The following is a 72089-nucleotide window of genomic DNA, read 5'->3' on the forward strand; positions in this document are numbered from 1 at the left end:
TGCCAACATCAAAACATCCTGATTGCTGTCTTTCACTTGTTCTACCATTTAGGTCAGTGGTCGGCAAACTCATTAGTCAACAGAGCCAAATATCAACAGTACAACAATTGAAATTTCTTTTGAGAGCCAAATTTTTTAAACTTAAACTTCTTCTAACGCCACTCCTTCAAAATAGACTCGCCCAGGCCATGGTATTTTGTGGAAGAGCCACACTCAAGGGGCCAAAGAGCCACATGTGGCTCACGAGCCGCAGTTTGCCGACCACGGATATGGGTGATTGAACCCAATTTACAGAGAGGGAAGTGTTTCCTTTGGATCCAATTAATAGGACTTGCATTGACCCTGTATATGACTTTGCCCATGTCTGCATACTATATAAATTAGAGTCATTTTCAAAAAAATTTTAAAACCCTTACCCGAGGATATGTTTAAAACCCTTACCCGAGGATAAAACCCTTACCCGAGGATATACATATTGATTTGAGAGAGAAACAGAGAGAGAGAGAGAGAGAGAGAGAGAGAGAGAGAGAGACATCAATGTGAGAGAGAAACATTGATCAGTTGCCTCCTGTATGTGCCTGACCAGGAATCAAACCTACTTTGGTGCACCAGATGCCTCTCCAACCAACTGAGCCACACCAGCCAGGGCTAGAGTCATTTTTGTTTAATCTGCTTCTCTTGAGAGGAGGTGGGGACCAGGGTACACTTTTGATATATTACTAATTATATTCTGATAATTTATTAAAAGGAGGGAGAATAATTCGGGAAGCATTGGCAACCTGCATGAATAGAATTGATGATGGAGGAAAAACCATATTATGAATGGCCTTGGAAGTGGAATATATTTGAATGGGATTAAAGATATTTATCAGCAGTGAGGGTGACAGTTCACAGTGTGATTTGCTTGGCTATTCAGCTATGTGAATGTGATGAAATCCCTCTAACTCTACTCCACTGCTAACCTCAGAATTCACATTTTAAATGCCCAGAATCTGTAAGATTATCATTAAAAACTAACTTCAGGGGAAAAAATCAAGAACAATAATGTCAGCAGACAAATAAAGTTCTATATTAAATTTGAGAAATTATTCAGGGTTTGGCACTTTCTGACATGCATTTTCAGATTCATTCTCCCTATATATCTATCTATAAATTATATATATATATTCTTGTTTGAGGAAAACCCTAAAAAGTTTAGCAATGTTTTTAAGGTAGTATACATCATTGACCTGTTCTCATATGTACTATATGTATATTTCATATAACAAAACCTTAAAATATGTTAAATCTATAAAAGTAAACATATATTAGGATGTGAGTGATCTAGTTCCCTTAATTATTTATTGCTGATTAATACAACCCCAAAACTATGCAGCTAAAATAATATTATCTCATATGGTCCTGGGGTTGAGTGGGTTTTGCTAGGGGTCTGTCATGCAGTTGCATTCAGATAGTACCTAGGATTGTAGTCACCTCAAAGGACTTCTCACTCACATGTCTAGCAACTGATAGTGGCTGTCTGCTGGTCTCTTACCTGAGGCTTTCAACAAAACACGTGCAGGTGCCCTCTGCTTCCTCATAGCATAGCAGCTGGGTTCCCAGAGCAAGCATCTCAATAGAGACCAGGTTAAAGCTCTTTCTTCTATAACCTTGCCATAGAAGTGACATCATTTCCTCTCTAGTCTCATGCTGTCCCAAATTTAAAGGGAACATAAACCCCACTTCTTGATGGGAGGCATGTAGATATCAAATTGTAAGAAGAATATGTAGGATGAAAGACTTTGTTGTGGCCATCTTGGAAGATATTAAATGCTGCAGTTCTCTCCCTGATCAAAATAATTCACATCCCTTCCACATGCAAAACATATTTATTGCCTCCCTCAAGAACCTAAGTCTTAACCCACTGTGGCACCAGGTCTAGGAATCACCATCCAAATCATGTCTGCATGCAGATGAGTCTTAAGGGTAGTATTCCTTGCATGCAGGGCCTAAAGTACCATTTCTCTCTAAAGCTGTCTGCCTCCCTCTTCTTCTCCATACACCCAACCTATTGTGGGGAAACAGGCCAAGATCACCTCTATGCTGACATTCAAAATGGTAGAAAACTTGAGACACAGAGCAGTCACTGGTTCGTAGCCTTTCTGAAATCCAGCTGAGTATATCTTTGCCAGTACCTGGTTGAGGGTTCAGTCCTACTGCCCTGTTTTTCTGCGCTATGCTTCTTGGCGCTTCCTCTCTCTGTGTTTTTAGTTCCGCTCTCTAAGTCATGCATTCTATGGTGAGTTTATGGCTGAATAGCTTTTTATTCTACTTCCTGTCTATAACACATTAGGTGTCCAAAAGCCTCTCTGTCCCTTTTGGTGAAGTTGGTGGTGCTTCTGCTAGAAAAAAATTTCTTAAAAACTCTGGAATTTTGTGTATTCATTGACAACCCACTCATTAGAAAAGGCTGTACTATCTATAAATCTCTTTGATATAAGCCCTTCTCCATCTTGGTGGGTCCCCTATGGGACAGTATCCTTAACATGTTCAGGGACACTCTGTCTTTTTGCCTTAGATCTTTTTAAGGTCTTAAGAAAGCATTTTATAGTCACACCATTGGCTGTATCCTTACACCACTTTTTCCTGAAACTTATTACCACTCTCTACCCTGGATTTGATCTCTTGGATGTCATATGTTAATTTTGGAATTGTTACCTAGAGAGGTGAAGGGCAAAGATTATTATTTTAAGCCTAGAAAATCCTGGCTCTCTTAAAATTAACAGTTCTTTCTTTAGCCTAGTTCTTTTCCTTTCAAATTTTTATCATAAGCCACAAGAGGAAGCTAGGTGGCCATTTCAGTCTTTTGCCTGGGAATCTTCTTACTTCTTCTAACAGTTGGTGCTGGCTGGCTGCTAGAACCTCAGCCGAGGCTGTTGGCTGGAACAACTACATGGGCTGGGGCTTCCTCACAGTGTAGCAGCTGCGTTCCAAGGGCAGGTACTCCAAGAGAGGCCAGGTGGAAGCTGCATCACCTTTTATAACATAGTCTCAGAAGTTGTATAGCATCTCTTCCTCTGTGGTCACAGCACACTGAGATTCAGGGGCTGGGAACACAGATCCAACTCAGTGAGAGGAGCAGCAATGTCACCTTGAAAGGAAAGCATGTGGGATAGAAAATCTGGTTGCAGCTGTCTTGGAAAATTGAATCTGCCATACTGGGGATATCTAAAACACACACACACACACACACACACACACACACACACACACCCCAGCTATAAAAATTCTTAAGTTCAGACTACCAATTCACTCTAAGAAGTTATGACTACCTATAATCGCTTAGCAATTTATTGATGGAGTTCAAAATCAAATTAATATTTTTTCTTGATTTTTACTCTATAGTACCAAGCTCTTGGTTAAATGGTTTATGTTCAAATGTCAGAACTAGCAGAACAAAATGGATGAACTAAATAAATTTATTTTTCTTTTTTTCATTTTAAGGTCTGAAAAGTATATTGTATTGTACAAATTGAAGGAAACCTTATCATGTAGGTGGTTTGGAAGGCAGGCAGTGGAGAAGTTTTCTTAGACAATTGTATTCTTTTTTTCCTTACTCAGATCACCTATGATGAACCCAACCCATATTGAAGAAAACACCCCAACCTCTTGTATTTAAATCCTGTTGCAAGTCCTTGATATCAAATCTCAATCATAATGTCACAGTCAATATGTGTGCTTTACATGTTTATAACTTTCAAATATTAAAATTTATTTGAAGCCTAGTCTTCAGTCATAAGAGAGAAAACCCCTGTGGTGGACACCTGCTCTGTGAGTTATCCGACATGTCCAGAGGCTCACTAACTTTGGAAGGCAAGGGAACATTCAGAGTATTCTGTATTAATTCTCTCATATATAAAGACTAGAATCACCATGATTATTCCACTTCTGTCAATTCCTTTTGAAGGAAAGCACTCCCTTGAAATAAGTTCCAAGGCTAAAACTGTATTAACTTCCACCAACATTTCTTAAATCTCGATTCTGCCCTGGGCACTTAAATCTTCATCTCCATTTTTCACCCCCACCCAAGCTGCAAGGGACACAAAAGACAGAGAGTCCTGGCCCTCAGAGAATTTACAGCCTAGAGAAGGATGCAGGTGTAATAAGCAGGCAAGGGGAAGATGTAAAACATAGTATACATAACTATTAATTAAGAGAGCATTGGATGTGGAATCAGAAAATCCCTGTTTTAGCCAAAGCTTGCCATTAAGTAATATGTAATTTTAGGCAAGCCACTAAAAACCCTTTACTCTATGTTGCTTCATTTAATAAATACTAACTTCCTTCCTCACAGTGATTGTAGTATCTTTCTCATATATATATTGTTTTGTTAAAAATAAATGAGCTGCTTCATTTAAAATGCTTACTATAGCTCCTGGTACATAGTAAGCACTCAATAAATGTTCACTTCATTATGATCTAGTAGTGGTGTTGGTAAAGGATGTGAGAATGCTTTGTAAACTGTGGAGTCTAATATCAACATAATGTATTTCCATTTATAAAGACAGAATATGTAGTTTCCTATTGAAACCTATAATTCTTCCAGCTCCCCAAACACTACGTTTTTGCTGTTTCTGGAGACTCTGTGGGTTTCCCTGCTCCACCCCATCCCCACTTTCCTCACCATTCAGAGCCCAGTTCAAACACCATCTCAACTCTAAATTAGCCCAACCCCATGAGGTCAAATAGGCAGCCACAGCCCATATTCCCTTCACACTTCATCCACACCATGATTCTAGGGTGCTTCTGTCTTACCTCTGTCTGTATCCCCAGTGCCTAGAATAATACCTAGTGTGTGATGGATGCTGATTGCATCCAGTGTTAGTGCAGTAGGAGTAATAATGAGAATCAAAGGAGGATACGTGACACACATAAACAGAGCCCTGACCTTGAACCAGATTGCATTTGTAGTTTTGGCTTTTCCAGACTTGCTGTTTGACATTGGGCACTTGACCCTTAATCTGTCCTGCTGAACTATGGCTTTCTCACCTGAAAAATAGCTCACAACAACCAAAAATAATTGCAATGTGCTACCAAGTTTTCATAACTCTATTAGTAGGATATCATTTTCTCCACTTTACAGGTGAGGAAACCCACATTTAGAGAGCTTAAGCACTGGCTTTAGAATCACATAGCTTAAATGTGCTACAGCCAGGTCTGTCCATTTGAATATTCCAAGTTCATAGCTTCAGTACTACACAGTGGCTTATAAGGACAGATATCTTGGTTCTTTCAGGCTCTGAATTCTAGAACATTCTGATACATTTCCTCTGCTCTCCCTTCTAGCCTCTGCTTGTCACAGGAAAGACTTTCTAAACCTACCCCATCCCATTATTTAATGTTACTCAAACCTAGAATATTAACTCAGTAGAAGTCAAGGCCATTATCCCACCTCTTAATTTTCTCCCCAAAATGCAGTTGCCAGGGCTAATGGGGTACTCAGAGGTGAATTACTATAGTTTAAACAGCTTTCGAATAGATAAGAGTCAGAGAAGACCATGCAAAAACCACAACCTCCATACTTTTCTCTTTCTTTTTCTTTTGGACTCTTGTCCCAAGGAAATCTATTAGGCAGTAAACAGCTTTATGGTGAACAATTTAAAACGAATTCTAGATATTTTTGTTACAAAATAAACTAGACCATGGTTTTTAAACCTTGGCACTGTTGACATTGGGGGCTGGAAAATGCTTTGTTGGGGGCTGTCCTGTGCACTGTAGGATGATTGGCACTATCCCTGGTCTCTACCTACTAGATACCCATTGTACCACCACTCACAGTCCAGAATGTCTCCAGACATTACCAAATGCCCCATGGGGTAAAATCCCCACCCCCACTCTCCATTGAGAACCTTTGAACTAGATGCCTGGTTTTGGTGCACTAAATTTCACTCATTACATTTCAGAGTACAGTTCTGAATCAAAGACATTTTTACCTAATAAAGTTAGAAAATATGACATCAATTGGAGCTGACTAGTCTCCCTAGGGAATCACTCCTCAGTCCCTCAAGCTCACCCCCAACTGGTGTGACACCTCCAGGGCTTTGTCAGGACTGTGATACATGATCATTAAAAAGCCAGAGCAGCAAAGCAATGTTATCATTTTGTTACCCCAAAGTGTCCCTGAAATTCAAAGCTCCATGTTTATCAAGATGTATTCCCCTGTCACTATGACTACCTGTGTTGCCTTGGACTACAAAGAAAAGACAAAATGATTGAGTGGAATTTTTTTCTGTTCATGTATTGTACCTGAGTTCTGTCTTAGTCTGCTTCCTAAATAGAATAATCAATGCCATTATCTCTTCCTCCCTCATCTAAATCACATCAGGACGCTGCAGTAGATCAATAGTTACAACAAAGAAGGCTGAGGCTTTCATTCCAGGGGGACTCATTACTCTGCCGCCCAGGATCTGGGTATGGATCCCACGAAAGGTTATCTACTCTTCTGTAAGAGTTAACAACAGCTGTGAGTTATGAATACTGAGCCACCACCTCACCTTAACTGGCCGTGTGTATGCAGAGAACATGTCCATAACCAAATCAGCCGACAGCCTTCTTTCCTCCTTCCTTGACTTCCTCTTTCTCTTCTTGTTATTTAGAATTGACTTCCTTAGCAACATCAAATGTTTGGGACTTCATTGGGATTCTAAGCCAGTACAGACTGCACATAAGCAAGCTCACATCTGCTGCAGTATTACAAAAACTAATTAAAATAAATTCAGATCTTAAATTAGTCCTTTCTGTCACATTTATTGCCTAAGCCACTGGGTGATAAAATATATAATTTGGTTAAGCTGAAGAGAAAAGTGACTTTATGCTTATACTTCCTGACCAGCCCCCAAAAGAGGGTAAAATATGCGAATGGTGATGCACCCACTTACCAATGTTTCCAATGGCAGTGTTTCCCTGATGGTTCTTCTTAGCCATGGGGCCATCCTGTGTGATCACTGGCCTGTCTGCAGTGTGAGCTAAGACAAGGTCATGGGCGAATCATTGAGCAAATCTTTTTTAGTGGAAAGCTGCTCACTACTGTCTGCAGGTCTTCTTGCCAGTTAAGATTCTTCACTGACCATTGTTTAGACCTATGACCACGCAGAGGGACCTTTTGTTAGGAATGATCTGTAAGTCAGGGAAGACCAACATTTTGTTTACTTGTTCCCGGTTGTTCAAATCCTTTAAATGGATTTATTTGCAGCCTGCCAATGTGATGTTTTAGTAATTTAGCTCTACAGCTGGAATTCAATACAGCTCCACCTTCCATACATATCCCTTTGTGTTAAAGTTCATTTCCCATAGACTTCAAAGACATAAACTTCGTTTTTTCAAAGAAAAGACTTACTTTCGTTCAAAAAGCCTGCATTGGAAGTCTGCTGTGTGCATACTGCTCACATTCTGAGCCCAGTGTATTGATTATTTTTATGGGCTTATTTTAAAGAAAAATATAGCAAAGAACAGAAGTGCCATGACATTTTCACACTTACACACAATTCTCCAGATAGTTCCTTTTCATACTGGCCAGCAGATCTCTCTGACATGCTGTGAAATACCCTGGTCACTGCCGCCAGGGAGCAGTTCATTCAGTCTTTTGGAAGGTGTGTTGTGTTACTGGTTGTCACTGGCTGCGGGGCCTCTGGGGACCTCTCCTCTGGCACCTCAGGAAAACATAGAGCAGTGGGGCTTGAGCCAGGTGCAGCAGAGAGATCAGAGCGATTTGTATGTTATTGCCACCCTAGTGCCTTGGACGTGGGCCTGGAACGCTCTCGATCACTGGAACTTCAAATTGTTTGAGACCCTTGAGCAGACACCTCCATTTCCAGGTGTCTGGGGTGGTGGCAAACTTTGTTAACTGGAATTCAGGCTATTAAGAGAACATTTTAAGTTGTGGGATTTCCTCTTAAAACTTTTCCTCTTACAAACTATATTTAAAAGAAAGTAACATTCCCTCTTACAGTATTGAGGCCATGCATATTCGACTTCATACATGAGAATAGTTTTTATTGACAATAATTGACATTGTCAATTCTGTTTACTATTTGGCCTGTATTGTTCAACAGCAATTTTGTTATATTTTTTATGTCCCCCCCTCCCATACCATTGATATTTTTACTATATGTGTTTAAAGTTTGAAGACACAACTTTGTGCTACAAGGTTTTCATTTGTGATTCAACCCAGCTTCCATCCCATCCCCTTAGATATATACAGAGTAATAATAGTAAGCTTCCCATGTGCCTTCTTTTTTTTTTAAAATATGTTTTTATTGATTTCCGAGAGAGAAAGGGAGAGGGAGAGAGAATTAGAAACATCAATGATGACAGAAGCATCAATTGGCTGCCTCCTGCATGCCCTCTGCTGGGGATCGAGCCCACCACCCAGGCTTGTGCCCCGACCAGGAATCCAACCTTGACCACCTGGTTCATGGGTTGAGCCTCGACCACTGAGCCACACCGGCTGGGCTCCACGTGTCTTCTTATCTGTTTCCTATGATGTCCAACTCTGAGGACCATCTGTGGTTTCTCCCCGTCAGCTGCCCATCTCTGGTGTTCAAGGCATTAGGCACTCTCACCTTCATTTCTTTGCAGATATAAAGAATTTTCATTAGATGTTATTCTACAAATCCCTCCAAGGCCTTTTCTAATTAATCACCTGACACCTGTCCTAGTATTAAAAGATGCTACCTGCCTTCCTATGGCCAGAAAGTAAATCAGTGGGGAGAGGCTTGCTTTTTTAGGTACTCATTTGATTCCTGTCTTAGCATTTTAGTTCAAGAATGATGTACTATATCCATTTTAATTTCTCGTGTTGTTTTCTACTTGGGACTTATTCTTCTTAAGTCACAGTCAGAGGAAATAATTTGTGTCTGTGTATATGTGCGTTTACATCAATACATATTACATAGGTATTAAACAGTGCATTTAGAAGCATTTTGGAGTCAGAATATGTTATGTTCCCCGTTGTTCTGTTTTCTCTTGCTTTAACATAACAACCTGAGGGGAACTGCTGGAGACCCCATCGTGGCCTTTTTTTAGAAGTTCTTAATTAGAGTTAATTTTTGAAAATTAAAAGCTGTCAACATTATTTACATAGAAAATGTCCAAGAAGCTGGAAGACTGAGGAAAAAAATTTGTAATTTTATAAAAACAACTGGATTGAAATGGCCAAAAGAGATGTCCCCCACCATTTCCCATCCTGCCCCTCTCCCCCCCTCCCCCCGGGAGTGGGGGGGAGTTGAAGGATTCTGGGGTGGAGTCTTTTCCTTTCCTTTTTGTTACAGAATTCCAATGTGAATTATTGGCTGAGCTCCGCCTGTGTACCCTTTTCCAGCCCAATCCTTATGAGAGGCCGTTTCATAAATCGGGACCTTGCTGCCCGCAGCTTTCTGACCTTTGTTCCCTGATTGTCTCCCATTAATCCCCTTGCCCTCCGGTGTTGGAAACCTAAACTTTAGGAATTCACTGATTCTGGTTCAATTTGTGGACCTGCTGAGCGTGCTCGAGCCCTTTAGGAGGTTTCCTTGAACTAATAACCATCTGTCACTGCCCAGTTTTTACTGCTGCAGCTTGTACTGCTGGAGACCGAGGCAGGGCCCTAAGCAAACGGCTGGTGTCTTGAAATCAAAGAGCGATCGTTAAATAACATACCCTCAACATCTTCGCCATATAAAACTTCGAAGTTACATTAGGCGTAGCCCTTTAACCTTTGCCATATTGAAGAGGTAATGATATCAGAATTTGGGTTCCATCCCTCAAGGACCAATAAAACACCATGCGGATGCCAGGTGATAGATCACAGCCTTACAATGTGTACTCCTGGTTTCCTACCTCTATTACTTTCAAAACAAGGCAGCTGGTAAATTATACCACATCATGGGTGATCTGCCTCTGCACCTCACCTCTTCATGTTCCTCCAGCAGCACTTGGCACCACTCAGGCAACCCAGGCCTTTGAACTTGCTGTCCCAGCTGCCCTTGGGCTGGTGACCTTTATCCTGAGCTCCCAGGAACCACTGAAGGCCAGAGCCCACTACTTCACGGTATCAGAGTTTATGAAAGGCAAAAGCAAAAAGCAAACATAAAACAGGAAACCCTATTGCATGCAATGTTTTTAGGAAAAATTAAATAATTCAAGTCTTTTTAAATAGAGAGGTTGGGCAAAGTTTGGGAGCACATTGACTGCTGAAAGATCATGTGTTCCATACGGCTCTCACTCTTCATAGCCCCAGGGCAACCATCTGATGGCATTTAGAAACAGCAAAAAATCCTATTATCATAAATATTACTGCATGCTATCCATCTCCCTTCCTTCCTTCTGTCCTTCCTTTTCTACTTTTTCTTTTGTCTGTCCTTTCTCTCTTTCTTCTTATGTCCTCCATCCTTAATTGTTTCTCTCTTTGGACAGTATGCAATTTCTCTCCACCACCTCTCAAAGAAAAGTTTCTAGAAAGAGTAATCTATACAAGGTAGGGGGGAGGAGTAGGTTTACAGTTGTAATACAAATGAATAATGCAATAACTAATGAATAATAATATAAGAATAAACTCTGTGTTTCACGTTCTCACAACTATAAACCTACTTTTGCCCCTACCTGTATATTGCTGTTTTCATTTCACCTCCCATTCACTCTTGAATCCTCAGAAATCTGGTGTACATTTTTAACAACCTGTTAGAAATTCTTTCACCACAGTCACAAAGGGTATCGCTCCTCATCGGGAAATCCAGTAGATGGTTCTGATTTCGTATCTTATTGGTTTTTTCTGCATGGTTGGGACTTATAGGGTAACTCCCCCATTGTAAACCTCTCTATTTTTTTAAAGTTCAGTGAAACAATTGTCCTTATAGCTCACTAACCACTCCTCGTCTGCTTCCTTCATGGGCTCTGCCCGTCCGTCAGAGTTAATGAGGAACCCTGCGCTAGTCCCATGGAAACATGACTGAGTACAGTCGTGAGCGCTGCAAGGCATGCGCGTGAGCAAAGTTAAACAGCAGTGAGAGGGCAAGCTCAAGGCAGCTTGGGACACCGCATGGGGCTCAGAGAAAGAATGATGAGGAGCATGAGTTGCAGTGTTTCTGAAAGCATCATGGCCGTCCAGATTATGTGTGGCATTGGAGGTTTTCAGAAGGCATATGGATCTTAGCACTAATGGTCCTGGGACCCTGGGCAAGTTACTTGAGTGCAATGAGTGGGACTAGTAATATTTACCCTATAGGATTGGCAAGAGAATTATGCAAAAACCATTTAAGTAGGTTTTTGCTGTTGTTGGTATGTAGTATGTGCTTCGTGAGTAATTGTTCATTTTCCTTATTTCATAGAGAAGGGGAGTCTTGAGAGACCTATAAAAAATGAAGCAGTATTTGGTAGGCAGAAAGAGGAAAGACATTTTAGTAGAGAACTGCAGTATAAGACAAGGACTAGAGAAGAGGATTACTTATAATGTGCTTGTGTGAGTGCATGGCACCCTAGAGAGGAAAATGTGTGTGGTAACTAAAGGGGGACATTTTTGAACAGGTGGAGTGTGGCCATAAAATTACTTTAGGACAAAGATAAATGGTTTGACTCATTTGTTTTATATACATAGATTAAATATATTTTATTATATATGTCATATATATACCAACTTTGATTATTTTATTGTAGGTGTTATTTAAATATATCTTAGTTCACTTCTGTTAATGAAGTGTTGGAACATATAGTCTGAACTACAGAGCTGAAAAGGGCTATGTAAAAAAATAGAGAGTGCTGCATTAAGGAGGACAAGAAGGTGCAATTTTAAATAAGGGGTTCAGGAAAGGCCCCTCTGAGGAGGTGACATTGGACAAAGACTGGAGCTGGATATCTGTGGGAAAGGTTTTCCAGGAAGAGGGAATAGCCCTTGCAAAGTCCCTGAAACAGGAGGCATCCTGGCAACACCCAATTAAGACACCACAGAATTAAACAACATTTTTATGGTACTTCAGTTGTACCTCCTGCAATGGCTATAGTGTAAAGCACTGTGCATTAGGCCCCATTCTTTATCCCTTTTCCTTCAAAAATTATGGTCATTTCAATTGAGTATCCACCTGCAGTAGGTGCTTGTGAAACTTTATGCTGTGATAAGTACAAAAATGTAGGCTTATAACTCAGTTGAGACTGTAACTAATTTCCGCCTCACTCAGCAGTTAGGCAGCCTGAATCTTCTTGTGAAGATACAGGGAGTGGTTGCTGATAATAGACACATTATCATAAGCCAAAGGCATCTTGGCAGTGCACACTGAGGAATGGCAAAAATACAAGAAACTTCTAAGAAATTCTCCTGATATTTTTGCATCCATACACATTTTTTTCCCCAGTGTTTTTATCCTAAAAAGTACATAGGCATGCTCTGCGTATGTACATCCAGGAGATATTTCCCAGAATCTCTTCTTCTGGCATCCTTTCATCTGCTTTTTATCTCTCCGCATGAGTCAGTTGCCCAACAACTCCTGTGATTAGCTTTCAATCTCTTTAAGTACAGTTTCTGATGCCCTAAGATAATTTATAAAGAAGGGGGGAGGGGGAGTGGAATGATTATACCTCATGAGTATCAAGAGTCACAGACGCTAATTACAAAATGTAATTTTGAAAAATTAAATTCCTTTTGAATTAGGGTTGCACAGAGAAGAACATTTCGTAGGTAGCCTTCCTGAGGCTGTAAGAGGGTTTAAATACCTTTGTCCCCGTAGGAGAAAACCATCCCTGGTGCTGGAAACCTAATCTGGGTGAGCACTGGAGAATGCTGCTTTCCCTGGGGATCTGACTCCTGCCACCCCTTTTCTGGGGGAGTGGGGCAGAGGCGAGGTGGTGAGGGTACGCGCAGGCAGAGGCAAAAGCCCCTGTGTCCTCATTCCCTTGTACACCAGACTTTATTACAGATGCTTTTGCTATTCAAACGCATTGCTGGATGGAAGTGTCACGTGTTCCTTCACAGATGTTATTTCCGATTAAGCCACAGGCAGCAGGGAGTGGATGTGGCACGCATTTTCCTCTTCACTTGGTAGCATCCCGTCTCCCAGCAGTCATTTGCAAAGCAACATTACTCGAATAACAATTGAGCCGATCTGATATTTTAGGTTATGATGTCAAGATATATTATACTGCAGCCTACTGACTTAAGAAACAACCAAAGAAAGAAAATGATTAGGGCCAAGCTGGGATTGAAAAGGACCTAAGGAAATGTCATCTGTTATGAGAATCTTAAAAGCTTCTAATGACCTGTTATTCCCAAGGGACTCTTGCTACTGTGACTATTGAATTTCTTTCTTTCTTTCTTTCTTTCTTTCTTTCTTTCTTTCTTTCTTTCTTTCTTTCTTTCTTTCTTTCTTTCTTTCTTTCTTTTTTTTTTTTTGCTAAACAAGCTTTTCATTTAGTGATTTCTTTCTCTATGGCCTGAGACCCATGAGAACTTATTTCATTTTTTTTTTTTTTCTGAATGAAATACTTGGTCAACAATTCATCATGCAGACATCATCTGTGTTTGTGTCGCTATAGTTAGTATTATATATTAAATGTATTTATGAATTCTTCTGCTCAGATTCTTATCTGTTTAAGACTATTTGACAGGCTATATCTTAGAGGCCAAGTGTCATCTTTGCTTTTCTAAATATATTTTATATTTTTAAATCAAAGATGTTGTCCCTGAACATTTTCATGGCACAGAATGCATTGAGCAAAGTATAGAATTAAGGTAAACCTTTTGAATGTAGCAGCAGTGATTGTCATCAAATCGCAATGTTTTTGGGGTAACGCATCCTATGAACAGTCTCATGTCCCTCCTTTATCTGTGCCAGCAGAGGCCTTGTCTGTTTATTCACGCTGCATCTCCATGTACATAACAGTTATTCAATACATATCTAGTCAGTGATGGGTGGATGGATGGATGGATGGATGGATGGATGGATGGATACAAGTGTGTGATGTGAGACTGGAGGTTATGCTTTTATCTGTGAATATAGGCTTAAGTCCAACTATTTTGAATTACTAAGCTTCACAGACATTCACAAAAGTCAGTGTCCTGTTGTTTATGTCGAAAAGTGGAAGTGCAGAAGGCCAATGAATTCTTAGGAGAAGGACACTGCTTCCCATTAAATGAGGCCAGTTCATGTTGGGCTTAGAAAATGAGTTAAAATTTGACATCGCTTTCCCCCAAATGGCCATGATCTTTCAAATTAAAGGGTCATCCTGGAAATTGAGGAATAAATAAAAATGTAGAAAAGTTTCTGCATCTGATCCAGCGGTTGAAGAGTTCTTTTTTGGTGGGCGTGTTCACGGGGACGGTCCTGGACAGACAGCACAAGTGGCAGCCACTCTGAAACGCCTTCAGGTGTGAGTTTCTGAGATGACAAATCCCTTCCCCATAGTCTTGACTATACATTGGTCAGCTCAACCCCGAGGAAGGCTAAGAATAGGGCTGGGAAGCAGCAATAATGAATTACGCTGCCGAGTTTATTTATATTTGGTCAGAAAAGGATGGATTCGTTTTAGAGTTAGGGATCATTTTAACAAGCACATTATAGGTGGTGGCTTTTTTTTTTTTTTTTAGCAGAAATAAATGTAGCTGTTCCCTAACGGGAGCAATTTCCCTTCATATTTCTTGCAGCTCTTGTCCCATGAGGCGACAGATGAGAGTGTGATAGCAATACTGATTCCAGTGCTGAGACGCCATCTGATCCACCGGAGAGCCGGTGGATTCAAATCAATGTCAGCTCCTGCCTTCGGGGCAGCAGTCTTTCAGCGCAGGATTTGCTCTGCGGATCAGAAAAACAGCTGGTGACTCGCAATATGTTACGCAAAAGACCTTTTAAATGTTTTGTTGTTTCCAGCTATGATGTAGTATGAGTCACTTCTAATATTTTGTTTATTTGTGTGACTGTTACCAAAGTCCCGTTGGTAAAAATGCAACACCAATTTAAACTGGTGTCTGCAGCATTCTTATAGGTGGCTGGAAAGAAGCCTCTGTCTGCATGTATATATTTTTTAATATGAAAGTTTTATCCAAGGAAAGCACTTATTGGAAATCCAGTCCTGAAATTGCCTGTAAAATACGAGCATGCGTTAAGGCAAATAATCCTGTGGGTTATTCAAGATTCTAGGAAAACAAGGACTTCCACAGAGGCATGTTGTCAAATTTCAGGGTGGGGTTATTGATTTCCAGTGTATATCGTTTGCAGATGGCAGAATTTGTGGAGGTGTCTCTGTTTTGGGTTAAGGTTTTATTCCCATAAACGATGTATAATAATCCCCATGAATGCAAAAAATATATATTTCTGTTTTGGGGAAATACTCAATGTCTTAACCCCAGAAACTAAACTCTTACTTGGTTGTTTTGGGTTTTTATATTTTTTTTGGTGGTGTTGTGGCATTTTATTTTTGCATGAGGTTTCTTTCTCACTTTTTGAAAATACTTTATTTCCTGCTTCTGTAATCCAGATCTATGGTGACAATTAGAGCCACTAGTACAGAAATATTAAGTATGTCTAGATAAAGAAGCAAAGAGGAAGCCAGCAAGACTTTTGGAAGTCTGGTTTGCCTAAAAGAGAAGAGATTCAAATTTTTGAGTGTTTGATAGATTTTGTAGTCTATGAATTTATATTTATAAATCTATATCCTGAATCGTATGTGATTACCCAAATTTCCACACTAAATATTCAGAGCTGCCAATGCCAGAATGATGATCTCAGTGCATCAATTTGGTGCCTATTTATAGTTTCCAAAGTGTCTTCCATAGCTCTCCATTGAATACTTTGATAAAGTAACTAAAGGGATGTCAGCCATCCCATGTGTGTCTATGGATGAAGAACCATGTGAAGTACTCTCATATTATTTCTAGGATACGTGTTCAGACTGTGGTCTTATCAAGCAGGACTCTCTATATTTGACTACAAGCATAATTAGCATTTGGTGTTCAGTGTGTGAAGAATTTTGATTGATTGGTTGGTTGATTTGGCTGTGTTTCAGGCCTTGTCAACATGGATAAAATACACCACTGAGTTTCATTCATCTTGTGTAGCTATTTTTATATGGAGTTAATATTTTATCAAAACTAATGTATATCACACACAATGGCTTCTGAATGAGTAACAAAGCAATTTCTTGAGGAAGATAAGATTTAAAAGAAGATAAAGAATACCAGACCAAAAGTACATTTCCTGAAGTATGCTCAGGAACACTAATTCTTGGAGAAATTCATAGGATTGGGTATAAAAAAAGGGGGGGGGGGGCAGTAATTTAGTGAAATAGGCCATTCATATATTTTCCTTATTTCCAGACTCATCAGAACTTTTACTATGCTGTAAACACTGTAAATCTAAGAAACAAAATGAGATCTACTATGCAGTGCTCCTCTAATTTGTTTAATGAAATGTCCCTGCATCCAATTCCCCTAATTTTCTTTCAAAGAATATTTTGAAAAACAACCTTCTCTGATGCTTGCTTGGTAAATGCAGATTTAACCACTATGCTCTAGTAATGAATAAGTCATCCTACATAATAAAGAGATAATATGCAAATTGACCATCACTCCAACACACAAGATGGTCGCCCCCATGTGGTCAAAGATGGCTGCCTCCATGTGGACACAAGATGGCCAGCAGGGGAGGGCAGTTGGGGGCAACCAGTCCAGCAGGGGTGAGCAGTTAGGGGTGACCAGGCTGGCAGGGGAAGGCAGTTAGGGGCAACTAGGCCTGCAGGGGAGGACAGTTGGGAGCTTCCAGGCCTCCAGGGGAGGGCATTTGGGAGGGACCAGGCATTCAGGGGAGGACAGTTAGGGGCAACCAGGCTGGCAAGGGAGGGAAATTAGGGGTGACAGGGCCAGTAGGGGAGGGCAGTTGGGGGCAACCAGGCCAGCAGGGGAGGACAATTAGGGGCAATCGGGCTGACAGGGGAGTGGTTAGGGGGTGATCAGGCTGGCAGGCAGAAGCAGTCAGGGGCAATCAGGCAGGCAGGCAGGCAGATGGTTGGGAGCCAGCAGTCCTGGATTGTGAGAGGGTGTCCGACTGCCCTCGAGGGTTTCAAGATTGGAGAGGGTGCAGGCTGGGGTGAGGGACACACACACCCCTGTGCATGAATTTCATGCACCAGGCCTCTAGTTTATAAACAAAATACCAGTTGGAACAACTGGACATTCACATGCAAAATAATGACTCTAGATACAGATCTTATGCACTTTGCAAAACTGAACTCAGAATGGATTACAAATGTACTAATTCAAGTAAATGTAAAATCCGAAAATATGAAACTCCTAGGAGATTAGATAGGAGAAAATCTAGATGACCTTGGGATTGGTGATGACTTTTTAGATAGATTATCAAAAGCATGAGCCATGAAACAAATAATTGATAATCTGGGCTTCATTAAAATTTAAAAAGTCTGCTCTGCAAAAGATGCTGTCAAGTGAATGGAAAGACAAGCCACTGATTGGAAAAAAATATTTGTAAAAGATACCTAATAGAGACTGTTATCCAAAATATAAAAAGAACTCATTAAATTCAACAATAAGTAAACAAAGAACTCGACTTAAAAATAGACCAAAGATTTTAACAGATACCTACCAAAGACGATATACAGATGACAAATAAGCATTTGAAAAGATGCTCCATGTCATATGTCATCAGGGAAATGCAAATTAAAACAATGAAATTGCAATACATACCTATTAGACTTCCCAAATCCAGAACATGGACAACAGCAAATGCTGAAGAGGATGTGGAGCAACGGAAATTCTCATTCATTGCTGGTGAGAAGGCAAAATGGTACAGTCACCTTGGAAGATAGTTTGGCAGCTTCTTTTTTTAAAAATATATATTTATTAATTTTTTACAGAGAGAAAGGGAGAGGGATAGAGAGTTAGAAACATCAATAAGAGAGAAATATCGATCAGCTGCCTCCTGCACACTCCCTACTGGGGATGTGCCCGCAACCAAGGTACATGCCCTTGACCAGAATCGAACCTGGGACCCTTGAGTCTACAGACCAATGCTCTATCCACTGAGCCAAACTGGTTAGGGCAGCAGTTTCTTACAAAACTAAATATACTCGTATGTGATCCAGTAATTGTTTACCATACTTATTCAAAGGAGTTGAAAACTTATATCCATACCAACTCTTGCACATGGATATTTATAGCAATTCTATTCATATTTGTCAAAACTTGGAAGGAGCCAAAATGTTCTTTAGTAGGTAAATGTATAAATAAACTGTAGTGCATCCAGATAATAAATTATTATTTAGTTACTAGAGGCCCAGTGCATGATTGAATCATGCACATGTAGGGTCCCCTACACGCTTTTGCTTTTGATCACGGGGAGCTGGGTGCCTGTCCGCTAGTGCACCAGGCCTTTCAGAAGCCTCCAGCGCGGCGGAGGCTTCTGAAAGGCCTGGTGTCTGAGCGGACAGGCATCCAGCTGCCACGCTTTCACTTTCGATCGCTGGTGCACCAGGCCTTTCAGAAGCCTCCAGCGTGGCGGAGGCTTCTGAAAGGCCTGGTGCTTGAGCGGAAAGGCATCCAGCTGCCACACTTGTGCTTTTGATCGCGGGGAGCTGGGTGCCTGAGCGGACAGGCACCCAGCTCCCACGCTTTTGATGGTCCGTGGCCGCTGAGGGGGGCTACCCTGCTGTTGAGAGGTGCAGGGGGCGGGACTCCCACCCTCTGCGCCTCTCAACGGCCGCTGAGGGGGGCTGCCGCGGACACCTGGCTACCCTGCCATTGAGAGGCGCAGCTGGGTGTCCGCGCAGGTCCCCTCAGCGGCCGCAGATCTGGCCGTTGAGAGTCGCAGGGGGCGGGAGTCCCGCCCCCCTCAGTGGCAGCGGATCCGTGCCTCTCAATGGCCGGATAGGCCACCCTGAGTCCCGCCCCCCAGCCTCCCACCGCCCAATCGTGGGCGTAGCGGAGTGATGGTAATTTACATTTTACTCTATTATTAGATAGTATATAAGAAATGAGCTATCAAACCATGAAAAGACATGAATGGATCTTAAATGTACATATATTACTAAGTGAAAGAACCAGTTTGAAAAAGCTACTTACTGTGTGATTCTTACTATATGATATAATGGAAAAGGCAAAACTATGGAGACATAAGAACAGTGGTTGTCAGGGGTTAGGGGGAAGAATGGACAGAGCACAGAGGATTTTTCATGAAACTACTCTATGATATGAAACTATAATTTTGGATACATGTCCAAATGTATACATTTGTCCAAATCCATAGAATGTACAACACCAAGAGTGAACGCAAATGTAAACTATGGTCCTTGGGTGACTATGGCGTGACAATATATGGTGTTCACCAATTAGAGCGAATGCATCTCCCTGGTGGGGGATGTTGATAACGGGAGAGGCTGTGCATGTGTGAAGGCAGGGGGTATATGGGGTATTTTTGTACCTTCCTCAATCTCAGTTAGAACCTAAAATGTAAAATTATTAAAAAAAAAAAAAAAACACAAAAATACATAGAATAAAATTTTAAAATGTAATGCTATCAGAGATCATTTAATCCAGTAGATTTTTGGCTTCATGTGTGTCTGTGGTTTTTTACCTGCCATTTATTGAGGGCCTGCTGTGTGCCCAATACTGAGCTAAGTACTTGTACATATATTAAAATCAACAATAGTCCCATGCAGTAGCTGTTATTTTCCTCACTTAATGGATAAGGAACTGACACTTTGAAAAGCTTAGTAACTTTCCCAAGGTTGCAGAGCAAGTAGTGAAGGTAGAATTCAAACTTGGGTCAGAACTGGCTCTGTTAACCATAATATTTTAACAAATAGACTATCATATGCAAAAAAAAAAAAAAAGTGTGTGTGTGTGTGTGTGTGTGTGTGTGCGCGCGCGCGCGTGTGTGGTAGAGAGATAAGACAGTTTTCCTCTGATTCTCAAAATAATGTGTGAACTAAAAAAATTGCAAGAATCACTGGATTCAGCTCTCAACCTTTAGAAGCCCAGAGCAGTGACGTCATTTTCTCAGTGACACACTGATAATTGGTAAAAGAATAGAAACTGGATTCATGCTCTCTGGACATCCCTTTGATGATGAGATGCTATATTATCACTGGTGGCTTTTAAAAAATTAGTTGATTTCAGAAAATAAAGGAGGACAAAACTTCTGTTAAAAGTGTAGAGCCTGCCCTGGCTGGTTTGACTCAGTGGATAGAGCGTCGGCCTGCGGACTTTAGGGTCCCAGGTTCGATTCCGGTCAAGGGCATGTACCTTGGTTGCGGGCACATCCCAGTAGGGGGCATGCTAGAGGCAGCTGATCGATGTTTCTAACTCTCTATCCCTCTCCCTTCCTCTCTGTGAAAAATCAATAAAATATATATATTTTTAAAAAGTGTAGAGCCTTTTTGCTTGTAGATTATGGGAATTTTCCATTAAACTCCTTGTTTCATGATGAAACACTGAGAATGTTTCATATCCAAACCAGACTATAAATACAAAGGACATTTAAAATATTCAAAATTATCTAAGTATCAAGATTAGAGAGAAAATACAATGTCTAGGAAAAATAATTCAAACTTAGGCATTTGAATAATGATTTAGCTAAAGTAAAAGTTAGATTTTTATTTTTGAAAATCAAACACTAAGCCAGCTTTATACTATACAGGAATACTAGTCACCTCTGGAGTGCTTTGAGTTAAGACAGTACTGTCTTGCATCACTGCCTAAATTTCTACTCTTTCACATACTTTATACTAGTATTAGATCAAGGCAATGTGTTACAATACCATTTGTATAAGTGAAAATAACTCTGGAGTAGAATAACATAGAGCAGATTCTCAACTATTGAGCCTGTGAGCTTGGACTTGGTGTACCTCTTTTTATTGGTGTAAAGAAATAAAAAAGATAAATTTTGATGAGAGGAAGCTCATGGAAATGGTCAGAAAATGAAAGAATGCTTGAGGCAGATAGGCTGGGTAAAAGCAGCAAAGATGACAATAAATAGTGTGTAGGGGATGTGGTAGAGGTAGGAAGTGAGAGCACCCAGAGGAAAATGACCCTAGAGGGAGATGTTAGACCATGCTAATGATAGTAGTCAATATTTTACTTTTCAATGATATAACCCAATTTTAGGAATTACCTCTTTACCATAGAACAACATATATTTACAATCTTCTCAGCTTTTATAACTTGTTACACTTCAAAAAAAAAGGTTGGGAAGAGAAAATATAGAGGCCTGTAACTCTAACACTGTCCTTGACCAGCTCTCCTCAGTTTTAGCAGCTGCTGTGTATGTGTAAGAGAAGTGGTGGATGACCAGGAAATAAATGAGTTGTTTCAGTGTGATCTCCTGAAATAGATAGAAGACTTGCAATTTCACACCAAGATCCACAGCCTGGCCTTGTTTTCGGGTTGCAAATCTAAAATGGCAGTAATCCATCCGTCAGCCTGACATCCTTTTATGCTCCCTTTCAATCACTCGCAGAAGAAAAATTTTTTTAGATTGATTCTGATTTGGCAGCTTTCTTATTGCCTATCACGTTAAAGACATTAAAAGATAGCAACCAATTTTATTTTCTCTGATCCCTGCAGGGTTTTAAACTTGGAAACTTTACTCATTTAATTTGGGTCCCAAGAGCAGTCATATAACTTGCCGATAATTGACAAGTAAATGAATTGTGGAGCATTTCTGTATGCCATTACATAAATTCTAAAAGATGATAGGATAAGTGTATTTATTCATTAAACAGACATAAACTCAGCACATAATAGAAAATTTTAAAAAAATAGATATTCCTAAAAAGGAGATGTCATTCTGGGTTGAACAAGGCTGTGCAAGAAGCAGCATGACCAAGAGTCTGACTGAGAATGAAGATGGTGATAGTGCCCTGTATGGATGCAACTACCAATAGAATGACTACTAGTGCCAAAGAGATTCAACTGGAAACAAGTGATGGGTGACTTAAGAAAATCAGCTAAATCTGAAGGGCCAGGAGATTCATTGATATCAAGGCATATGGAGATTAAAGTCCGGGACATGCAGCAGCAGCAGCCATATAAGGAACCAGGGTTCATGGCCTCAGACCCTGCTTAAGAAGCTCTTTGTTCTCCATCTCATTGTGTCTTGCTTATTGGGTTGAGATGACCTGGGTGGTGCTTTCTACATCAAAAAGCTCAATAACTGACTCGGGACTCTGTTTTGGGAAAGAGCTATTCATGTAATGTCAAAGTCCATATCTGAATGTGCAACACAATGTGGGCAGTGACATCATAGACAAATAAGCTAGTCAAAGCTCCTCTGTGCATGGTGCTATAGAGCCCAGCTTGCTTCTTGGTTATTCGTGCCTTAGAGAGTAGCTTCATCAGAGTGAGCATGAATGGAACTGGGATCCTATAGACAGGTGAGAGGATCAAATCTTAAGAGGTACCATATTTATTTTTTTTACTTGGAAGTAAGGAGTATTGTTTTGCCTTGGTTTCTGTTTGGTTTGGATTTGTTTGTTTTGTTTGTATAAGAGTTTCATTTTGTGATTCAGAAATTGTCACCCTTTTAAAATGTAGTTTCATTTTGACTATCTTCACCTTCTTTTGGTTTCTTTTATTAGAATTTCAGTTACACTCTAATTCTGTTAACATCTGTAAGTTCCACATGAATATCAAATTAGTTAGTAAGCTTCTTTATGGAAAGGGACCAACTCTAAAGTCCCATACTTTGCCCTTTAACTTTGGAATTTGGTTCATAATACCTTGAATAACTTTGAAGTACACTGACAATTTGGAAACTTATAAAAATTTGTTTAGATTTGGAGACCTTCCCATTTCTTCTGATGAAAACTCATCATACCCCCAACCTGCACCTGTTGTGCTGTTGTATGTTGTCAAACAGTTAGTTGCATGCATGTGCACATATCTATCACTACACTTAGACTGGCAGTTCTTCAAGACAGAAATTGGATTGTTCATTTTTGGATTCTCAGTAGTAATCACGGAGCCCAGGAACAATAAATGTTTAGTGTCTCTAATGAGTCAATGAGAGTCAAGATGACACATTAACAAGCAAGAGTAACTTTTGTAATGATAAGATTTTAAAACTTGGAAAATGGATGCTACCTTGCAAGGAAGGAGAGAGGGGGAGGGAAAGGAGAGGAGACGAGAGAGGAGGAGGAGGGGAAGGAGGAAGAATAGGAATAGGAGGAAATAAATTGAGATAATTTATGTAAATGTCATCTAAGATGAGAATAGCTAAAGAAAAACAGAGGTATGATTGGAAGAGAAAAATTTAGGAGAGTTTTGTGTTTTTGAGATAAAATGTCTTACAGAAAAATTTAAAGTAACACAACATTTCTGGATGTTTAGGATGTCTAGATCCTGGCACTTGTTCTTCATACCTGTGGAGTTCTCTGCCAAAAGGGTCAATAAACAAATAAGAAATTGAACATTAATTTTATTAATAGCTTGGCCATTGCCTGAAAATCCAAGTGAAAGATGGATGGGAAAAGGTGGTTTGTGGCAAAGACTGAATGGAGTCTCCTGTCCCATCCAGAATCTAGACCTTGGGACCATATACTCATGTATGGGAGTGGGTGAATGTGAGAATACACTCTCATGCTCAGTGTGTTGGTGGGTGGGGAAGAGGGAAAAGGAGAGGTGAGGGTAGTGGAGGGAAAGAGAGAAGAGCTTTGGGCATGCTCCTATAGCAGGCTGAACTGAGCCCAAAGGTGCATTATATTTCTATGCAGTAACATTGATCACAGTGACACATGGCCGCATGAATAAGAGGATACATCAGTTAAGAAAGTTTCTTTTTTTAAAAGGCAACTCCTAGTTTTGTTTATTTTTCTATTTTTCCTATTCTCTATTTTATTTATATCTGCTCTAATCTTATTATTTCCTTCTTTCTGCTAATCTTAGGCTTAGTTTGTTTTTCTTTTCCCAGTTTCTTGAGGTATAAAATTAGGTTAACTTGAGATCTTTTTTCTTTTTTAATGTGGGCATTTATTGTTATAAACTTGTCTCTTAAAGACACAGCCTAATGTGCTTTTCTTTTTCTCCCCATAAGCATATGTCACAAGCCTTTACTTATTTTCTTGTGAAAACTGGAAGTCTAATTTAAAAAGACACTTAGAAAATTAAACCAGCATGTTCACCTTTTATAAAATGTAGACCCTTAATTAAAGTTTTAAGATTTCATACTTTTACATCCCAAATGGTTATCACTTTCACAATCAATTAAATTCACATAAATATAGTAGCCCCTTAACAACTATTTGCTAATTTTTTTTTGCTACAATAACATTTGCTAAATTAGTGTATCTAGTCCTGCCACCACTGTTGAAAGGAAAGGTGATTGCCCATGTTTTCCAAATCATGTGATTGTAGCTAGAAATATTCATGACATATTTAGAGAGAGAAAAATTATAGCAGGGGATGAACTGTCAAAAGCTATAAGTTCCAATATGTTTTATCAACTTTATGAATTAACTTTTATTTGGTACTCTGTACACAAAGAGCTAGCTAGTGCTAGGATAATAAGGCAGTAAAAAACACTAGATGCCCGCAGCAGTGGCTCAGTGGTTGAGCATCAACCTATGAACCAGAGATCACAGTTCAATTCCCGGTCAGTAAGTCGGTTGGGGCATATGCCTGGGTTGTGGAATCTATCCACAATCATGCAGAAGGCAGCCAATTAATGATTCTCTCTCATCATTGATGTGTTTTTTTTTTCTCTCTCTCCCTATTCCTTCCTCTCTGAAATCAATAAAGATATATATTTTAAAAATAGCTAGAGCTTTGAAATGCTTACAATATAGTCTTCAAAGAAGGCATGAATAAAATTATTTAGTAACACTCTTTTTTCTTTATTGATTAAGGTATTACATATGTGTCCTTATCCCCCCCATTGCCATCCCACCCCCCCCCACTCATGCCTTCACCCACCCCTAGTGTTTGTATCCATTGGTTAGGCTTATATGCATGCATACAAGTCCTTTGGTTGACCCTCCCCCTTCCCCCCACCCTCCCGTACCTTCCCTCTGAGGTTTGATGGTCTGATCGATGCTTCTCTGTCTCTGGATCTGTTTTTGTTCATCAGTTTATGTTGTTCATTATATTACACAAATGAGTGAGATCATGTGATATTTATCTTTGACTGGTTTATTTCACTTAGCATAATGCTCTCCAGTTCCATCCATGCTGTTGCAAATGGTAAGAATTCGTTTTGTACCACAACGTAGTATTCCATTGTGTAGATGTACCACAGTTTTTTAATCCACTCATCTGCTGATGGGCACTTAGGCTGTTTCCAAATCTTAGCTAAGGTGAATTGTGCTGCTATGAACATAGGGGTGCATATATCCTTTCTGATTGGTGTTCCTAGTTTCTTGGGATATATTTCTAGAAGTGGGATCACTGGGTCAAATGGGAGTTCCATTTTTAGGTTTTTGAGGAAACTCCATACTTTTCTCCACAGTAGCTGCACCAGTCTGCATTCCCACCAGCAGTGCACAAGAGTTCCTTTTTCTCCGCATCCTCGCCAGCACTTGTCATTTGTTGATTTGTTGACGATAGCCATTCTGACAGGTGTGAGATGGTACTGCATTGTCATTTTGATTTGCATCTCTCGGATGATTAATGACTTGGAGCATGTTTTCCTATGTCTCTTGGCCTTCTAGAATGAACTCTCCAAAAATTCATCTGGAATAAAAAAAGACCCCGAATAGCTGCAGCAATCCTGAAAAAGAAGAACAAAGTAGGAGGGATCTCAATACAAGATATCAAGCTATATTACAAAGCCACTGTTCTCAAAACTGACTGGTAATGGCACAAGAACAGACATAGAGACCAATGGAATAGAATAGAGAACCCAGAAATTGACCCAAACCACTCTGCCCAATTAATATTGGACAAAGGAGGCAAGAACATACAATGGAGTCAAGACAGTCTCTTCAATAAATGGTGTTGGGAAAATTGGACGGATACATGCAAAAAAATGAAACTAGACCACCAGCTTACACCATACACAAAAATAAACTCAAAACGGATAAAGGACTTAAACATAAGATGGGGAACCATAAAAATATTAGAGGAATCCACAGGCAGCAAAATCTCAGACATATGCTAAGCAATATCTTCACCGATACCGCTCCTAGGGCAATGGAAACTAAAGAGAAAATAAACAAATGGGACTACATAAAAATAAAAAGCTTCTGTACAGCAAAAGAAACCATCAACAAAACAACAAGAAAGCCCACTGCATGGGAGAACATAATTGCCAATGTTATCACCAATAAGGGTTTAATCTCCAACATTTACAGGGAACTCATACAACTTAACAAAAGGAAGATAAACAACCCAATCAAAAAATGGGCAACGGACCTAAATAGATACTTTTTGAAAGAGGACATTAGTAACACTTTTTAAGGGCTTATTCTCACGTTTACTCCCTCCTTCCATTCCTAGCTACTCCTCTGGCTCGTGGGCCAGGTTATTACTAAATATACCCAGGCTTTCCTGCTGCCCGTCTTTCCTCAGGCTGGCTTGGCCACTGGGTCAGTGTCGGTGACATTCAGAGGTTATTTATCCATGGAGATAGGAAGTTGAGGATGAGGTTTTGAAAAGAATCCGATGAGTTTAGTGATGGACAGGTCAAGTTTGAGGTGCTAATGGAAAATGCAAGTAAAGGTATTGAGTGACAGTTGGCTAATACTCTTTAACAATTTGGTAATCATGTGTGGACTAAGGGAAAGGAAAAATTTTAAGCCTAGGTTGTTGGGGGAAATATGACAAAAATAGGAATTCAATGAGAGGGTTTATTTTGAGAAAAAAATGGTGAGATCAGTTTTAGATTTAATGCATTACGGATGATGGTAAGACATTAAAATTGATATTGTTTATGTAATCTTCAGAATGAAGGTGAAGGAGAAGTTGAGGAACTCTTCCAGATTGAAAGAGCCTACGGAGACATAGCAATCAGGTACAACACAGGATGCTGAAGTGGTGCTTTGGCTATAAAGGCCATGATTAGAAGAATTGGGAGAACTTGATTGGGGTCATTGAGCAAAGGGTGTACAGGAATATTTTATAATACTCTTGTAATTTTTCCTGTAATTATTCTTATAAATTTCTTGTGAATCTTTTGGTTTGCCCTCTCAAATTATTTTAAACTAAAAAGCAGATGCCCTGACTGGCTTTGCTCAATGGTTAGAACATCAGCCCAAGGACCAAAGGGTCACAGGTTTGATTCCTGGCCAAGGGCATGTACCTCGGTTGCAGGTTCAATCCCTGGCCCTGGTTGGGGCTTCTGCAGGAGGCAACCAATTGATGTTTCTCTCTCTCTTCCTGCCTTCAACTCTCTAAAAATCAATTTAAAAAAATATATCCTCAGGTGAAGATTAAAAAAAGAAAAGAAAAGAAAAAGCAGAAAGCCCTAGCTGGTTTGACTCAGTGGATAGAGTGTCGGCCTGCAAACTGACGGGTCCAGGGTTCGATTCCGGTCAAGGGCACATGCCCAGGTTGCAGACTTGATCCCGAGTAGGGGGCGTATGGGAAGCAGCCAATCAATAATTCTCTCTCATCATTGATGTTTCTATCTCTCTCTCCCTCTCCCTTCCTCTCTGAAATCAATAAAAATATACTTTGAAATAATAATCCTATATAATAATATGCAAATCGACCGAACAGCGAAACGACTGGTTGTTATGACAGGCACTAACCACCAGGGGGCAGACACTCAACGCAGGAGCTGACCCCTGGTGGTCAGTGCATTCCCACAGGGGGAGCGCCACTCAGCCAGAAGCCGAGCTCACAGTGGTGGTGGTGGTGGGAGCCTCTTCTGCCTCCGCTGCAGGTGGGCGGTAAGGAGCGAGGGGTCCCAGACTGCGAGAGCCCCGGACTGTGAGAGGGATGTCTGACTGCTGGCTAGGCCCGATCCCCCCGAGGGGTCCCAGACTGCGAAAGGGTACAGGCCGGGCTGAGCAATATCTTTTTCAGCAATCCTGAAAAAGAAGAACAAAATAAAGAGCCTATGGAGACATAGCAATCAGGTACAACACAGTGAATGAATTTTGTGCATCGGGCCTCTTGTAAAAAAATAAAAAAGCAGAAAATTAGCAAACACAAATCTTTTCATTTTGGGAGACCAAAGGTTGACATTGTCAATATATCTTAAGATATATGTAAAATACACTTACCTTAAGATACCTATAAGTACTCACAAACCCAGCCTCCTCAGAGTCTGTCCCCTGAAGAAAGAATACCATGCATTTTTAAAGACAGCATTATCCATAATGGTACTAGAAACGATCAAACATCCAACTGAAAAGAAATGATTAATTTCTGACCTGTCCACTTAATGAACACTCCTCAGCTGTATTGTAATTTGATATATGACTGGGTAGCAACATGCAAATGTCTTTGGTTTAATATTATAGTAAATGAAAAAGTAGGGTATAATCCAAGATAGTAACTATGATTATCATGTTAAAATGTAAATATGAAATACAACAAGATAATATGGATGGAGCTTTCAAAATGGTAAGATTTTTAGTGAGTTTCCCCCTTGCCACTTATTTAATGCCTCATAATAAATTTATGTTGCTTTTGAGATGTAAAGGTATTTTAATTCAAAAGGTCAAGAAGTAGTGAGAAGGAATAATGATTTGTATTGAAGGTTATTTGCCACAGAGTTGTAGCCAGAGTGGCCAAAGTCTTTGAGAAATAGAAATACAAAGAGGGAGGCCGGAGTGCCCAAGAGGGAGCCATAGAGATTTCCCACATTTAGAGGAGAGGAGTGTGGTGAACAGAGTTGATGAAGGATTGACTAGGGAAGAAAGCACTGAGAAGGATGCTGGGAAAGGATGGAGCTTAGGAGTATCACACCCTGAAGAAGGCCAAGGAGAAAAGAGAGGAAATAAAGGACGTGCTGTTTGCTCAGTAAGCTTTTCTCACAAAGGGGCCTTTAATAAAGACAAACTGACTTTTATAATTCAACATTTATGATTTTTCAAGTTAATTCCTATGGTTTGCATTGTAATATTTTAACATGGGAAATGGAGTCTAGAAACTCAAAATGTGACTTGCCTTGATGAAATATTTGTGAGCCTCTCCCAGTGACCTTGGGTCCTGGCGAAGACACTGCTCTCCCGTGTCAGAGAAGGTTCCAGACCGCCCTGCCAGCAGCATTTTATCATCAGAAAATGGTTCACTTCATAAGGTTTATAACCATCCATAAAACTGCAGAACATTTTATTCTTTTTTCATTAAGCTACCTTGGGAATGATTTTGGTCCCTTTATAGTCTCTTATTTAATCTGTTTCTTCATAGACTAGAGGGAGGAAAAATTCTATCAGTGGTCAAAATAGTAATTAGATAGTGTAAGTCACCGCCTAAAGGCTCGAAGGCAATGTACTTACTGGTTATCACTTCCTTCTGCCTTCATCAGTGAACTCTTAAACACATCTTTACCTTCTTCTTAAACAATGGAAAAAAGAAATTACCAAAATGTGCATTTTCCCAATTACAAGTTACTAAAGCTTGTATTTTTTTCTATTAAAGGATAATCCCCATGTTGTGAAAGCTCGTTTACCAAACTCTAAGGAAAGCATGAATTAATAAAACATCAAGGGATTTTATTTCCTATATTGAAAAATCATGCATTTGCATAAAATCAACAACGGAGTCTTACAGAAATGAATTTAATCACAGGGAGAGGACCATAAAAAATGCACTGCAAAATAAATCTTAAAACCACATTCAGGTTTTAAAAGAGGAAAATATCAGTTCTACTTATTCCTGAAGGATTTTTTTTAAATCATTTAATTAATGACAGCCCTCGGGGCACTGAGCAATTGTTAATTAAAACAAGGAGGAAAGGGAGAGGAAGTAGGCAAGAATGCTGAGATGAACACGTTTCCTTTTCTCTGCAGGGGAATAACATTACTGAGCCAACATTAATAAATATGAATATTTTTGCGAGGAAATATATAAAAATGTACCCCAAAAAATCTTAACTCAACGTGGCACACACTAGCAGGTGCATAAATTAATTGGGGCTCCTCAAGAACTCAAACCACAGGGTGTCACCTTTTGTCTAATTGAGTGGTGGTGATGAGCTCCCACCCACAACAGGATGGAGTGTTTCCATCTCGGTACAAGCTGACTTCTGTCCGGGGAGAGTGCCTGATCAAAGCTCTTCTGAGGGATTTCATTCACTTTCATCCTGGCAATGGGTGGGCCTGCACGTGGCAGCCACATTCATTAGGAAACATTTCTTAAATGCTTAGACTCACTGCCCATTCAATTCAATTCAATTGTGCTGTCCCTTTTCAACCATTACATTTTTACTCAAAAAAAAATAATTATGAGATCTTTTGGTTCACCCTCGGTGCTTGCCTAATTTGGGCAGGTTATTAGTGATAACATTTCCCCAGCCCTTCCCTGCCACTTTCCCCTGCACCCCACAAGAAAAAGGCTTTTATCTTCCTCATGAGCTCAGAAATCTACTTCACAAGCAGAGCTTTGGGAGCCAAGAACAAACAATCGAGAAAAGGAAGGAAATGTGTTTCTCGCTTTATTAGGAAGGTGACAGAAGCCAGAGCCCACAGGCTATATGTTTAGATGAGTAACGTCGTTCTTTGAAATTGGGATCACCTGGGATCAGTTTCCCTAATTTTTCGATGACCCTAGTTTTAAGTAATCCTATAGGATTTTTATCCAAGTTGTTTTTTTTTAAATAGAACTCAGCCCCTTAGGGTTTGGTTTTGTTGTTTTGGTTTTCTTTAATTTCCCCTTTAGTCTCTGAGTGTGCTTCCCTTTGATGTCCAATGTGCTGGGATGCCAGGGTCAGCTCATGGGGGGTCAGTGTAGTTTATAACATTTTTCAGATGCTAGTGAAGATCAGTAGCTAGGAGACATTTTGCTATCTGTATTTTTTTTAATATATTTTATTGATTTTTTTACAGAGAGGAAGGGAGAGGAATAGAGAGTTAGAAACATCAATGGGAGAGAAACATCGATCAGCTGCCCTCTGCACACCCCCCACTGGGGATGTGCCCGCAACCAAGGTACATGCCCCTGACCAGAATCGAACCCAGGACCCTTCAGTTCGCAGGCCGACGCTCTATCCACTGAGCCAAACCAGTCAGGGCACTATTTGTATTTTTTTAAATACATTTTTATTGATTTCAGAGAGGAAGGGAGAGAGAGATAGAAACGTCAATGATGAGAGAGAATCATTGATAGGCCACCTCCTGCACACTCCCCACTAGGGGTCGAGCCTGCAACCAGGGCATGTGCTCTGACTAGGAATCAAACCGTGACCTCCTCATTCATAGGTGGACACTCAACCTATGAGTCATGTCAGCAGGCTCTTTGTAGTCAGAATACATTCTTCACCACAGATAAGACCTTGCCTTACTAGCACTCTATTTCTAAAAGGATATTCAGAAAACTACATTCTGTACAAATACCAGATCTCTGCTTATTTTAGCAATACCTGGTCAAGCATAGATGCTAGGGTAGAAAAAAGAATTTTTCTCCTTTCATTGCTATAATAATTCCTATTAGAAAACTCCTGATTTTCCTCAGATGTCCTAAAAAGCTTTGTCCATTGCTTGTGCTAAAGCAGTAGCTACAGGGGGCCATTTATAGAGGCACAAAGGAAAAGTATCCCAACCATCTAAACTGTGTCATTTTTGTTCTCTTCACCTGCGCATGGTATCACCATAGGTAGTAGTTTATATATCATCTAAAAGGAATAAGCAAAAGAAAATCTCTCGCCTGTGGTTTTTCAAAGTAGACCTACATAGGGATTGCCAAGAGCGCTCATCAAAATGCTTTCTTCGTTCTCCTCTCAGCACTCTGAGGGTGGAATCCACCGTTCTGTATTTTAAGTGATTGTCATGCAGACTCAAGTATGACAGCCAGCAATAGGCCAAATGTTTCTATAGGGTAACATGATTGTTAACTATGATATGTAACATATAGTATATAATACATGTAATATATTGTGATATATAATGTTTTCTTGATTTCATTTACACATAAAATATATTATTAAATACATGTATTGATTATAAATGATTGCAAATATATGTGAAGCTCTATCCAAACGCCTATCTGTCAGTAGTAAGCAACTGCATCAGATTCAGGAATATAAGCCAGAGGCAAGGGCCTGGAGTTTGGGCCCTGGCTGGAGAGCAGCTGTCAGGGTCAGGTTACAATGCCAAGTTGAGATACACAGAGCAGGAGGAAGAAGAGGAGGAGGAAGAGAAGAAGAAATAAAGCAAGATTCCAGGTCTGTAAAATTACAGCAGGCATGTGTAACTCAGGAACCTCCTTTCCAATCAGCAAAACCACATACCCGGTTCCAAATATTGACTCACCTTCCCATGATGGGATTTTTTAAAATATATTTTTCTATTGATTTCAGAGAGGAAGGAAGAAGGAAAGAGAGAAACATCAATAATGAGAGAGAACCATCAATCGGCTGCCTCCTGCACGCCCCCTACTGGGGATTGAGCCTGAAACCCGGGCATGTGCCCTGACCAGGAATGGAACCATGACCTCCTGGTTCATAGGTCAACACTCAACCACTGAGCCACACTGGACAGGCATGATGGGATTTTTTTAAAACTAAGGATTGGTATTAGAGGTGTCCCATTTACAGTTCATCTCAAACCTGCTCTCCAACCATAGGGAGGGAGAGTGAAGCCAACATCCCTAGGAAACAAAGACCTGGGACCTTTCCCATTTGGACTACACTTAACTAAAGTTCTGAAACTCACATGTTGTTTCTTACCTTGTGACCTGTAAAGAGATGTCATTCTCTGGGTCCACCCACATTCTTTTGGGAATTCAGTGAATAGATTTTGCAGTAAATTTTAATTGGTATCCAAAAAAGATTAAGGTGGGATGGGGTTGGAATTATTTTTAACTCTAGTTTGTTTCAAGTAAGACAGATGGTAACTAAATTTCCAGAAAACTTTAAAGAAGCTTTCATCTCTCCAAGGTTTTTTCAGCTTCCCTCAATCTCACTGGTTTTTTTCACAGGGTTGCCTTGGGGATAATGCGTTTGATAGAAATGAGTAAAAATACAAAATTTCAAGTGCTTTATGCAGGCTGATACACTGGCTCTCTGTAGACTTCTGCTAATGAGGACTTGCTCAAGAAGGAAATCTGTAGCTGTTTCCAAATTGCCTACCTCCTAAGACTTATGTAACTAGGACAGATTTATTGATGCTGCTTGGAGAAAGATTTCAATCTGTTTTTAAAGAGGAAATGTTCGTTTATAAATATACGAGCATATACTTTTCATTAAAGTATATCCAGGGGCTACTTGGATATATCAATAGTTTAACAGGGGTCATAATGTTTACATACACTTAGCAGCTCTCCACACTTCACACCTTTATGTCTTTATACAATTAGACTTAATTGTTGAACCTCTAAAGATCTCGTGGCATTCGGGAATTTGGATTTTGTGTTCTCCTATCACATGGGAATGATGTATTTTAAACTTTTAAATGGTTAAATCCAGGAAGAGATGTTATGCTCTTCAAGGGCAGAACCTGATTACTCATAACTTGCTCTTACAGCTCTCTGGTGCCCTTTGCAGCAGATTGTCCTGAGTTACGACCTGCAGTTCAGTCTCCACTCCCTCACCTTTCCTTCCCTGTGCAGTGCGCTGCCAGGGTCCTAGTTCTCAGCTTTCCAGAGGCCTCCGGATGACCAAATCCCAGGCACACCCATCTCTGCTTATCTTTCTTCTTCCTTCCTTCCTTCCTTCCTTCCTTCCTTCCTTCCTTCCTTCCTTCCTTCCTTCATTCCTTCTTTTGAATTTGTTTTTCTTTGTTTCAATATTATTTTATATTAGTTTGAGCCTTTCACAACCTTTTATTTTTTTTAATAAATCTTTATTGTTCAGATTATTACAATTGTTCCTCTTTTTTTCCCCCATAGCTCCCCTCCACTAGGTTCCTACTCCACCCTCTGCCCTTACCACCCCCCCCCCCGCACTGTCCTCATCCATAGGTGTACACTTTTTGTTCAGACTCTTCCCACACCCCCCACTCCCTTCCCCGCACCCCCGAGAATTGTCAATCCACTCCCTTTCTATGCCCCTGATTCTATTATATTCACCAGTTAATACTGTTCATCAGATTTTTTTATTCCCTTGGTTTTTAGATTCACTTGTTGATAGATACGTATTTGTTGTTCATAATTTTTATCTTTATCTTTTTCTTCTTCTTCCTCTTCTTAAAAAATACCTTTCAGCATTTCATATAATTCTGGTTTGTTGTTGATGAACTCCTTTAGCTTTTTCTTATCTGTGAAGCTCTTTATCTGACCTTCAATTCTGAATGATGGCTTTGCTGGGTAGAGTAATCTTGGTTGTAGTTTCTTTTTATTCATCACTTTGAATATTTCTTGCCATTCCCGTCTGGCCTGCATAGTTTCTGTTGAGAAATCAGCTGACAATCATATGGGTGCTCCTTTGTAGGTAACTAACTGTTTTTCTCTTGCTGCTTTTAATATTCTCTCTTTGTCTTTTGCTCTTGGCATTTTAATTATGATGTGTCTTGGTGTGGTCCTCTTTGGATTCCTTTTGTTTGGGGTTCTGTGTGCTTCCTGGACTTGTAAGTCTATTTCTTTCACCAGGTGGGGGAAGTTTTCTGTCACTATTTCTTCAAATAGGTTTTCAGTTTTTTGCTCTCTCTCTTCTTCTGGGACCCCCATAATTCTGATGTTGGTACGCTTGAAGTTGTCCCAGAGACTTCTTACACTATCTTCAACTTTTTGGATTCTTTTTTCTTTTTGCTTTTCCGGAGGAGTGTTTTTTGCTTCTTGGTATTCCAAATCTTTGACTTGATTCTTGCGATTCTCTAGTCTGCTTTTAGGTCTCTGTATAATATTTTTTACTTCAATCAGTGTATGCTTAATTTCTAGTTGATCCTTTTTCATATCCTCGAGGGTCTTGTTAAATTTATCGGCCTTTTCTAGGAAATTCTTGAAAAACCTTATAACCGTGGTTTTGAACTCTATATCCAGTCTTTTGCTTTCCTCCATTTCCTTCAATTGTGGTCTGCCTCTTTGTCTCCACATTTTAGCTGCTTCCCTGAGTTGATGGAGTTGCTTTGTGTGCTAGGTGTCCTAGCAGGGCCCAGTAGCTCATCCTCCCCAGTTACCTGAGGTGGACACTCTTGGTGCACCCCTTTGTGGGCTGTGTGTGCAGTCTTGTTGTAGTTAAGCCTTGATTGTTGTTGGTATCACTGGGGGGAGTTGACCTCCAGGTCAATTGGCTATGAGGATCAGCAGTGTCTCCGCTGGGAGGGCTTCTGTGCTTAGCTTGGATGGGGTGGAGTATCAGGGTGGAGCAGACAGCCTTGGTTTCCCGTCAGCCCTGCCCTAAGAGGGCCCTGTGTCTCAGGGCCCCGCGGCAATGGCTGCACGCACCTCTGAGAGAAGGCTGCTCTTGAGTTTTGCCTGCTGCCAGACAATCAGGTTTCTCCCCGAGTGAGTCTGGTACCCAAAGTCTCACCCGGAGCTGGATTTTAGTGCAGTCGGGAGGTTTTGTTTTCCTCCCGAACGAGAAAGCTAGCCACGAGTTTGCTGCCCGCCCTCTCTGCGTGCTGCGAGTAAGCCAGCCGCATATTCAGCCGCCCGCCCTTCCCATGCTCACGGGTCTCCGCCCCTCCACAGCTCCTGGGTCTCAGTGTCCTTTTCTCTTTCCTTCTAGTTGTAGAATTTCCACTCAGCCAGCTTTCCAGTGGTTCTGGACGATGTCCGCTCTGTCTTCCAGTTGCAGTTTTAAAATTGTTGTGCGAGGCAGCAGTATAGGTGTTTACCTTATGCCGCCATCTTGGTTTCTCTTTCACAACCTTTTAAATGCTGATATTCTTTCATAGGCATCACCTCCATCATTTTCCTGACCCCAACCCAGCACAGTCCGTATTTGCAGATACATAACATTACTCAGCTGTACCATTTATACTGTGCCATTTGTTGTTCTCTTCACTATGCATGGTTATCTACTAGTTATTAATTGGGTATGGTAAAAATTTGCAAATTATTTAAAAGCGAACATTAAAAGACAAACACATCGCTATATTTTTCTAAGTGGGCCTATGTAAGAATTGCCAGAGAGGTGCATTAAAAGCGCATTTTTTGTTCTTTCCCACTTTACCATTCTGAGGTGAGGCCCAGCAATCTGTTTTCAACAAGGATCCCAGTGATTCCTCAGCACTTTCAAGCCTGAGATAGGCCAAATGCTTTCATTCCTAACATTTTTAGGGAACCAGAGACTGGGGAGTTATCGCCATGCCCATTTCTCTCACCCTGCCCCATATCCAATAGGTCTCTGCTTGAGGTTGATTCTATATTTCTCTCCTGTACCCTTCTCTATACCATCCCCTCTCTCCCTCTTTTTGGGGCCATAATTTATTACATCTGGTAGTTGTGCGCCCTTGGTTAACACTAAAATCCAATCATGTTTCACCTACTTAAATTATTCACTGACTCCATATCTTTCATAGATTGAAATTTAAAGGCTTTGACATGGCTTGTAAGGCTAGCCCCCCAACTCCCTTCTGGATCCCACTGGGTGCCCTCCAATCATAACCACACACACAGCTTTGCATCCTGTGAAGGCACCCTCTCCCCATGTACTTTGCCCATGTTTCCACTGCCTGACATAACCACACTCACCTCCCAGCTCATCACTGTCTTTGTCCACGTATTCAGCACTCTCCATCTACTCTTGGGCTCCCTACCCTTTGATATGTGGCTCCCCAGGACCAAACTGGGGTTCCATGGATCCAGTACAGTCATCAGTCTGAGCTCTTCTCACACCCTGTTGTAATTAATCGCGTGCTTGTTGCTCTGTGGGCCATTTTCCATCCAGGGACTAAGGAAGCACACACACCTCAAGGACCTGGGCCACATGGGTGCCAAGAGCCAACAAGCAAGTCAGAAACAGTAATCATCCTGGGAGTGAGTAGTCATTGAAAGAAGGGGGGGAAATGGGACCAAGAAAGGATTTTTTAAATTTAATTAAGGAATTCCACGGAGTTATTCATTGTGTTCACATGAGATGAAACATGGGCTTAAATTAAAGCAGACTGTGTCTCAGTTGGGCATAGGAAGGATGGCTTTACTGCAACGTGGATAAAAGACTGAATAGAACAAGGAGTTATGGAGTTATATTCTCTTCGGGGCTGTCTTTAAGATGAGAAGAGGTAGATGTTTATCTGTGAGCTGTGAGTTCCAGGAAGGAATTGTAACATACATTCTTAGGTCTTTCCATACATCTTGAACAATGTTAAACTTCATTGTTAAATGTGTTCACATTTCTAATGTTTTCTTTAGGATGATTTTTTAGAAATGGAATTAATAGTTCAAAAGATATAAACATTTTGGATGTCCTTGCTGTGTATTGCTAAGTAGATTTTCAGAAAACTCGTATCAATATTTCCTATTTCATTAATGTTATTTTATTAACTAATGTTAATAAAATAACATTAGTGAAATAACATTTCACTAATGATATTTTATTTCTTGATTAAATTGTTAAGTATTTATGTGTTTATTAGCCGTTATAAATTTCTCAATGTATAAAATGACTGGCATGCTTGTGGGGGGAGGGGATTGTTGGTGTTTTTAACCATCCCTCTCCTGAGGTCTTAGCATTTTTCTTATTTACTTGAAACAGTTCCATGTCAATAACAGACATTTTAGCCCTTTGTTTTACCCCTGACTTGTTATTTGACTTTTAATTTCATTAATGTTGTTTTGACATATAGAAATGTATCCTAGTTATAAATTCATGCAATACTATGCTTCAGTGTGCAGATAACAGATGATATACTTACTTAATCTGTAATTGTGCTGGTCTTCCTTACAAACTCTTGCCTGTTGGGCAGGAAAAAAGAAATGAACTTTTAGGCCTTTTTTGGAAGTTTGTGTGAGCTGACTGGTTACACAGTCCTGTTAAGTACTTTTTGGTTTGTTGAAATAAGTGCTTAGTCTCTCTTATTCCCACCCTCCTTTCCAGTTCGGTTTTAAATGAAGTTGAGGATACCAGAGAGAAGGGCTCTGGTAACCTCCTTGTTGTAGACAAGAACAATTTGGATCCACATGGTACCATCTAATGAATCTCTATCTTCTCTCTGTCTCTCTTCCCCCGCTGCCTCCCTTTCTCAACTTGTCCCTACCTGGTGGTGCTGCCTGTCTGGTTAGGTTCTCCTAGCCTAGGTTCCATAGTGACCTCAGGCGGTCACCACATTCTCCTGGCCACAAGGAATACACCCCAGCCTCAGCTGAGAGGTCTTCTCCCTTTCACCGTGTGCCAGACCCACAGGATTTCGATTAAGTCCCAAGACCCTTAAGGGGGCAGGTCCCAGACATACCCCAGGGGAACCAAGGTGGCTCAGAAAAGGCCCACGCCCAGCCCTCCCTGTGCTGACCAGCTGCACCCGCTGCTCCCCCTGAGGGGGCTGCACTCTCAGTGGTAAAGGAGCAGCCTGAGAGGCCTCTCTTTCTAAAGAACTAAATGCAAATGGAGACAAAGGTTCTCTCTCTGAGTCCCTCCTAATCAAGTGCCAAAGCCGCGACACACGAGTCTATTTTTTTTCCCTCCTGCCTTCTTCCCTCTGGCTTTTCACTTTTAATTTCCACTGCCTCAAACCCTCCTCCTAACCCAGAGCAGCAGGCCTCTTGGCCTCAGCCTCGGGGACAGAGTACTATCCTTTCCACACTCTGGCAGAACTGCAGGATCTGCTCAACAGATTCAGGCATCTAGCAATCAAGCATATGAGCCTAACCAGCGGTTAAGGACAGCAGGGGGGTGGGGGCATGTGTGGGGAGGGGTGTGGGATGGGAATGGGGGGATGAGGACAAATATGTGATATCTTAATCAATAAAGAAATTTTTTTAAAAAAGAAAGAAAGCACATTCCTATCCTCCCCTGCTCAGGGCAAGTCATCCCCGCGGCTTGGCCTCAGAGGATGAGGCTGCAGGTGGGACATGAATAAGGGGGAGAATTTGGAGACATCTGTTTGATCTTGGCAAAATATTGTCCTGGTTACATACATTTTCCATTTTTTAGTAGTCAGATCTTATGTTGCTTTTACACTTGGAAAGTTCTCTCCCATTTAAATGTCAGGTAAATATTCATCTGTAGTTTCTTTTAATTTTTAAAAGACTTTTCCTTGTTTCAAAGTCTTTAGTCCATCTGAGATGTATTTTAGAAAATGTAAATTAAAATCTAAGTTGTTTTGTATTTTAACAAATAATGTTCTCACAACGTTCGACATATTCTCTTCTTGGATTTTCACATGCTACAATTTTCTAGTATTTTGATTTTTCTTCTGCTCTGCTCCAAAATGTGGACAAAAGTGGCTATCATTTTCCCTTTTCTTCTCAAACCTGGTTTCCTCAGTGTCACACACACTTTTACTGTCTCCAATATGTAGGGACTAAGAAATGGTCAAAAGTCCAGAGGCTGTGTTCCAACCTATCCATTGGACTCTTTCACTGGGATCTTGACCCAGTCCCCACACTTCATACATCCTTTTCTTTTGATCCCAAACCCCAACCCCAGCCACCTTCTTTGTGTCTGTAAAGGACCTCCATCCCCTCACTCCGCAGGCTTCAGACCCCCTACTCACACACTCCCCAGCCATCCTGGGCCCCTCCTTCCTGCCTTCTGGCCAGTTTTCTAGTACTCGAGATCCTTTGTACATTCATTTGCACTCTTGGGTTCTTTCGGCCCTTAAAAACCTGCATGTTCCTTAGAACCAGTTTGAAAGACAGCTCCTTTCTGGAACCCTCACTTTGTGCTCCTTACAAATCAAAACAATCTCTTATTTATCTAAATTTTCCTAACACTTTGCGCTTTCCTAATCATGCTTATCTCACTTGACGTTGTATGATGATATTTATACATGTCACTTTCTCCTATGTTGTAAATACCTTGTGTGTAGGATGTCTATGCTACCAAGTAATGATAAACAAAAGGAATTATACTTTCTGCACAAAGCCTATATTTAAAAGTAGGAAACCTGTATAACAAAGATTGGATCAATTTCTCTTACAAAATTAATAAAACTAGAAATAATTTAAGTAACATTTAGGACAGGCCTTTTAACCATGGCGTGAATTCTCTCCATCGCTCCCTCTCTCCCTTTTCCGTGCACAAACTGAAGGACAGAAGCCACATCATAAGCTTTTGTCTAATCTGCATTTCCAGATAATGCCTTAAACATTACAGAGCCTCAGCATACAGTTGTTGAAAGAATAGATGGATGAGTGGATGAAAGCAATGGTCATCTAACAAGTAATATGACATTTATTGATACAAGATCATAAAATGCACATTTGTAAATGTTCTCCCTCTCAGAAGGTCTTTCCTACTGATTTTCAGTGAGGCAGTGTGCTCACCTCTGACCTGGCCCCGCAGCAGCCCAAGGTTGCAAGTGCCCCTGTCAGCGCAGGCTCACTTCTTCCCAAGTCCAAATACCTGCATGAAGCCAAATGGTAATGGTAAATCTCATGCTACTTTTCCTAAGCTCCAAAATATCGTTCGTAAGAAATGACTCAAGCTATAAAATAACAGGGGGTGGGGGAGCTCCTTGGAGGTGTGGATACCAAAACATAAAACATCTGTAAGGAATCCAATCATTCTATAGAATCAAAACAATGTTTGAACCAGTTTGTCCCCACCCCCACTGTGTGACAGAATGACCAGTGAGTGGGCCCACGCTTCATTGTAACCACTATGAGCATTTCAATTTCCAGCCAACTTCAATATTAATTATGTGTCACTCATCTAGGCAGAAATCTGGTCACGGGAATGTGAGTGTACGTGCAGACACCCCTCTTTAGTTAAGGGAATGAGCCCTCCATCCCCTCCCTCCACACTATAGCTGTAACTGGGTTGCTAATCAGAAAGGCCTCAGGACAGAGGTAAGTGGGATAAATTCCTATTTACTGAATTGATATTACTGGCTCCCTGGGTGCCCTTCTTCTCTGTGGAAGCACTTCTGGCCGTCTGATGTGGGATTTTTGTCTGGCACTGTTCTGAGACTGGGGCTTTGGGGCCTATATTAATTTTAGATCCTAGTCTGTGGAGATTAGTCTATTCTATGAGCTCTAATGTACTGGTGAAATACTTTTCAGGAGCAAAAATGCTTGCTTATCTGATCCATACTCTTCGGTATGATTTCCACCTCACATTCTCTGTTAGGGATGAGTATGATTAATTCATTACCCAAGATTACAGCACTATGCTAAAAGCTACCTGGAGGCATTTCTTTTGGTGTGAAATATTAAAGATTCAACATTTATATCAGCGAACCTAATTCATATTCCTGAGCCTGTGGGCTGAGAAAGGAACGTGAAAATATTCCATCATTTTTTCCATCGGTTTGTTAAAATGTTTAAGAGGATTATTGCTTTAACTACCTCTTTGATAAGGACTAGGCGAACTCTGTCCAGGAAAATACAAAAATACAAAAACTAAAAGCCACAGTGTCTTTTATCCCTTAAAAATGTTATGAATCATGTTTTGACAATAGTGGACCTTGGTTCATAATACCTTATTCAGGTATTATACTAATAAAAGTTTTCTTCACAATGAGAATAACTTAACATTGTATGATAAGAACTAGAATATAGGATCCCTTAGGGAGTAAATACAAGAATATTTCCAGCACAGGGCACAGAAGTTTGGATAGTGCAATTGAATTTCCAAATTCTTCTGAGGTGGCCTTGAAAATGTATTTTAATGCTTAGATTTAAGTCACAATGTGACTGAAATTTGCCACCACTTCAAGTAAAATAACAGCATAAAATAATGATATTGTACTATGAAACATTAACTTAGAATGTAGATAAAAAGTGTACATCTTCCAGATCCTGCTCGTTTGTTCTCGTGTCTGGTAGAGAAAGCTTGTGGTCAAATAAATAAATAAGTAAAATAATAAATAGGTAAAATAAATAAATGCAGCTGATGGGCTTACTCTTACCTCCGGTAGGTAGAAAGGGATATAATTAGAGATATAGTTAGATGGTATTTCCTTTCCTGTTTTAAAATCATAAAATATACATTTAGAAGAATTTATAAATTATACTTGTCAAATTTTGTAAAGATAGTTTTAGAGCTAATTCCTGTGTGACTGCCACCCATTCAATAAATAGACAGTGTGGTGATGGCCAGAGAGAGGAGGGGTGGGGGCTGGGTGGAGGTGGGTAAAGGGGAAAAATGGGAGTAATAGTGTCAACAATAAATTTTGACAAATAAACCAATCAAACTCTCAGGCAACTATTGAGAACCAACTAAATGCAAGCAGCATGCTAGATGCTCTAGAACATGTGAACAGTGGTTAAAACATGCACACCAAAAGTTCCTGTGGCCAAATACATTAAAGGGTCTTTCTTTAAAGAGAAATTTTCATTTCTGAAGAGGTATGTAGTATAAAATAATTTCCCAAGGTGTTGTTTTTGTTGTTGTTTTTCACTAAAGCTGGCATTTTTAAGGAACAGTAATCAAAATGCCTGATGTTTTATAGACACATTTAGAGAAATTTTGTTCAAGGATATCAATATATATCATTAGTCAAGTATTTATAGAACCCCAAATTTTGAAGTCATTGAGGACATAGAAAAAGGACTTTTCTAATGTATGAAGACCTTTTGAGCCATTAAAAGCAATCTACAATGTGATGGGGTCATTGCTCCCCTATTATAACTGGCCTCTACTGTAATTTGGTGCCATTTCAGCATCCTGGGGTAGAAAGAGCTCTGGCCTTCTAGCCTGAGGTCAAGATGACCTTGCACAAGATAACCAACCTTTGAGGGACCACAGTTTTCTCACAGGAAAAATAAATGGTTCAGATGGGATTATTGTAATTAACTTAAATCAACATCTTAATCTATTTTTTTAAGAGTTGAAATGTCTCAGACAAACTGGCTTTGATCTCAAAGTAAATAATCAACTGAAAGAAATCATAAGGTAGACCCATGAAATTCTAATGTTGTATCTTTTTTTCATTTGTCATATATATATATATATATATATATATATATATATATATATATATATATTAATCAAATGTAAGCACCTTCTCCAAAACTCAGAGAAATCAGCACCTGGTGGATTTTTTTTGGAAGCCACTGTGTAGTTTTGTTGGTCATTCTCAAGAAGTTCGGGAGATGAATTGGAACCTAGCATGGTATAGCAAGGCTTGGTGTACTTGTTTACCAGGTTGTTCTTCACTGTACATAAATAAGTAGTTAAGCCTTAACAGACCCTGAGGATAATTTGTCATAATAATGTGTGTTTTTCTATTTCAGTGTTAACTCCTTTTACATATTATTAATAGATTATGCACTTAGTATAAATAGCTTAGGGGAAACAATTCAGTTAGATTTGTTTGTTTTCTAACATGTTAATGGGGCAAGAAAAAGTTATCTTAAACTACTGAGCAAATTATACACAATACATGAAGTTTAGAGCATAAAAAGAATCTAGCTCATCTGCTAAGCTGACCAAAGAGGATATTATTTAATCAATTATAAATTATGAACTCCAAGAAAAGATATTCTAAATCTAAGACAGTAGTAGCATTCTATGGAGAACATAACTGGAAAATATGAAAATGGAAACGGAAAATATATCCTTGACTTCCTTCTATACAGTGAAGGAAATAAAAGCACCACCTTTCATCTGTTTTGAATTGTTAGAATACTTCTAGATATTCTGGCCTTTCAGAAATTTTAGTCTTATTTTAGTTGTGAGAAAAGTGGAAAGGGAAGGGCAATTCTGCATATTCAATTACTTGTTTTTCTTCTGGAGAACTGTGGTCTAGACATCATGTGCTCAGGGGACAAGAAAATACCAGATCAATTAGTAAGAAAGGTCTGCTTTTATGCTGGAGTCTTGACTTTGGGGAATAAGGAGGAGATCAAGACATTTTCACAGTTGAGCACAGATAAGCAAGACAGATTGCTTTGGAGTGGTTGATGGCTCTGCAAACATTGATGTTAAAAAAACTTTTTAAAGGGAAAAAAATGAGCAGTGGTTTTCCAAGAGTGGATATTTGCACATGTAAATGCATTCTGCTTTGCTGGCGATCATAGAGCACCTGGCATTAGTACTATTTGCTTCTTTGGATAAAGATAACTAAAGTGTATTACTAAGAGGGAAATATTAGAGAAACTGCATGAATTAGGTATCTGAAATGAATTAAGAAAATATGTGGTGTTTACAGAGCTTTCAGCAAGAGATCTTTCAATACTTCAACAACAGGATTGTCCGTAGGCTGTGAAAGGAGAAATGAACACTGTGTTAGTCAGGATTCTCCAGAGTAACAGATCCAATAGGCTCTGTATGGAGATTTATTATAGAAATTGGCTCATGCAATTATGGAGGCTGAGAAGTCCCACCATCTGCCATCTGCAAGCGGGAGACCCAGGAAGCCGATGGTGTAATTCAATTCCAGTCGGAGGCCAATGGTGTAAATTCCAGGCTGAGAGAGGAAAAGATGGGATGAGATGTCCCAGCTCAAATAGGCATAAAAAAAGGGAGGGAGGTGAATTCCTCCTTCCTCCACTTTTTGTTCTATTCAGACCCGTAACGGGTTGGATGACACCCACCCACATTGGGAGGAAATCTACTTTACTGAGTCCACTGATTGGAATTTCATCTCATCTGGAAACACGCTCACAGACATAACCCAGAAATAATGTTTAATTTGAGCACCCTGTGGCCAGTCACGTGGACACATGAAATTAAGCATCACACACTCTAAGCGGTGAAGTTCATATTCCAGTGAGAGTATAAACCAAAGACTGTGGGTAACAGAAGTGGGACTTTTCTAATTTCTCTTCTCTTTGCTTCTGATTTCCCCTTCCATAATGGCATAACAGGAAAATCAGTAGTTTCAGTTCCAGAATTTTAGCCTCTTTCCTGCAATCTTTTTCTCTGAAGAAAAGAAATTATGTCTGTTTTATGGACTGAGAGACCATATCAGATAAATAATTCATAAAGTTTCTGGGATCATACCCCTAAGAGATGGGGTGCACTGGTGAGCAGGTCAGACTGATAACAGCATCAGCCGGAAATGCTTGGGCAGCATAGGAAGCTCTGAGCTTAACAATTTGATTCGTGTATCATCATCATTTCCTCACAGTATAATAACAGACATTTGCCTTTTAATTGTTTGACAGGAGGTTCCATGTTGTCGCTACAATACAGAAGGCCCAAGTTCGAATCTGAGATCTTTGAAAAAGAGGTCATTGATTTATTGAATAGTTCTTAGGGAAAATACCTGTGCTTCTATTTGGTGGAGGGGATGCTGCCCACTTGTGTCATGGCCTTTCTTCATCCTAGGGATAGACTTGACCATGGCCATAGAGAGTAAGTTTAGTCCTAGGTCTGTGTTTTAGAAGGTTCTATAGATTTTTGTACTGTATTAAATTTGAGTTCTGATATTGCACATAATTTCTGTCATTGACTACAAAAGGAAAAAACATCCTTATTATCTGGTGGCAGGTTTGTTTATTATATCTACAGTTGAATATGGATGTAAGAACAATATTCTTTGAGATTTATTCCAGGATTGGAGAAAACTTGATTGCCAGCATTTATGGGGAAGAAGAAAAAAGCCACAAATTTTGTGCAGGACTTTGCACCATTTCAGAGAGTAAAGGTTTACATCCCTTTTGAAGATAGAGGAAAACTGTTATTGAAAGTTAATTTAAAATAGGCACCTCATTTATAATGAAAGCCACCTGCCGTAACTCAGAATGAAGCAGGCTTTATTGTCTTTTCAGTCATCTAGTAATCAACCAAACAGATTTCCTGTAAATTTGAGTGTAATTTTTTTAAAGTGTATATATCAATCTCTATTTTTTCCAATGTGTCTTCATTATAAAACTTGAAATGAGTAACTCTAGTTAAAAAAAAAAAAATTGGCCCCTAGATAAGAAAATGACACTTGCGAGTAAAGCTAGGTCATTAAAAATTCTACATTTTTAAACAATGTAAGTTGAACTACACTTTTTAAATTTGAAAGAAGGAAAGAAAGGAATTATCTATAATTACCTCTCTTTACAATAATCACTTATCACATTTTAATCTTTCCTTCATTATTTTTTCATCACTTTTGATAGAGTCAAAGGATATAGGCTTGTCTCTGTATTTCTACTAACACTAACTTAAGTTTTTCCACGTTGCAACATAATATTCACAACCATCTGTTTAGTGGCTGCACTGAGTGGTTTGATAAATTAATCATGCGTTTGTGGTTGGTCTTACAAGGAGACATGACTAAACCTCTTAAAATGCATATTTAAATAAAAATCCGTCAACATTGGAAAGTATTCTGAATTGAGTAAGTAACAAAGTGAATGTACTGCAGCTGAGGGACTACAACAGAGCTGTCCCCTGCCGGTGGTTTAGCACCAGCCAACGTCTTGCTCCCCATCTCCACAGCACCTGTTATTCTTGCTGGATTGATTTGAATTGCATTTTCCTCCGTCAGGCTCTGTCATCAGCTGAGGAGTCAAGAGAGAAGCTTTTCCTATCTCTACACATCTTCAAAGTTAATTTTTGTTTCTCCACCTTTTATGAAACTCCACTACAGCATCTTATCCTCCCAGCCCATCCTTTTCTATTATGAAACAGCATAATAAATGTTTATTGTCCAAAAAAAATATATATTTTTAATGTGAAAAAAATTGAACGTCAATTTGGCAGTGATTTTTCTGCCACACATATGCATTGCTCTTGTGGAAAATTAAGAGTGAAGCCTACATCAGCCAGGTAGCTGGGTGCCCTTTCCTGGGGGTGGGGATGGGTGCCACTCACCCAGCCTCATGAACGTGTGTGCAAGGATCAAAAAATTCTGAGCTGGTCAGTTGAGGCAATAGACAGTTCCTTCTGTGCGTTAAAAGCTTTGTTGTGCAAACTTTCTCAACTATCTCACAGAAGAAACAGGTTCTATGGATAACATGTTTGGGAATCACCAAATACTATGGAAACGTCATGGAGATTTGAGTTGTAAGGTGTCCTGTGGTAAAAAAAAAAAAAAAAAAAAAGGTGGGGGGGGGGGGCCTTCTCATTTGGTTTATCCAGCACTTACCAGATTTATTTTATTCCAGAATCCTATTTTCATTTTAAAACCTATTATTTAATTTATTGTGGACCTAGTATACCTAACAACTACAATAAGAACTTGGATACATAGGGCAATGCCATTATTTGAGTTGACATGTTCAAAAAATGACAAATTTATCCTCATATTTTCTTTGCATTGAACAATATTAAGTACCTACTGTCTATAAGCCCTGGGTTTCACTTGACCTTCTTCTACAACCTCAACCTTGAGCTACTTCTCAAGGAATCACTAATAGTAAGAAAAATGTTGTAACAACCCCACAGGCACCTTTGACCAAATGATTGATCGCTGAAAAAGAGAGGAGAGACTTATCAGCAGAGCCTACTGAGTGTTGGCAGTGCCCCAGGGAATGAGGTTAATAAAGGGAGTCCTTCCTACTGACCTTCAGGGACTCTTGTCTGGCAATGCCCAGAATTTACCTCTCTTGGGGAGAGTTTAAGATTATTAATCGTGAAAGAAGGATTTCCTCTCCTTCCATCCATCCCCAAGTGCAGCACCAGCTGCTAGGTATCAGACTAGCATTTCTTTCAACACAGGGAATTAAAGGGCATGTGGCAAGAGGATCTATTTCAAAGAGCTAGTAGAAGATGATCAATGATGGAGGGAATCAGAGTTGAAGAAGGAGCATCAGTGCCTTGAAATGTTCCCTAGAGCTCTGACCCCATGAGGGCTTTAACTAAATGGCTACTTAGTTTATTGGATTTACCCACTGCACATATTTAAATGAAATGGATGGAAGAAAGAACCTCTACACAACGTGGCAGAAAAATGACAAAAAGCTTTTGAAGGTCAGGGAACATGGCACAATCACTTAGACTAGTGGGAAAATGAAATTCTTCTCAGGACCTTGTAGACCTGATGGTACTATCAATTTTAAAATGGATATAGTGCTTGAGAATGTGTATGTTTCATACTAAATGACTATGTACTGAATTATAATAGCTTTGGGCATCCTCTTAAGAACTTAACAAATGACTTACATGAAATGTTAATATCATTAATACCAGAGAAACTATTTATTTATTACTATAACCACATATTAGAAAGCAGAGCTTCCAAAGTCTCTGGCAAAAAAGAATGAGAAAAGAAAAACAAAAAAAGAAAAAAATAGTCTTATATCAGTGATCTCTTGAATGTAAAAACAATCCAACAATACTGAACTAAAAGGAAGCTTCTTCAAATTCTTTCTGTTCAATTGTCAACCAAATTATCATCTTTATATAATCTCACATAGTAAGAAATAGTATTTGAACTTTCTTTAGTAAACTGGATAGACATGTAGGAGCTATATCTCTTGATGTGATTTTTAAAAAAAGGGAGGGAGTTGTCCAAGTTCACTTACACATTTTACTATGAGATAAACATCTATTTATACATAATAACAATATGCTAAATATATCTCTTGATGTGATTTTTAAAAAAGGGGAGGGGGTTGTCCAAGTTCACTTACACATTTTACTATGTATAAACATCTATTTATACATAATAACAATATGCTAAATTCCTAGATAATTTGATGAGGTGGCATTTTCAGAGTTTGAGAATGAAATGTTAGGAAGCCTTAAAATAAAGAATGTAATATCTGAGGAGGTATGTGCGCGCGCGCGCGCGCGCGCGCGTGTGTGTGTGTGTGTGTGTGTGTGTGTGTGTGAGAGAGAGAGAGAGAGAGAGAGAGAGAGAGAGAGAGAAAGAGAGAGAGAGAAGGGCTAGATATGTCCTTTTCAATAGTGTATGTGGCTGTGTATCAGTATGTGTAAAGATAAAGTACTAGTTTGCTAGGGGTGCATCAACAGAAATACCACACACTATGTAGTTTAAACAACAGAAATTTATTTTCTCACATTTCTGTAGGCTAGAAGTTGAATATCAAGGTGTGGGCAGGTTTGGTTTCTTCCGGGGCCTCTCTCCTTGGTTAGCAGAACTTCTCTCTGTGTCCTCACATGGTCTTTCCTCTGTGGCTCAAATTTCTATTATCTATTTTTGTCTCCAAGTTTTCTCTTAATAAAACACCAGCCAGATTGGATTAGGGCCCATCCTGACAGCCTCATTGTAACTTAATTACATCTTAAAGGCTCTATCTCCAATACCACCACATTCTGAGGAACTGGGTATTAGGGTTTCAACATATGAATTGGGGGGTGGGGGTGGGAAGGCACAATTCCGTGTCAACACATAGTATATATAGAAATGCATAATTGGGGAAGAAACTTATATTTACTGTCACTGGGGTTTATATTTTTCCTGAATTCTGTGTAGGTGCCATCATTCACAATGAGATGCCCATGGAAAAAACAGTGAGTTAATTTTCTTCCTAAAATTAAATGACTTCCACTAGTCCACAAGAAAGCCTTTATAATCAGTAGTAGATTAAAAAATTACCATATTTTCTGGCATATAAAATGACTGGGTGTATAGAAGATTTTCCTGGGTTAAAAAGTCGTCTTATATGCCAGAAAATATGGTATTTCAAAGAACCTTTTGTATATTTTCTTATTACAATAATTATAAAATATTTAGTCAACCAACACAATCAATTAGTTATGGGGAAAAAAATAAGTATAATTCAAAAAAATGTTACCTTGAGATGGGATAGATGAGAATAAACTCTAATAAGCATATTGGTTTAGCTTTGGAATAAGCATTTCAGTATTTACTTTTATGATGGATCCCTTCTAAGAGACTAAAATATCACATAGACATATTACAAATTTTTCCCCTGGGTGGTGTGCTCAGTGGTTAGAGTGTTGGCCCTTGGACTGAAGGGTCTCAGGTTTGATTCCCAGTCAAGGACATGTACCTGGGTTTCAGGTTCGGGAGGCAACCAGTCAATATGACTCTCTCACCTCTCTCTCTCTCTCTCTCTCTCTCTCGCTCTCTCTCTCTCTCTCCCCCTCTCTTCCTCTCTGTCTTTCTCTCTCTCTTTCCCTCCTCTTGTCCCGCCCTTCCACTCTCTCTGAAAAGCAATAGAAAAAATATCATCAGGAGAGGATTAACTAAAAAAATAGAAATATTAATAATTTCATACACCAAAAAATTTCATGTACATTCCTTAATAGTTTTGTACACAGTTTTGACCTTAGCTTTATTTAGCCATGATGCCATCATATAGTTCTAGAATTGACAAATCGTGAGGGATTCTAGGTTAGGGATTCTATAACCCAGTTGCTGTGTAAGGGACCTGGGGTGGGAGGGATGCTGGGCAGTTGGGGCTCTGAGCAACTCTCTTGCCTTCGTTTCAACAAGATCAGTTCCACTCATTTATGGTACATATGGAAGATCCATGCAAGATTTCTTGAAAAATCAGCTTCTGCTGCTTTGAAACATTAAAGAAAACCTCTAGTGTGGTAGTGTGTTCCATTGTACAGTCAGGAAACAGGCCCAGACAGGTTAAGTGACCTGCCCTGGGTCACACATTAGGTTTTCGCATCCCCTGGTCAATCTCCTAACTACTGAAAGTCTTCACTTAACATCATCGATAGGCTAAGCAAGACTACATACAACGAAACCAGTTTTACCCCAAGTTGATTGATATACATCATCGATAGGCTAAGCAAGACTACATACAACGAAACCAGTTTTACCCCAAGTTGATTGATATAAATGAGTTAAGTTCCTACATCTCTTCAACATAGCAAGATGACACTAAACTGAACGACGTTATTTGAAGGCCTGCTGTATGCAATATTATTCAAATACTGTTTGATGAATGCTCATGTTGTCCATACAAATCAGATTTCCCTGTGGTTTTGTTTGACAGGTAAAAAAGTAAAGGTGGAGATTGTAACCTCACTGTGGTCATATGGGATACTGGCAGAAAGTCAGGATAGGACTAGGTGTCTGGTTTGTCATCCCTGGGTGACATTATCTTTTTATTTTTAAATTAACCTTTTGCACTTGGATGTTGAGTGTGACTCGACACGGTTAGCATTAGAATAAAGGAATCGAGAAAAAAGCAAGCGAGTGCAAAGGGTTAATATTATTTTAAGTGCTTTTATTATTTTTATATTATCCACAATTGAAGTTTTGTTTCTTCTCCTTTGGCAATTTCTTAAATACATTGAGACTGAACTCAGATTCAGGGAACTATTCTGATGGCAGTTTTTTTTCTATAGCTCACCGGAGCACATGTCTGTCTTGTTTTGCATTTTTTATGAGATCTGTATTGCTTTATTCTCTGGTTCTAGAACTGATATGATTGATACTGTGTGCATGTGGGGTAAAATTAAATCTACATAATGTACTAAATATGCTTGAGCAAATGTACTTTCAGAAAAATGGCACTGCTTATGACCCTACAACAGTGATGGCGAACCTTTGACACGTGTGTCAGCACTGACACGCGTAGCCATTTCTGATGACACGTGGCCGCATGCCGAGGATGAAACATTTGCTGCTCCTGAGGATGAAACATTTGCAACTAGAGTCTTGGAGTTAGTTTTTTCCTCAAAGTGACACACTACCCGAGTTATGCTCAGTTTTTTGGCAAAGTTTGACACACCAAGCTCAAAAGGTTGCCCATCACTGCCCTAGAAAGTAACTACATCTCTTAAAATAATGTGTGTTTTAATTAAATGTTTCCGGAGAGTCTAGAGAGATGAACTTTATCTTTAGTTCTGCTACCGTGCTGTGCTGTCTCCCTTCTTTCCTGATTAGACCCCTCCTTTTCCCGGACTGTAGCTGGGAACCGGGACAGGAAAAGCTGGGCAACGTTTGGCATGTCCTAAAGGAATTCTCTTGAGCCTGACTTTCTAATACTGAATTCAGAATGTGTATCTTTTTCCTACCCTAGAAAGCTTGAAAACTCTCACCACTCTAAAAACAGAGAGTGTTTGATTGAAGGCAAGTCATCATTTAGCAAATATTTTTGAGATCTGCTCTTTGCTAGGCCTTAGTCCCAAGACTGGAAATCCTGCCATCTTTGTCAACAGCAATTAGAAATGGAAATATCTCAAGCAATGAAAATGAAATTGAGTTTGTAGAAAGGTGTTAGGGATAGATGTAACAAGATTGGCAAAGTGTTGGGGACTGTTGACGCTTTGTGATGTGCTTATGAGATTCACTGCACAACAAATCATGTATTGAATTGTGATGCTTTCAACCTTGTGCAGGTTTGAAAACTTCCTAAATAAAAAAAATAAATTAAATCTGTTTAGTTGGCAAAGCCTGGGAAGGTCCAAGACCAGAAAACAAAATCAGCAACAAGGAGGAAAGAATCAGATCAGAATAAAAAAAAGAGGAAAAAATAAAGAAAAGTTAGAGCCCAAAAGACATAAGAGGGCCCTTGCTAGGATTTCCCAGCTCCCATGGGAGGTGAGGCTGGTGGCTTGAAGCAGAACCAGGCTACTGTTATGACTCTAAGTCATTTCTAGCACTAAGTGCTAATTTATAAGTAAGATAACTGCTCCATAATTTATATTTCATTCTCTTCAAAGTATATCATACTCTTTTCCTGGGTCTTTTTTAATTTTCTCAAGATCAGAGGATCAATTTTGCTCACCATTTGAACCCCAATAATTAGTTTAATACTTGGAATATGCTAGCTACTTTAAAATAGTTGTTGAGTAAGTGTTTTTAATGTGCCTAGTTTACGGTCTTGTTCTCATTTTTTTTTTTTTTTTGGCGAGGGTGCGGGGGGAGAGGGGGTAGGGAAAGGAGCCGGAAACAGTGATCCCATCAATGCCTGTATGTATGATTCTGGAAACCTACAGGGGTAGGGCAGGTGTGTGGGCGCCCACAGAGAAAATGCCCCCATAACTGGGGCTATAGCATTCCTGTGTCTAACCACAAATTAACCATTTTCTCATCATTTTTTCCCTTCCTGGCATCTTGGACTGATGATATGGCAATGCTGAGTCACGGTGTCCATGTGTTTGATATTTGACAGCAAGCCAGAGATTTCCTCTGTGCAAATTTAGTGACACTGATCCCTTTGCACTAGGTTTGTGAGCATGTCCAATTGTTGGCATCATTATTTGATGAGTTTATTATTATTCGGCAGGGAGGCTCCTAGGACATGCTAATAAATGACATTTTTATGATTTTTTACGAGACTCTGACAAGTCAGTCTATAAGATTTATGGACTACGGCCTATGCAGAGCCTTTTCTGTGCTCTGGATGCTTACAAAGAAATAAGAGAAACGGTCCTCGTCCCTGTAGCACTGGCCACCTCGTTTGGAATTTTAAGCCTGTCAATGTGAGTCAAAATTATGCCCTCTCCTCGGATTCTGTTTTCTTGTGTTAATTCATACTGTGATTAAAGTAGGTTTATAACCAGTTTATAGCTTCCTTTATAGAATTTTCATTGTAGCTCAAGGCCTGGAAATAGCAATTTAATTAGAGATTTACAGCCATGCATTTCATAGTGATAAATGTCTTGTGAATATTTAGACTATTAGCGAAGGTGAAATATATTTAGCTTTCCCTTAACTTATTTAAGAGTCTCCTTTTCTGGAATCTATTTTAAACTGTTCTCCATGAAAATAGTCCTTGATGCTTTATTTTGAGGCTAGTTCTAATACCCTCTCTCCTTCCCAAAGAAACTTGCCATGTCAAAAAAGTTCACTGGCTCTAGCTGGTTTGGCTCAGTGGATAGAGCGTCAGGCTTTGGACTGAAGGGTCCCGGGTTCGATTCCTGGTCAGGGCACATGCCTGGGTTGTGGGCTCCATCCCCAGTAGGGGGCGTGCAGGAGGCAGTCGATCAATGATTTTTCTCTCATCATTGATGTTTCTATCTCTCTCTTCCTCTATGAAATCAATAAAAATATAATATTTTTAAAAAGCTCACTGTTACATTTCTTCCCTAGAAAGCATCAATAATAGAAAACTTTAAAGAGAAATGCTCTTTTTGCTCTTTACTTAAGGGTTTCATTGATATGTAACTGGTTATATGAATGTATTATATGAATTTTATTTGAGAAAGACACTTAAAAGAATACTCATCTGTTATGGAAATTATTTGGTTTTAATATATTTCTTTTATGTAAGTTTATACTGTTCTAGAGAGATTTGTAGCATATGTTATTCCAACTATTTAGTTAAAAGAATTTCTGACCACTGGGTAATATTTCAGCAAGAACCAGTACCAGCCACAACCTGGTTAGGCCTTCCAGCAGAGGAGTAAAACTAGGTCACAAATTTAGTTACAGGGCCTGTGCCTCTGGCTTTGGCTCCATCAGGAACTGCAGCAACCCCAGATCTACTTAGTTTGTGTACACACACACACACACACACACACACACACACACACACACAAACATACATACACATGTGCTATATCTGTAGTCCCCATGTGATGCTCACATGTGCTTAGACATAGACTTCAATTAGATCCCTCTGCTTTCTTCCTCTCTGTCTGCTGCTGAGCCCCCTCAGGCCCTGAAGGAATATCTGAACTGTTCTTGAGCGTGGGAAACCAGCTCAGCCTCTGCTGAACTCATGGATTATCTGGGCACTGCGTTCCTAGGAGCAGAAGGTCCTATCCTGCCCATTCATCTACATGCTGCCCAGACCAAGTCCAATAATCATTTCCAAACACTCTACATCTTCCACCCTTCCCCCCCGACACACACAGAAGCCAAAAATAGGACTACATTCTAAAGTGGAGGGGCTTCAAAGCTTCCACTATCTTACCAAAGTTTCTGTGAAACAACCATTTACTTTTTGCTTGCTGTTGTGTTTTAGCTCCATCACCTTGGGATTCACAAATGAAACCTGGGTGAGCTGAGCCTGCCTAGTCAGTTTGAACGGGACAGTCTAGTCTAGTATTTTCCCCTTGTTGAAATATAAATTAGAATACAGTCTTGGAAATGCGTCCTTTAATTTCACTGCCTTATTGTCATGTAAGTCTGTGTGCTGTGCATCGGTGTTCTCACTTACCCTCTGGTTCCATCTAAGGCGACTGCCCCAGAAAGGAGCGTGGGCCTCGCTGGTGTGCAATGAACCACACGGTTCTATACCGCCCAGCGCCGCCCTACCAAAGGCTCTGCAGCCCAGGCCCAAGTCCACACTAGTTTTATACACTAACCAGCCAGGCTGTAACTATGAGGAATGGGAAATACTTTATTTCATTCGTGTAGAGTTCAGAGGGAGTTAACCATTGTCCTCCTTCCACCTTTCCCTAATCCACCAGCGGGCTTTCCAGTCAAGGAATGTGTGGCAAAACAACTGACTACTTTCCATAAGGATTTTTTTTTTTTAATTCCAAATTTTCTTGAGGGAAACCCTGTCATTAAGTTTTTCAGAATAAAAATTATATTTACTTTATAAAAGAAACATTTACCCAATCACATGGGAAGTGCATTTGCCTTTGAAACCTGAATATAAACATTTGGGAGATTTCACATGCTGTTCCTTAAAGGTTTGAGTTTAGCTGGTTATGAGAAAATTTTTTTTTTCTTTTGATAAATCTGGAAGTTTTCAACATGGAAAGCAGTTCCCTCCAAATCCTGTTTATGAGAAAGTCACTGGCCTGGACATGTTCCTGTCCCTTGAGAGGACGACATTTCTTCAGAAGTGGAAAGACTTTTTCAAGAAGAAAAAAGAATCCGCTGACCTAAATTGGTTACATTTGTTTTCATATTGTTTCAGCTTCAGTATAAAATGCCCTAATGGTGAACATTTTTGTTTCATGGGCAACTTCTGGCATTATAGCTAAATTGAGTCTCTGAGAAATACTTTTCATGGTTTTTTTTTTAATATGCATTTCACTAGTTTTAAAGCAAAAACATTTTTTGAGAAATAAAATATGAATTTTTCTACAGCCTCCAATCTCATGGGAAGGAAACAGTATTGCTTAGATTGCCGTTGATGGATTCACTGTAAAGTACGTGAAGTACTGTGGATATAATTATGACTACTGAAAACTCTTATCACGTGTAATTTCTATTTCTGTTAAATCCGAATAGTAGGCACCTTGGTAAACACAGAAGCAGTGTCCCTTGCCAAGGCACTGTTATTTGTATATATCCTTTCCTCAATATTAATTCTTGCCCAAATACCTTCTCAGTCTCCCACAAAAGTGGCCCTTTGGCTAATCAACACACAGGCAGTTCCAGGCACCTCTGAATCCTAGTCTAAATGCAGCTCTTATTCAAATGGAGACCCAGCTACATGTAGCTACAGATTATCCTGACACCATAGGCAGTTGTAATATTTGCCAGGTGATTAAGTATGAGAAAGCAGAGCTATTAAAGAGCATTGGTAATCATCCATCACTGGCTTTGCTATTTCTCTGCAAGTAACCATCCTTATAGCTTTCCTCTTCCTTGTCTGTGTCCAGAGAGGTGGGACATGGTCTTGGCCCTTTGAAGAAGAATGTGTTTGCAGCGTCAACCATGTATGACCATAGTGAGGTGTTGAGTACCTCATTTGCGATCTTAAATCCCAAGGTTTTAAGTTTCTTCCTTGGTAAATATTATTCATTATTTACTTTGGTTGTCTTAATCATTTCCTATTATACTGAGCTTTTTTGTTACCTTTCCATAATTATATTCAAGCCCTCTCTAGAATATAATCTTTTCCCTTTTGAAGAAGTTTGTTGAGTTTTTATAATTAAAAAAAGATCTGTCCCCATCTTTGAATGCTTGATTTGGTCATTCGTGTCCAGCAGCACAGGATTGGTCTCCAGGGTCACACTGCAAATTTGTCTGTTATGTCTTCAGTAATTTCTATGTGGAGGTTAAGTAAGAGCTCTCTGCTTACTGGGTATTTGTTTGTTATTCCTATTATAATTCATAATTCCACAGGGAAAATATACAGGGCGTTCCTACTGCAGCTTCAATAGTAGGAATAGTTGGCTTTCCACTCATCTCCCACATGCTTTAGACAAGTCTCCCGACACGGCTATTCTCCCCAGCTTCAGAAGTAGAAAGGAAAACTGGATTCTGTAAGAGTTGGAATTCTTACAGAGAGATGTGCCATCTAGATATAAAGCATAGCTTCTATTTTCCTAATAGCTATAATAACAAAAGAATGGGGAAATGGTTTGTGTGAGTTTTTCCAAGAATACCATCTGTATTCCTGAAAGACAAATGCCTCTTCTTAACCTGAGAACTGCTAACCAGCCAACTGGTTCCAGAAAGTAGCCAGCACACATCGAGGTGAGGCTGAATCACCTCCTTGCCTCCCGTCATCCTCATCGCGTTAGCTGCTGGCCTTAGTCTGTCACTTGGCTGAGAACGCTTCTGAGAATGGTTTGCATGCAAACAGAATAGTATTACATCAAAACTACATAAAAGCACTCTTTCCCAGCCTCAAACCCAATTAACTACTAAATTGAGTAGTGTTGGCCTATGTTCCACTTACTATTTACATGCACACACACACACACACACACAAAAAAGATTTAAACTTGGTTGACCTTCAGGATCGGGGAAGAGGACGTAGAGGAAGCAGTGCTGAGTTTAATTCAATGTTCTGTGACAAACAAGGGGAAGATAGAGAGATACTGATTTTGAGGGAAATGTTAATTATCTGAAGCTTAATTACAGATAACAGTATGAGGAGAATACATAAAAGGCTTGAAATGCAGCCAAAGCATTTCCCTAAGATCATTAAAAAATGATTGTTGTTTACAATTCACAAATTGCACAGACATAGAGCTGAGATGGGAAAAACAGAGTCAGGCTTGAAGTCAGAACCCAACCTGCTCTTTTAAAACCAGTTCAGAAGGGAAGTGTTAGCATTGTCCTTTGCTCACGTTTTAGAAGTAAAATGAGATTCTGCACATGCTTCCCTTTCCAAATAAGAATTAACAGATCACTGGCAAGCACAGAGAAGTAAAATTCTAGGGGACAATCCAACCCAAATAAAAATAAATAACGTATGAGGTCTTAGGAGGGGAACTACAATAAAACAGAATGCACAGACATTTATCTCCATGTAAATACAATAGAAATGAAGGAAGCAAGATTTTTAGGTTTCTATTACTTCATCACTGAATCCCATGATGTGAATTTGTACCTTTCCACACAAACATAATTTTCATTTGATGTAGCAAAGGGTGGCTTACATTTTAGTCTATTCTTTAAAGATTCTTATTTGTCTTTTTTTTTTTTTTACAGTTGGTATCTGTTTGTGTCCCATTTGTGTTTCAGAATAATGAATGTGGCATTTCAGCAGTTTGCTTTTAAGGAGGGTGAAGAAGTGCACACCTCTCAGTTTCTGTTTGTCCAAAACCAATGAGACGTGATGTTCTAGGGAAGGGGGCAGTCTTGGGTTGCAGCGTTGGGGGGTATGCAGTCCAGAGATCCTGGTTCTTCGCAAGCTGGGCTTTGGTGGTGGTACATTAGTTGTTACAGGAGAGATGTTGGGGATGCTTCCAGAAAAAGTAGAATTGCAACCAGAGATTTCAGCACGCTACTTTTCAAAACAATGGGGATGTAGTGAATATTTTTGTGGCCAAAGGATTTGTATTTATATATGGACACATTCACATGTTTACGGAGAAAACAATGAGAGATGTGATGATAATGCCTTGTTAAGCTTGTAGAAAATGTATGTTTTTTAATTTAAGTTTGATAAGCATTTATTGAAGAATGAATGAATGAAAGACTAAAGAGATTGGAGGTCTCTATTTACTGACAGCTACTGAGAAGGAATTGCTGTGTCCTGTTTCTTCATATAGTTTTTTTTTCTTTCCCCTTCATTCTTTTTATATTATTACTAGGGGCCCGTTTTGCAGGAAGATTCCTGCAAGACTTCCGGCGGGCTTCCCTCCCGCCACCACCACCTCTCCCGCCCCTCCACCTCTCCTGCTGCAGTGGGCAGGGCGGTGCCGCCACTGCGTGCCCCGACCCGCTGTGCCTGCCGCCACCGGCCTCTGTGGCCACACGTGCCGCCCACGCTTTCCCTCCAGCAGCCACCTTGCTTTCCACTTTCCCTCCCTCTTCCTTCTATGCTGCCTTCAGTCTTCACTCCTCCCTCCCTCGGCATATGCAAATTAACCGCCATCTTGGTTGGGTTAATTTGCATACTCACCCTGATTGGCTGGTGGGTGTGGTTTGGGTGTAGTGAAGGTGTGGTCAATTTGCATATTACTCTTTTATTAGGTAGGATTCCCCTTTATTATTTTTATTATGTTATTCACATAACATAAAGTTAAGCACTTTACACTGAGCAATGCAGTGGCATTTAGGACATTCACAGTGGTGTGCAATCACAATTTCTATTTAGTTCCAAAACATTTTTTTCAATCCAAGATAAAACCCGAGTACATTAAGAAGTTATTCCCATTTCCTACTTCCCTCAGCCCCTGGTAACCACCAATCTATGTCTGTCTCTATGGGCTTATTCTGGATATTGTATACAAACGGAATCACGTAATATGTGACCTTTGGTGCCTGGATGCTTTTACTTAATATAGTATTTTTGAGGTTTATCCACCCTGTAGCATGTATCAGTCCTTTATTCCTTTTTATGGCTGAATAGTATCCCACATATGGATATAGCATAATTTGTTTATCCATCGCTTGATGGAAATTTGAGTTATTTCTACCCTTTGGCTATTGTGTATAATGAACAAAATTTTTGGAGGCTATTTTATAAGATCATTGCAGAATCAAGTGGGGGTAAAAATTAAAAGGTATCTAAACCACTTTTTGCCCTGCCTGAACAGGGTCTTTAATTCAGGATGTTTTCAGCACTTTTTGTAAACAAGCTATAGAATTCCTCATATTATTTGACAATCAAAATGGCCCCTACTTGTCTTGGCAAAATACCAGGTTGGGGAGGAGGGAGCAGTCTTGGTTTCAGTGACTGTCACAGGAACCTTAAAACTGAGGCCCCATTGAGTGAAATCATGGGATGCACTCTCCAGCTGGGTGTCCTGGTGCCCCAGTGCTCCCCTCAGCAGCTAGCAAAGCAGCCACAGAACTGCCTCAACCTGGCTGCTGCTCTCAGGGAGTGGAAGGGCCTCGGCCCACCCGCCCGCAGCCTCCATAGCTAAGAAGGTGCCCTCCACTTGTCTTTATAGCCCCACCTCCTGAGGCACTAAAGGGCCCCTGAAGTGGAGTCATCAGAGTCTTCCCCAATGCCCACCCCCACCCAGTAACCAGTCAGGGTTCCAGGGGAATTCCAGGTAAGTTTCCTTGAAGCTTTTCTGTTTATCTTGGGCCTTCTCCACAGGGCTTGGAACAGCCATTGCTTCCACTATTTCTTTTAGCTTATTTTTTATTTAGACATAATGACATAGCATTATATTAGTATCAAGTGTACTGCTTTCATTTATTTTTAAGAGACTTAATCCAGGTTTTTTTTCAAAGCGATCGCCCCAGACCTGACCCAGTCATACAGTAAGAATTCCTGGTCGCCTGTCTTGGTACCCAGGCTCCCACAGAGGCACAGACAGGGTGCCAACAACTCCCTAGCTCAAACTAGATTAGCTTTCATCACTTCATAGTCTTTTCATAGTTTTAAACCATTTCCAGTTTGGTATAAATAAAATGGTCTAATTGCATATATATCCAGAATCTCATGGTGAAGAAAATTTATTGAAGAAAAGCTAAGTGACGAACTCACCTAGAAAGGTCCAGGTCTTATTCATTTTAAACCACACTCAGGTTGCCTCACAAAGGACCTTTTCCCCTAAACCTGGCAGCTGGCAGTGGAGGGTGGTGTGGCGAACAAAGCTGAAGAGTACACCTGAGTCACCTGATCTGGCTGTGCCTTGAGAGCACAAATACTTGGGCCACATGTCCTTAAGTTCACTCTGCCATTCCTTTGGCAAATGATGATTGAGAATCATCTCTCACAGGTCTTTTGTGGTTTTGTGATTAGTCACTGTACCTCTGATTTTCTTGACCAATTACAAATTATTAGATTTTTCTTTTGTCTTCTTTACTTGCAAGGTTTTCTGTCATATACAAAGAAACACATTGCAGAGGACTGGCTTGCATTTTGCTCATATGTCAGAAACTATAAGGACTGAGCTAACTGGGTTACTTTTTACTATGGAAATGTGACTATTTTCAAAGGTTAAAAAAGAAAAAAGTAATTTTTCATTATTTCTAAAATCAGACTACCGTTGTTAAGAAATTGTTATATAAGCCTGAGTTAGAGTTGCATAGAGAAATGAACTATCAATTTCACACTTTCTGATTCAGAGGTGTTAAAAGCTTAATGGATGATCCCACACACACAGAACTTTTGAGGTCTTATAACAGAGACAGATAGTATTACTTACCTTGTGAAAATTGCTGATCAATCTCCTCTTTAAAAATTGAACGAGCCTGCAAGGATATGTTCAGAGTAGGTAGCACAGAGGAGGCCATGTTCCTCTCCAATCTGGAAACTGTTTCTGATTACGACCCCGTGGCAAGACAACATCTGGGTCCATTTTAAATAAGCCCATTGTGGAAACAAACGAAGATCAACCAAATGGGAAAAGCACAACCTATTTATTCAGGGTTTGCCATAGCAAAGGAGTCAGCCACCATCACTTGCATTTCGACAGATTCAAAGGCAGCCAGAAAAGGGGAAAATCTTCATAGTAGAATAAAGGGGCGTGGCTTCACACTTGCCTGATGGAGGCTGTGGGCACAGGGAAGCTATAAGCTGGCCAATTAGAAGCAGAGCAGCCTATATGCTTAATTAGGAGCAAATGTTTGGCTCTGTCTGGTAGGTTCTAAGTTGGAAGCCAGGACAAAAATTAGGGGTGATTAACTTCCTGGATTGTTATCAGAGATAGTGGTCTGGCCTCCTGTAAGCCTGACATAGCAGGATGCCTTCTGGGCTAGTTACTGTAGATAATGAGTTGGTTACCTGGAGCTATGGATCAGAGCTCTATTTCTATACATAGTCTGGCTATTGTCTGTTTGTATATTCAGTCTCTCATCATCAAACTGAGTTCACAGTGCTCACTTACCTCTCTAAAGAGCACCCTCATCCCGCATTTATTTGTACTTTCAGCCTTGCAGTTGGCCAGGAGCAGGTTCTACAACAGCCAGTCCCACCAAAGGTCCCTCCATTGGTGGTGGGTGTAGTTGCAAAGCAGGGGGCTTTGTCATCTGAGAGCAGAGCTGCAGTCTAGCTGCTCTGCCTGGCACAGTGCCTTTTTCATTGTGTCCCATCAATAACTATCTTAGATATAAGTGTTCCTGTCCTTCCTTCACAGAATTACAATAGTTATCAGGTATTGAATTGTTACTACACACATCATGATAAATAATTTAAATATGTTTTCTCACTCTCACAACAAAACTATAGGATAGGTAGACGCTACTATTATTGCCACCAATTTATAGATGGTACAACTGAGGCTGGGAGAGATTACATAATATATCAATGGTCATATGGCTAGGAAATGGTGGGGCTGGTTTTGAACCCAAGTGACTTTAATCCACATTATACCATGTGCTACAGCAGGAGCAAGAGTGGGGAAAAATGTACCTTTTTATGTGTTGAGCATCTAAGAAAGAGGAGAAACTTATCAAATGTGTGTGAACATGTGAAGGGAGATGTGGATCCTTTCTGAAGTCTCTTGGGAGAGCTAGTGACAATGAGCGCCAGTCAGGGATTCAAGAGCTTCCTGTGGGGCCAGCACTGCAAGGATGAGAAGAGGTGTAAGAAATGACTCTTGCCTTCAAAGGTTTTATTTTCTGGGAGTGGAGACCGAACTGTCACACAGGAAACAATTCTTGAAAAATTAAATGCTGTCCTTTGTGTATATAGTGAGTAAAATGGGAACTAGAAAAATGAGAAGTGGATAAGGGCAGAAAGTAGAGAGGATTTAATGAGAAAGGTAAAACTGAGCCTTAAAGGGCAAACAGAATAGGCAGGCATGGCTGGGAACTGAGAACATTCCAAAAAGGGTATGGCATGTATGACTATGGCATGGGCAGGATCAGTGATTTCCTTTGAGTGATGAATGGCTTGGCGAGCAATGGGCACTGCATTTGCATAGCATAAGCTTGGCTAAGAATCATTATTTTGAGGACCTTGAAAGCCAAACAAAGGAAACTGAAATCCATAATATGATGAAATAGTGAAGAAACAGTCTCTAAACATAAAATCTATGTGTAATAAAGGCTAATATGCTAAGTGTCCGACTGTCCGACCGGTCACTATGATGCGCACTGACCACCAGGGGGCAGACGCTCAATGTAGGAGCTGCTGTGATGCGTACTGTCCATTTACAGAGAAACAGCACCATGAACCTGTCGCCAACAAATCAACACATGGCTTCCCCCAAGTGGGATACAGGCCCTGCCACTACCCCAGAGCAACAGCCCACCAAATCACAGCCAACACTGCTGAGACCCCATGGCACAAAATGCGGCCCACCGCCCAGCCCAGCCCAGAAATGGTGGCTGTTGGTGGCGGGTAATAACGTCACTTAGCAATGTCACATAGCAATGCCCAGCTTCCTCTTCCGAGCCACTAGCCTCCTTGGAGTTTCTTCAGCCCAGGAACACAACTTGCTTTATAGCCAGGTGCAAACATTTTACACTTTAACCAAATGTCTGTGAAGCATTTTCCCATGCCTCATCTCATTTGATCTTCACAGAAGTCCTAGAGTAGGTAGATAGGAGACTCGGTAGAATCCTATTTTCTTTTCATTAGCTTGAAAACAGAGATTTAGAAAGTTTAGAAACTTGACCCGACTGAAGAGAAGTAAGAAATGGTGGAACTTGAAAATGACTTCAGGTTTTCTCACTGTGCAGAATATAGTCAAACACTGCTACAGTTAAATATTTTACCCTTTGTTCTCCCTGAGTGATCTACAGTAATAATCTGCTTTGTGTTGATATTTACTGCAGTTTTGCTGACAATTACCTGAAAGAGAAGTTGGGGTGACTTTACTAGGCTGGAAAAAGTTTAGCTAAATCAGAAAGCAGGTCTAATTAAACAAGTTTATCTATATATATAAAGCTCTTGCTGGCACCAATCACACATGTGTGTTTTAATCTGTCGTTGTCAATCGTGAATTTGGTTGCCACTTCTATTATAGAGAAAGGGCAAATAACAATATTAAAACATTTCTTCTAATTAATTTCCTTTTAGTGTGCACAAATCCGTGCACCAGGCCTCTATTAATATGATAAAAGCCATAGTTTAAAAACATTAATAATCTACTAGTAGTAAGTGAAATGTAATAGATGAGGGAAACATGAGACCCAAAGCCCACCTTGGAGCCTGCTAGAGTAACTCAGTGTGAGGTGAAGAGATTGTTCATGGTGCACTATATCAGGAAGGAAGAGCTCACTGCTCCAGCTCAGTCATGTTCTGGCAGGCAGCCACCAGTTGTCAACTCTTGTTGGGCATTGTCACAGCTGAGGAGAGCCACTAGCACAGGATGGCACTCGCTTCTGAGCAGCTACATCCAGTGATTGTAAGGGTAAATTAAAGACCCATCTCATCTGCCCCCAACTACTGACAGCTTGGGGGGGGGGGTCCACCCCACTTTCAGAACCCCTGTGGGCTGGATGAGGCTTCCACTTAGGCCGCATCATAGCTTAGCTTCTCACCCTGCCCAATCCTGCTTCCTTCTCTTCCCTCCCTTCCACGGGTACTGATCACAGTGAAACCCTCAGAAGCCTCCAGCTTGCTGATTTCTATCTCAGACATTGCTTCCTGTGGAACCCAACCTGTTGCACTAGAAGAATGGGCATATCATTGATAGGAACCAGAGAGAGAAAATTACGCTACGTTAGGAGTAGAATACATACGTATTGGCAAATTCCTTCTTAAAAAGAAGCCTCTGGTAATGGTCGAGATACATCCAGAACACAGTCACTCTGGGTCATGAATTATATTGTCTTTTTTTCAATATATAAAAAAATTGCTTTACTTTTTTTTTGCTTGTTTTAATGAAACAAAGAATAGGAAGCAAATTATGTAGATCCCATAATACCTGCTTCATACTTCTACAAATAGAAGCTTCTATAGAAATAAACCCTTCTCTGTCAAGGTTGGAACTATATAGCATGTATAATTATTTGATGTTTGAAGTATATTTTAAAAGCCAATTAGAAAAAAAACTAAAGATTAGACTATTTTCATAGTGAGCTATTACGCTTTGATTGGTTGAATGGTCGACCAGACAACCGGACACTTAGTATATTTGGCTTTTATTATATAGAATATTTCTTTTATGTAGTTAGTGTCCATAGAATTAACACAATTTTTGTACATGTTATACCATAAATATATTTCCCATTAGAAACATAGTCCCTTTTTTTCATTTAACTTTTATGTTAACAAAGCAATGCATGTAGGTAGTTTAAATAGATCAGTATTTTAAGCAAATAAAGAAAACCAAGTGTTCCCTGCCCTCATTCCTCTTCACCATCCCAACTCCTCTAGGTATTTACCCCCATATAAGTACATAACATAATTAACTGGATATATTTTTATTTTTTAATTACAGACATTATTTAATGACTTCCTTTTACCCAATGGTAGCCTTCTTGCCCCACCCTCACATACACACTTCTCTTCACCATATTTGTAATGGATGAAGTTTAAATTACAGTTTTTATTTATATCAATGTTATATTAGTACATGATAATAATCATGTAAGTACTATTCACAGCTGAGCCATGTGTTTAATATTATTGCCTATATTGTTCCATGTTTTGTTTTCTCTGAAGTTAATAATTGCTTTGGTCTCTTAACTTTGCTTATTTCTATTCTTAGTTTTCTTTGTACTCACCACTCATTCAGTTCTAACTTTTCCAAAAGAACTATAAAAATTATTTCTGATGTCAAACCAGCAGATAATAACATAACTTCCACTTTTTGTTTTAGGAGCACTGTTCCTGGACCTCTTGCTCTTCTGCTCTAATTCGTAATGTTTGTTCTAGAAGTTACCATCACCATTGTTCTGGGAACTCCTTTCATTTCTCTCTGTTCGATCTCCTGTTTCCTGGATCCCATATCTTTCTGTCACTGAATTACTCTTTTATTTTGGTAGAACACAGCCTCCAGTAGCTTCCTGAGAATGGTTGCAATGGGGTAAATTTTGTGTGACTCTTTTCTGTCTGAATATGACATTTTGATTATCAGCCTTGATAGTTTGGATTCTAGATGGCAAATGATTTTCTCTAAGAAGCATTGAAGTCTTTGCTCTTAAGCTTTCTAGTGGCACTGTTGTTCAAGGCCATTATAATACCCAATTCCCTGTATGAGATACAGATTTTTTCCACCTTTCTCTCAAAAGTTTTAGAAAGGTCTCTGTAACCTTAAATTTTTACAACAATATACCTTAGTATAAATATTTGGCATTTATTGTTCTGGGCACATTGTGGACCCTTTCATTATGTAAATTTCTCTTCTTCATAAAATTTTGGAAGTTTTTATATATTATTTATTAGGAAAATATCTCTTTTCTCTTCCATCTGGTAGTTAGATATAGGATTGTATTTAATATATGCTATTCCAGTTTTCTTATCTCTTTTTCCCTGCTTCCCATCTCTTTGGCTTTTTTTTTGTTTGTTTGTTTGTTTTACTGTTTGAAATATATACTTTATCTTCCAAATTTTCTATTGAAGTTTTTAAAAAATGTATTAATACTGCTTTAATTTCCTTTTGGATTTCTAAAAGCTCTATCTTTTCCTCTAAATGCCCCTTTTCTCCTTCTTTTCCTTTTTTTCCCAATGGATGCTTTCTTTTCCTAACTTCATATAAGCATTAATGATAGTCTTGGGGGAATATTTTCTGTTACCTGAATTAATCTGTTTTCTTGGCATTTTATCCTTCATGTTTTGGGGGTTTCTCAGTCCTATGATTCTTGTCACCTCATTCATATCCAAGAGTGAAGTGATACAATTCTGATCACAACCTCTTTGTGATATTTTTCATGATATATGAAGCTTGTGTCAGTCCAGGGGACCTTGAAAATTGTTGTGGCAAATCTCACCTATTAATCAGATACCCCTCTACCTTTGCTGATCAGCTTCCCCAGAGAGGAATCACCGAACCCCTCCTGCTTGGAGGGCATAAGGCTGGATGACTGGTCTGAAGAGCACATGGGGCCTGGCAGAGAGGCTGGTAGGTTGCCCTTTCCCCTCCCTCCCACGTTGCACCCTATGTCTCCTTGCAGCTTCTGTGATTCATCCTCTCCCTTCTGCTGGGAGGTCAGGGGGAGATGCCTGGTTCACAAGCTGGAGGAGGAGGTCTGGGGGCCCAGCTACACCTCAGTCTCAGCTCCAGGTACTTCTAGCAGGCACCTGTTGCTTCCAGTTGCTGAGACTTTCTGGGGCTCTGTGGTACAAAACACGGTTTCTTCTTGGCACTTTACTGATGGCCTGAGTTTGGGTTTCTTCTCTCTGCTGACTGTTACCACCTGCCATCAGCTGTCCATGTTCACTTGTCTTCCTCTATTCATGTCCATAAATTTAAACATCTCCTGTCTACCCTCTCAATCTTCCTTAAGTAGGTACAGCATTTTTGTTGTCGCATTATTACTTTTTTAGAAATATTTAGACGGAGCAAAAATAAGCACATCTGCTAACCTAGCATGACTTAACTAAATGTTTCTCCCTCTCTTGGATGGATCCCACTTATTTTCTACACCAGAATATCCTCGACTGTATTCCCGTGCTGGCTGTGCTTTGAGGGATGTGAGGGGGCATTCCGTGGAACAAAGGCTTCCGTGGTCAAGGAATAGTAGACACCATTCATTTGGCTCTTGTTTCTAGTTTCCGTTGTGACATCTTGAATAGTATGCTCTTGGTTCTGATTTAATTTCTATTTATGTGTATTATGTATCCCCAGCTATATTCTAAGGCCCCTTGAAATTGCCTACTATGCTTCCTTGTATCATGTTTATGGTATTGTAGTATATAATAAAATCTATTTAGATCTCTACAGCTCCTGATTAGAACGTAAGCTCCTTGGGCAAGGATTGTGTCTTACTCATCTCTGTGTCCCCAGCACTTCGCAGAGTCGCTGGAATATCACAGTGATCAATAAATGTCTACTGATGAGGGAGTGAGTGAGCAGGTGCTTTGTTATACATTCCATAATCCCTCTTTTACCTCCTGCCGAGGAAGAGTCGCTGACAGCATTATAGATGCCATAGTATCTTTCAGATGAAATGTTTATGTGCTCCTAAATAAAAAGTCATGTAATACTGTGAGTTCCTCACATAGAATAGGACAAGGGTGGGGTAGTGATGGGGGGGGGGAAGGACATATATTACCCCTGTGTCTCCTCACGCCATGCACATGCCTGCCCCCAAGAGTACTTGCCTCTTTGCCCCAGCCAGGCCCCTCGCAGCCGCAGTCAGCAGGTGGGCGGGTCTCCTGCTCTGAAGGAGAGAAGATGCATGTCCGCTGGTCCTAAGGCAGACCTCAGAATTTACTTTCCCAGGGAAGTAGTTTCATAAATGGAGACCTAAGTATAGTAGAAACGGTGCTGTTAATAACATATTCCCAGTTCAATGTGGGTTAAACTGATTTTAAGGGATGGCCTTGGAAACATTATTTTTTAAAAATTGTTTCTGTGGAAAAATTAATTTTGAGTTCCAGACACACATATAAACTTTTAAACACTGCTCACTCATGTGTTGGGGACTGATCATATTGTATTTGTAGCCCATTTGGGGCAGTGAGAACAAAAGGAAAATCAAATTATCAGCTGGATAATACCACTACTGGGAACAACAAACCTAACGTTACAAAATTGGCTGTGATATGGAACACCACATCAGAATAAAAATGAACTTATTTTACACAGTTGGTAATATCTGTGGGCTGGCTTGGTGTCTACAGGAAAGAATGTCTTGGGATGTAGCTCAGTGGTTGAGCATCAACCTGTGAATCAGGAGATCACTGTTCAATTTCAGGTCCGGACACATGGCCAGGTTTTGGGCTCAGTCCCCAGTAGGGGGAGGGGAGCAGCCAATCAATGATTCTCTCTCATCATTGATGTTTCTATCTCTCTCTCCCTCTCCCTTCCTCTCGGAAATCAATAAAAATATATTTTTTAAAAAGGAAGAATGTCTTGGATCTAATGAAAGAAATTATGTTTGATTCTGTCTTAAGCCCTAAGGTAAAATCAGTTTTAAGGTAATCCTTAAACATCCCATATGCTACAGACATATGCACTATAAAGTGACAGCACTATAGTTGCCATAGTATCTTTCAGCTGAAAGTATTCAGGCCACTCAGAGGTCTATAACATAAATTAATTCTGAGTCCAGAAACATGGTGAATGAGCATGCTGCCATATGCTACCTTTGCAGTGGTCAGAATTAACTACTCAGCACTTAAAAATATATATTTTTTGAAGTCTTATGAATGGACTGAGATTGACTTGGTAATAAAAGAAAGAGAGTTTAAGGTATTGTCTGTATTTTGTACTGTTTCTGTTTTATTTGTACCATATTAATATGATCATATTAATAGTCAACTCAATGTTTCAAAGCAAAATGGAGAATTTGGGACATTCGGAATTTTGTGATAAAACAAATGTAACACCAGGGGGTGCAGTGGAGCCTTGATTTTTACACCAGCAAGAACATTGTAACTTTTCTAAAAGATTGCACTGAAAAGGCAGTGAGCGGTAGGAGCAGAAGAAAACAAATAAGGGAATGCTGCATAAGAATAAATTCTGAAAAGAGACTAATTTTTTTCTAAATTTACAATTATGCTACTAAAGACTCTCTATATACAACCATGTATCATTTGGGTGGCAATAATACCTTTCACTTCATAATTCATAGGTCCAAATATATATCCTAAATGTATATTATTTATTTTGCTAAACCTCTTAAAATCCATTTTCGGTTATTTTGAAATTATTAATAATAACATATGGGTTTATTTGAAAAAAAACACTCACTTGGTTATTTGGGGAACATCTACTGATTGAGTACTTTATTTGGGCCAGACACTGTCTGTGTTAGGTGCAAACATTAGGTTGAATATTGGGTTGAATAACACCATTTCATAATCTGTTACTGCTGGGCTACAAATAAAAAAAAAATTGAGTGATGTTTTCAAATTAAGTATCTCTGTAATTGTCAGTATTTGTTTCATTGAACATATTGTTCCCTAACTAGGCCTAATATATTATATGAGTACTTATATTTTTGTATTGTATCTGCATTTTTAATTGAAGGAAATTTTACGGTCTTTCACTTTTTATATAAAGCCAAAGTACAAATATGCTTAGCAGTTTATTGCTATGAAATTTTCAAGTCAGGTGAATTTGATTACTTTTATTTTGTAAATAAAGAGGGACAAGTAAAAGACTAAGTTACTAACCAAATACTTCCTAAAAAGTGGATGATAGGTTTATATTTAAACTGTCGTCAACTCTCAGAACCCGGTGGAAGCACTAAAAAACCCCAAGTAGTTTGTAGATGGTGATAGTCATCATAATGGATTTTTTTCTTGTCAGCTCCAAGAACATATTGCCTATCACAGTGGTTGTGTAAGTGTTAGTAAAGGGGGGAAATGTAAAGAATATCCTGAACAAGCCAATCTCATCAGGAGCTAGTATTTTCAAGTATTAGGTATTAAAAGTTGAGCTGGAAATTTTCCATCTTCCAAAACGAGACAGGAGCCAAGTCAGCTCCTGGCTCTGACCTTCACGTGACCTCAACTTCTCTGAATCTGTTTCTTCATTCTTAACATGAGGACAGTAATCTGCTCTGCCCCAGAGCTAAAAGGCAATTAAAAGGTGAGATTACCCATGTGTAAGCGTTTTGTAAGGTGGAAGGATATTTTTTTCCTTCTCATCACTACTATTCCCCTGACTCATTTCCTGTGTGGTCCTGAAGGTGGGCGGCACCTGTGGAGTCTGACGGTGACATTCCAGGGAAGCTGGCACTGGCTTAGCTTCCGTGGGTGCTGCTGGGTAACTTTGCTCAGGTCCTGTGTGGAAAGACAGACGTGGGTCAGACAGATGCCAGGCTCTAGAGAGGATCCGTCTCTCGGAGTTGCTTTGTCTCTCCCCCTCTTTGGTCCTGCCTGTTCTAGAACTGGGTCACCTCCTATCACTCTCACAAGCACAGGGAACAGGAAGATGCAGGCTACTTCAGCGTGTCCACCTTCACTCACTGCCTCACTCAGACCTCACACTCCACCCTGAGTTCTGAGTGCTGCCTTGATCACAGCAGACCAGAGAACCGAGGGGAAGGAGGCTGGGAGGTGCGTGGAGGCCCCCACGCAGCCTGTTTCCACCAGAACGGACTAGCTCTGCTGTGCTGTGTCCTTCACACTGAGGAGCTCTGAAGAAGGGTTTTGCTCTGAAGTGTGTCGGTTAAAAGTAGTAATTATTTTAATCTTCGAAGGGAAAAAGGCAGTAAGGAGCACGTGCTCACTCACCAACATTATAGCTTTTGCTCCCTGATCACAGTAGATTTGGGCTGATTTCCTCTTCTCAGGCAACCAGTGATAGGAGGAGAGAGAGCCATTAGGAGGGTGCCCTAGTTGACCTTCAGCTAAACTATTGTTCCTTCCCCTCCCGCCTTTCTTTCTCAATATAAGGGGAGTCCAGTAGCTCTCTGTTTAAAAAAAAAAAAAAAAAAAAAAGGAAAAGGAAAGAAAACAGGTGCATGGCCAGAGCTATCTAGCAAAGAGATCTAATTGATGGTGACAACAGCATTCTTAGTCTTACAGCCGTTTTGGCTGCCCCCCTCCACCCTCCATCCCTGCCTTCCTGTGAGCAAATAGAAAAATAACTTAGTAGAGCTATTCATGTCAGAGATATAGTCAAGAAATATTTGTTGAGCTGTAAGTACTGAATGTGGCTTGAAACTTGTTTTTATTTTTTCATAGTAAAATATCTAAGGCAAAGGTTGAATTTAATCAGGTTGGGCCATAGCTTTGCCCTGTGTAAATAAAGGCACTGACACCGAAGGACAGTAGGCACATGTCAAATACAGATGTTCGATTCTTGCTATGTCAGAGACGTCCTATCCAAAGAAAAGATTTAGATCAGAATGCTGAGACCTCAATTCAATGTCATCCCAAATAGATATCTCTCAGG

Source organism: Cnephaeus nilssonii, assembly GCF_951640355.1.
Source record: "Cnephaeus nilssonii genome assembly, chromosome: 9".
Lineage (NCBI taxonomy): Eukaryota > Metazoa > Chordata > Mammalia > Chiroptera > Vespertilionidae > Cnephaeus > Cnephaeus nilssonii.